This window comes from Pararge aegeria, chromosome 19 (genome assembly GCF_905163445.1).
Source record: "Pararge aegeria chromosome 19, ilParAegt1.1, whole genome shotgun sequence".
NCBI lineage: Eukaryota > Metazoa > Arthropoda > Insecta > Lepidoptera > Nymphalidae > Pararge > Pararge aegeria.
Window position 1 is genome coordinate 16,414,795 of NC_053198.1, and position 68,777 is coordinate 16,483,571.

The 68,777-nt window shown below is 37.2% G+C and overlaps 1 protein-coding gene across 1 annotated transcript; it reads right to left on the reverse strand.

Annotated features, from left to right (window-relative positions):
• Nucleotides 1–20,423: 20,423 nt before the first annotated feature.
• Nucleotides 20,424–55,858, reverse strand: LOC120632130 (paired box protein Pax-1-like). Its single transcript, XM_039901935.1, has 5 exons — nucleotides 55,777–55,858; nucleotides 22,571–22,724; nucleotides 21,902–22,034; nucleotides 21,183–21,425; nucleotides 20,424–20,726 (listed from the first exon to the last, which is right to left on the reverse strand). The coding sequence occupies exons 1-5, from the start codon at nucleotides 55,856–55,858 to the stop codon at nucleotides 20,637–20,639; spliced, it is 702 nt and encodes a 233-aa protein (XP_039757869.1). The 3' UTR covers nucleotides 20,424–20,636.
• Between the last annotated feature and the right edge of the window lie 12,919 nt (nucleotides 55,859–68,777).

Genomic DNA, 68,777 nt, shown 5'->3' on the forward strand with positions numbered 1-68,777 from the left:
ACTTGTTCTTCGTTTTCTTGGAATTTTTGAACTACTACTATGAAAAACAAATCCATCCAGCGGGAACTGGTAATTTTTTCGGTATAAAAAGTAGCCAATGTGCTATTATCCAGACTAAAATCTATTTCTGTGCTCAATTTCATCGAGATGTGTTCAGCCATTTTACATCCGTCCTATCTTTCGCTTGTATAATGAATTGTATAATGAATAAGTATAGTAATAGTAAATAAGTGAATATAGATTTTGACAGGTGAAATTCGGGACCTGCAATAGGGCAGCTGAATCTGTTCTCGTATTAATGATCTTATTAATACTAGCCCCGGATTCGCACGGTTAGTTATGATTTTTTTTTTTGTAATATAAAAAACTACGTGTGTATTTAATATAAAAGTTAGACATTATGAAAATTAAGCTTAATTTGCTATACTCCGCGAAAAGCAGGAGAACTTGTATGGTGTAATTTATAATTTCTTCAATACTCCACGTCTAACAGATCTTCGGCAATGTACTACGCACGTTCCACTCCAAAACCCGAGCGTGCTCGGTTGTTGACTTTACAATTAATAAACTCTTCTCCTTCTATAAAAAGTTAGACATAGCTGTCGTTGTTGTGTTTTTTAGGTATTATTAAGCTCTACAACTTATCTCTGGAAATCAAACATTTAACTTTCATCGTTAAGACAACGTTCGTAAGAAAGGTTTTCGTTCATAAGTTTTTTCTTTTTTAGTTTGCAAGTTTGAGTACCACGAAAGGTATTTTAATGGTTCGGGTTAACATAATATATAATACAAACAACAAAATGAACAGTTAGACGGCTTATATTTTTTGTAAATATTAATATTAGTTTGTAAATTATTATTGTGTTTTTTCTAATTGGAATTATATTTATATTTATGTGAAAAATAGATTTATAGATTAAACAAAAAGCAACAAAATCGGATAAATATATCCAAAGTATACCCAAACAATTTCCCCTAATATTAAAGTATAGATATCGATAGCTGAAAATATACAACAGCAGCAAATACATCACTAGCATGTTCAAACCGCGTGCCGCAGATCGAGCAATGCGCATGATGCATGCCAAGTGCCAACACTATGGACACAAAATTCGCCGACGCATCTCGAGGAAGTGATGTAATTGTGTGATCTGTGTTGAGTAACGGAGCTAAATTGGGATTGCATTATCGATAATCCAAAACAAGCTATTGTAATGAATGTTAAAATGTATCTATTTGTTATTTATATTCGCGACTGGCAATCACGAGCTTCTGGGTTTGATCCACGGATTCAAGAAATTCTTAGTACAAGCCAGGAGATTGGAAATTGGCGGTGAATCCTCTCTTAGGCCTCGGAGAGCACGTTACACCTGACCACTTTCTATTCGTGTCGTAGCTGCCGTCCCATCAGACTATAACAGTCAAGGAATAGATAGTGGTCCTGAGTTTGCGCACACACTTGTGCACACGGATCCTATATATATATCTGCTACGTATCCCGGAATATCTCTATAAAAATTGTCAGGGAAAACTATATAACTATATGTTTTATAAACTATACAACTATATGCGACAAAATAATATATATTATTTTATTTATTATTATACTTTTTACAGATAAGTTACCCTTAACTTATCTTGACAAAATTTAGTAAAAAAGTAGACTGTATGCTGTAGACGGAGGTATATCCCGGAAATATGAATAGTTCTCTCGCTGTAATTTTTAAAAGATAATAAAGAAAATAACCATGGTCGAAAAATAAAAAACTAGGAATATTTAAAATGTGAAAGTGTGTTTCAAGGTTTGTTTTTCTATTTGATGCTGCAATGACTGATTCAACCGCAATTTTTTGAATATAAGCACAAAGATAGTTTGGTTTTCGGGGAAAAAAAGAATATCCGGAAAATCAAGGTATCTTAAAAACCCTGTCGACGAACCAGATGCATCAGCTGGTGTGTTTATATTTGTCATGAATAAAATAATCAATCATAAAAATGAAAGCCCCACATTTATTGAAGATTGCGATCATGATCAACGATATAAACCAATTAATTAATGATTTAATTAGATAATCATCATTCACAACGCACAATCACATATTATCCGCAGTATCTGATACATCCAGATAACTTTTAGATATAGCGATAGGAAAATTATGAAATTATTTAACAATGAAAATTATAACACTAAATTGACAGTTCTAAAAGTAGTGCTGTAATATCCAGGATCATTATCCCTTTTAAAAGTAAAACTTAAATACCTGTCAATTTGGATAGTTGTATACATCTAAATTGGCATTATTGTAAGAAAATACAGTGATATGCAATGGTTACATCAAGACGCCCCCGTAACAAGCCTCCTCACACATAGAAAAGCAGGATTTAGAGTTTAGAACCTCCATTCTGCTTCAATGTGTGTTAGCGGATATACACGAATTTTATCATATATTAGTGATATATATAGTTTAACTTAAGGTAGGCCTTTAAAACGCTAAATATAAAATAAATACAAAATGACTAAGTATGGCAATGACATGAATCAAGAAAGTTATAGCAATAACACTGGATCGACGTAAGAAACAAGTAAATTTTGTGTGCCTACTATAGACAAACAAATAAAGAATTTAAAAGACTATAATTATGAAGTATACAAAAATCAAACAGATTTCTAGTTTAAAGCGAACCTAGATTAAACACCCAAGGTATATTATATATTAATTGTCTTTACAATTTGTAACATAATCATTAGCAACACATAAATCCCATACATATATATTCAAGCGGACCATTAAAAATTATACCTACTCGAGAAACTAAAAACCTAAACATGTAAAACTGTCTTGTCTGGCAAGAACCGTAAGAACGCCGTAAAAAAATAGCATAAACACTTACCTCTGTATCAGATTGTACTATATACGTGATGAGTAGTCACACGACAGTAAATGAATAATTAAACACGTTACTGAAGTCTTTATAGGGCACGGCTATCGCTGCCAATTGTCCGTAAAAGCTTCGATGTCGATTTGATAAGAATCTGCACATCACTACTCGGTGAAAGGGAACAATCGGTCAAATCCCTTGAGTACGGAGTTGGACCAGATAAGCAAATATTTGGATTAAAGAGCTTATTTTTTTGCACAGCGTTTGAAGTTCCCCCGACTTTCAATATCGTCGTCGTCGTCATAGACCCATTAACGGCCCACTACAGGACGCGGGTCTCCTCTCAGAATGAGAAGTGTTCAGGCCGTAGTCCAAAACGTTCTCAAAGGCTGTGGAGTCCACCAATCGCATTGGGCCCGCGTGGGGTGGAAACCCGTCCTCTGTAGTGGGCCAGTAATAGGTTGATAAGATGATAATGATGATTAGGCCTAATTGAAATACATACATTTTTAATACCTTCTTTCAACGTCTCAACTGCACGGTGGTAAATACAGCGTTCGGCGGTAACTATGTGGACAGACGTCATCAAACGAAAGAGGCGGCGGCGGGTGGGTTTTGTAACTCCTTAAAGGACCTAGAAGTGGACGTTTTAATCTTGTATTTGAAATTTATCATAGAGTACAGTACTTTACTAGTCAAGCCCTTTCGTTTGATACCCATATTGAAGGAGTTTTAAGAATTATGTAATCTGCCATTTTGTAGCGTCGGCCATCTTGCCATCAACCGATTTTCATCAAACATATTGCATTTTTGGCTTTTCAGACAAAAAAGCACAAAACAACTTATAACACCAAGTCGTTTTTGCGTTTTGGTTTAATAAAATATTGAATTTTAAATACACATATTTTTTGAAAATAAAATTATAGTATTTTAGTATATAACCATTGTGCTGACATAAAGTATACATCATGAAAATAATGTACAAAAATAGTTATGTTTTACGTAAATACTTTTTAGCAATGTTGGTTTTTACAGCTTATTTTAGATTAATCTACAGAAAAATGGGATATGATGCAGTCTTTCTTATAGTATCAATGATGATGATATGATGGTATTCGTATTTTTCTGTATTCTCGTAGTTGATTTTATGAATAAATAAATTTGCACCATTTTCAGTTATATATTAATACGTAAAGCAAAAACTTTGTACCCCTTTTTACGAAAATTGCGCGGATGGAACAGTAATTTTCCCACATTTATTGTTCATATAGAGAAGGAGTACAAAATACTACTTTTTTAAATTATGCATAAAATATGAATTTAATCAATAAAAATTACACACACTACCATGTCTTTAGCACAAACACGCGTATACTTACTGTTTTTTAATCATTTATTGGATTATTATTTGTTTGAAGAAAAACAGGGAAATTAACAGTGAAGCCTCCTTGGCGAAATATGTGATTAAAGAAGTGAAATAGAACCTTAATAAAGTTCAATCTTTTAATGTAAATCAGCTGTTGCCCGGGGCTTCGTACGCGGTTTTTTGGTTTTTCATGAATCGGAACCGTAATTCCCGGGCAGCCAAGTGAAAGCGTAACAAACATCCGCCCATCAATCCATACAAAATTTCACATTAGTAGGATTAATTTTGGTTTAATTTCAACCACTAATTCAATTAAAAAAAAATACTATCTGTATATCCTCACAGCTATGTTAAAGAACAGGGTAAATAACCTCTACTTCTTTCATCATCATCATCATCATCACCTCTTAATTCTCATAGAAGAGATGTTCTTCTGACTTGGATTGGATGGATTTAGAGTTTAGACCCGACCTGTCAACAACAATTGCGGCAGCAGGTACTGTCGAGGTTTGTCATAAAATGCTCTCCTAATTCTATTACTTACTACTACTTGGTGCTACTAGTTTATTCTATAGCACCAATTTTGGTGTTCCAAAGCTGAGTTTTTTGCCACTCCAAGGATTACTTAATTATTTGTACATATTATATTTGTATATATAGGTTTATGCATGTTTATTTGCAACACAGTACAGTTAAATGCACCACCTACCTCTCTTCTTGAGCTGTTTTTAACGCCTTTGGTTGCCTGGAAGAGATCGCTATGTAGCGATAAGGCCGCCAAATTGTATACTTTTTGTTAAATTTTTACTTCAATTTGTTATGTTTATGTGGTGTACAATAAAAGTGTATTCATTCATTCATTCATTCATTATTTATTTATTTATTTATTTATTTATTTATTTATTTATTTATTTATTTATTTATAAAGGACAACCAACAGTAGATACATTAAAACATGCTTTTTTTTTTTGGAATGAGTCACATAGTAAATGTTCAACTATTTACAGGTTATCACAGCATGCATTAAAATGTAAAAAAGTATTTCTTATAAATTATTTACAATTAATTATTAGTCAGTTAATATAAACTTTTAAAAGTATAAAAGTATAAATATTTAAAGCTAAATTACAATAAAAAAATTAACTTAATCAATTATTAGGAGACAAAACAAAACAAAAATGAATTAAATCGGATTAAAATAATTTACATTATTATATTCATTCTTTCAATAATAATAATATCTTTATTTTATTTTATTACATTTTATTAGTGTGAAGTTTTGTCTCCTGCGATAGTTTATATTGCGATATGTTTTGCTCCAACGCATAAAATGAGCTATCTTATCTGACAGCAATTATTTTGATGTTATTCGGAATTAATAATATTACTTATTTAATTTTTATCGTTCCTTGATAAATGACAGATCGTGGTCTACATCTCAGTACAATCAGTTATTTGTTCCTACAATACAAACCAAGTCTGTCCTCTATCTTATTAGGTACATTAGGTACCTAGGTTAGGTATAGTTTTATTCACTACTGTCGGTAGATATTAATAGATAACAAATGTAAATCTTTAGTATGCGTTGTTAACATACAATTATAGGTACCCGATCAGATTTTCCAAAGGTCAAAAAGTTATTTTGTATTTCGTTCTTTGTCTAGATTCCTTGTCAAGTGTTATAAAATACCCCAAGGACATTGTGGCACCTAATTCTTCAACATTGTGAATAATTTATTGAAAAAAAATGTTAAATTATAATTATTTTAACTTTGCGAAACAATGTTACCGTACATTATCGTGTTGATCGATACCTATGTACTTATTTAAATGTTTATATTTAAATATTCCACGCACGGAATATATTTTGCGGTTGGCGATTTGAAACAGCTGAATGGCGCATCCGTTATTATTATAAACATTATCCTTCGAAATCTAATATTTAGCATGATTTTATTTTTAAGGAACTTTTGAATTAAGCGATATAAAGAAACATCATTATCTTGTACATATCAGTACTTTTTTACATGTCTTACTGCTTCCTCTCTTTTTCTTTCTTTTCTAGGTGTGAAAAATTGTCAACTAAAATTATCATTATCTCTCTTACGAATTATAGTTTATACCCTTGAAAGGGTTTCTTTCGTTTATCACTGTAAACAAAACCAGTGTCTGTTTGTTTATTTGTTTTTATATTCAGCTCATTGTTAAATTTTGTAGAGATAGCTGGTATCCTGGAAAGACATTGGAAATTTTTTATCCCAGCAACACTCCAAGAACATGGACAGCGAAGGATTTTTAAAACACCAATACAAATGTGATAATGTAGGTGACCTCAACAAGTTTAAACTGTACTTTCCACATCAATTCCTAACGTTCAAACAAGCATGGAGTACTGCAGTCGCGTAACTGCTCTACGAATTACGTACTGATATTTGTCAGAGCCCTTTGAAACATTTAGTTAACTTCGTAAATTCCTGGGATTGAAGGCTTGATATACGCAGAACTGTTAACTTGATTCTATTTAGTGATATCTAACCCGGGTATTTTCTGCGAGTATGTTCAAGCTCTCAAAATCTTCCTTCATGCCACTATAGAACATGGGGACGCTTCGAGCCGCGGCAACAAGATATGCGATTGATACGAGTATTCATATCAAATCGTACGAATCGTGTTTCATCCACGTTTAAATACGAACAGATGAGGTTTGCAATAAAGGTAGAGGTATTGAGTACTTGCTAGTAGTCACCTACTGGCCGATATAAGTATGAACATTATTTAGGTTAAGAAATGATAAAGACGTGAACTGAGTAATGTTGCTCTATTTATAGTGGATGGTCCTCTTACCATCAGGTGGACCATCTGCTTCGTCCGTCAATTATTGCTATAGAAATAATAAAAAAAATGTGAAGGTATTAAAAGATGCGTGGCGCTGCGTAGAACTGACGATACTGGATAGGTTTTGACCACTGTGTAGGAAAAACCGGAAACAATATTAACATGATTTGCTTGGTGCAGTGGTGAATGCTGTTATCTTATCTGTGGGAAGTCCCAGTTTCAAGAATCCTTTCGGGGGAGGGGAAAATTTGGTAATTAATAATTTCAGAATTTTCTCTGGTCTGGTCTGGTGGGAGGTTTTGGGCTACTAAACATACAGACGTGTTGCCAAGTGCAATAGTGGTAGGGGTTTTTTAAAACTGCCAGAGGTTAGCCAGCTACCATGGTATACTGCAGTCAAGTGCTAACTTGTAGTGGAATATAAAATAAATAAAGAATATATAGTGAAATATAATAATTATGTCTTAGATTGAAAAGTTGAGTCAATATCGAAAAACGGAGGCAGCCGTTTGTGGGATACAAAAACGCGTTATTCCGATTGTAGTAAGTGCGACAGGTGTAGTATTACAAAATCTATAAATAAATTAGACACGAACTTTGACATCAACATTGTTCAAAGACAAGCAGCCATACACACATTAGTCATTCTCAGAAAAAATCTAGGTGACACTGTATTTGTACACAATACTCAACCAGACCAACGCGTACAAAATACACAACAACCATCAAATACTTAAATGACATCAAGGACACCAGGCCCCTCTGACATTACTTACACACAAAACACGTCACAGTCACCAAGCGGAATAAATAGACCAAAATCATACACAGACTCCACAAAATAGAGGACGATAGAGAGACAGAGGGAGAGGAAGAAGAAGAATTAGATAACCCCATAATATAGATAAAGAGGACATAGATATCTTTTTTCCTTCGAGTTGCGGGACGGGATATTTATAACAGTCGAAAAAAGTGAATATCACGAAAATTATAAGTATGTCTTATACACTAATGAGTACTTGTACCTACCAATATAAAGAAAATAAGGTCAATGTCAGAATATGTCACTGTAATTTTGTGGTATGCGGTCTATAGTACCTACTTACGTACGAGTACGTACCTACTAACATTTAGCGTGAAACCATAATATTTAGCAAGGTTAAAATGTTTTCCGTTAGAGCTAGTTTTTTAAAGTTACAATTGACTGACCCAGGAGATATCGCAACTGGTGCTAAGAAGAAAAAGGTGGCCTGTCAACCAAGCAACTCTTCGCAGGGCATGCAAGGAACACGTCTTACAAGTTAAACTGCTGCCCTGTGTCCATCACCCTGAACTATAGGTGTTAAGCCATATGTGCACTACACCGGCAATCACGCCCTTCAGACCGGAACACAGAAATGGTGGAGTCATTTAACGTCATTGAAAAGGCACTAACTTCTAATGACTTGTAAGTTAGCACTTTAAAAAGATTATAACATAGCGTTGGTTTTGTAATAGGTAGGTATATACTTTAGCTGACTTAGTAATTTTGAGACACAATAATACAATAATTATTATGAACCGAAATGTTGACTTTGAAATAAAAATTGCTGCTTATTTACTTATTCGTAAAAAATTGTTTAGTCTTATTTTTATTTCTTTTTTTTGTGCCTCTCCACTACTGGAGGTTGGCCGTCAGCTCAGCGAACTTCTCGCGGTCTTGCGCTAAGCGAAACATCGTTTCCACGCTTGCGATATTGGTCCATTCACGGATGTTGCGCAACCATTACTTCTTCCTCTTTCCAACACGTCGTTTGCCCTCTACTTTGCCCATCATTATGAGCTGGAGCAATTAGTATCGCTCATGTCTCAGAACGTGGCCCAGATATTTGACTTGTCGCTTTTTAATGATTAGCAGTAACTCCCGGCTTCTGGCGACGCGTTGGAGTACTCTCACGTTAGAAACTTTCTGTGTCCAGATTTAGTATTTTTATTTATACCTATTATATATTATTGTAACTCCAAAATGGTCCACAAATAAAGTTCTTGTTTATTTATAATCGCCCTTTAAGTTTGGCGTAGTGTTACGGATACTCGAAAATAACTCTGCGATTGATTCCATCAAGATAAAATATGTTCGTATCAGAGATTTGTATCTTACATTTTTCATGTGACATTGGAGTTGTCAGATTACTGCGGCACGGCGACCGTTGTTACAAACTGTGATAAATAAGAATTACGCAAACTTGCCGAGAGACCTCGGAGTTGTCGATGTAGACCTGCTAAGGTAAGGTGCTGATTGGACAGAACTTAAACTGTTGGGCAGTGAAACAAAGATACGTTATTCTTTTTTACGTCTACCTAAATGGTTGTCCGCTTTACACGACAACCTGTAAAATTTTCTCGATAAATAATGTAAAGTTACCTCCAATGTACATTAAGGATTATATGTCCTCCGATGTACATATGTTCGTTTTGTTTTTTGTACAAGTGTTGGCGGGGAGCCGCTGGATACAAGCCGCCTAGAGGAGTTTTGAACGCCCTACAAAAGACCTATGTCCAGCAGTGGACGTCAATCGGTTGAGTTAATGATGTAATACTCATGTAATGTACGCATCAAAAGTGCCACCTATGGGCGTACTTGAATAAAGATATTTTTGACTTTGACTTTGACCTTGACCACACTGGCGGATTGGTAGACTTCACACGCCGCTGAAAACATTATAAAGAACTCTCAGGCATGTGGATTTCCACACGATGCTTTTCTTCACCATTTAAAGCTGAATATGATACTTAAAAAAACGCACATAACTCCGAAAAGACAGTGGTGCCTGCCGGGGCTCGCAATCGGTCTCCAAGAAAGGAATGCCAATGCCTTACTTGGCAATCACCGCTTCAAACAGTACAGTTATTTACCTATCTATTATTTACTTATGTGCAAATGAACTAAGTAAAATAAGTATATAAAAAAAGATCCGTGCTCTGTAGGAGGGCGGGGGGAGGGGGGGTAATGGTTTGATGATTATTAAAATTTTGACATTAAAAAAAGACGTACTTCAATTGTATTTATTTGTAGAGATATTAGTAATTAGAGTAATTATTTTAGTCGCTGGTTTTGCCCTCTATTACTTTTAAATATTCAAAACGGTAGCGGTTAAATATTTACTATCTTGTCAGTCAGTAAAGGTGAAGATAAATATCGTATGATTTATATATTTTTTTTTAAATATAATTTAATATTTTAATGAGTTACTTTCCGCTCGACTTGCTACGAGCTAAGCTAGTTGTAAAATTGTAAATAACTTCTTCCACTGATCCACTGATAGGGACCCATTATAGCCAGAGAGTTGGCGTAGTATTTCTTAAGGAATATACCTACTTTCTTCTTCTACTTAGTTTTAGTTTAAAATTTACGAAAGTAGTACAGGTACCTAAGCATCAAAAGTGCCTTATATAGCCCTATTTGTATAATGAAAGTTTTGACTTTAACTTTAACTTTAGGCATCTGCTTTTTACTTTACTTAGTATCACAATGTACACCGCCATTGTCAAATTGTTTGAAGCAGGCATTAAACCTATCTCAGGCGGGTAAAAAGAATGTTAATTTTTATTTTTATTAAATAACTTAGGTAGAGTAGCCATTGCGCAGCTGTAATCGCAATGTATGTAAAGTGACGATTAAGTCTAAGGTAGATTTTGCCTAGAAGATGCTTATTTACTCTTGATTTTAATATAAACGGAATACATAAGGGCATTGTAAATTTTTCCTAGAGGCACGAACAAGCAAAGCGTTTCTTACCGATACGCCAATCGGATTTCTCTACGTAAACGGTGCAAATCCTTACATTAATTCGCAGTGCAGCGGTAAAAAGGTGAGGGTGGAATCAGACCAAAAAGAAGATTAAATTTAATTAGGTGTAGCTTAGAATCTATACTGTGAGCATGGTTAACAACAAGAGTCGGCTCGAGTCTAAAATCGTTTCCTAAATGGAATTCCTATTAAGAAATTCACAGTGGGTAGGTACATGTCCGGTGTTAGGAAATTGCCAGTATCGACCCTGTTCGGAGAACATGTTAAGCCTTCGGTACTAGTAATAGTTACCGCCGCCCGCCCGCCGACATGCATTGGAGTAGCGTGGTGAGTTTATGCGATCAAACCTTTGGAGACTCCTCCTCATTCATTGGAGAGAAAGCTGTATTCAAAAAGCTATATTCAAAAAGCTGATGAAGCTGACTATCATATTGAGTGATTATGTGATATCTATGATTGTGTGATATCGGCAGATCAGAATTTAGTTGTCACCACCCCATATTTCTTTCCGCGGCTATCGAACGGGCCAACTAAGGTATCTAATTTTATGGATATAAATTAACGGAGAATGGGCAGCAGTGTTCTCTGTGCTACCACCATCTTCTTCTTCACCAAACCGTCTGCCCAGCGTGGTGTGCAAACCTTCACGTCGGGAGAGGCCGTCAGTCCTGCAGTTCACTGTTATATGTTATTGATGTTGACGATGTTCTACGTCTTAAAGATTGGCCACTGGCTCTCGGAGCATTATATGGCCCTGGTAGTTTTCGGAAGCTAATGTAGGTACTTATGGTTATATGGTGCTGATTGGAGCGGTGACCGGCCGGCCCGGCAACAGGCGGCGAGTGCGCTATCACAGATAATAATTGATAGTAGTAGATAATATTGGTCCCGTGTGCACTTCAGTTAAGGAGATTGTCGCCGCATGAAGCCTGAAACATCTTAAGTAAGTACTGTGAAGAACTTGCGCATTTCCTACTCATTGCCGAATTGAGACTACTTTATGTCATAAGAAACGTTAATAATTTTTATTGTTTATTTACTAGATATAGTTAAAAAAAAACATTTTTTACGAGGTTAACACGAGTTACGTGAATATAACGCCTTTAAATAGCATAAATCTATTTATTTATTGAAATGAAACTTTTCAGATCAGGGTTTTAAAACTGCCTTGCTTTTTACGTTTTAGGACATCTATGTATTGTAAAACGTGATGCCCTAATCAATTATGGCTTATTGCATATACTAACAGTTGTAAAGTGTACTTAGTTATTAAAATCATCAAAGTCCTATTAATGGCAGACTCTCAAAAAAAAACATACTTCGATTCTCCCTGTCGGTGTCATGCAATTTATGATACCTAGTTATTATAAATCAAGATTCGACCGTTAATAGTCCTCGCTAAAGAACTTTGAACGATGCTCATGTTAGCGCAAGTAGTTTTTTAAGATAGTTTTAAGGATTAGTGATTGGAACTAAGTACAGGTCAATTCGCCATTGTTTGATTGGAAGAAATCGCTATGGGGTGATATGGCTAAATTGTGTACGTTGTTTTGATATACTTTTCATTTTTATGTACTTTTTGTGGTGTGCAATAAAGGTATATTCATTCATTCATTCATTCAAAGGTGACTGAGAAACTGTATGAAAAATTACTATTATTATGTTTAATAGAGTTGCCTATCTTCAAAGCCTGGATGTAGGCATTGGTAATGAACTCTCTTTTTTGTTGGTGTTGGAAAAAATGAGACCGACATTATTCTGCCGAATGAAAAGGCATAGACGAAACCTAAAGACAATACAGACCTCCTAAAGTTGTTCAAACTTCTAGAAACCTACCAACGTTGCTGAACCTGCGTAACTGCTAACTCTATTAGGTCACAATAGACGTAGTTTTCCATATAATGAGTACATAGGTACTCATTATATGGAAAACCATATTGGTGAACCCCTCGCCTTAAGCAATGTTCACACGGCACTAGGGCCGTGCGCAAAAAGGCTTTACAAATTATTATCGAGTTGATTGTTTATAATTGTTCAAAGTGCGTTCGGCCGGCAGCGCCGTCTGTGCTCGGGCTATCTATGAAGATTGAGATATTTTTCGAGATACAGTAATCCTAATTAGATCATACCTTTATCGAATCTGTTATTTATTTCAACTCATGTTGAAGTTTAAATTATATCCATACATTCATGGTTTCAAAACATTTATAAAAAAGATTATATTTTGTTCTTCTATGCAGCCATCTTGCGTGGAATAGCTGAACTTTGGCATGACGTAAAATTGTGCGCCATTGTAAACCTTTGTCAATAGATGGCAGCACCCAACTTTAGAACCACGATTTACTGAGTTCAAATACAAAACCGCATATATGAAATATTATTTTTTACTTTTTATTTCGAATACTGTATTATACATTAATTAAAATTATAACCATTACTCTGATCAAGTAGCCGGTCTATGCTCAGATAATGTAGATAGTAGTAGTGTAGTGTGTTGCACCTGTGTGTTTTAGTAGGGTAGTGTTAGTAACACCAACAATAAAATTGCCTAACATTCATAGCGCCAGGAGGGTCGTTCCTTTTCATATGGCCTTGTATATTGACCACCATACGGATTTACCGTCAATTTTAAAACTCCGGGCAGTACTATTAATTGGCCCAACCTGGGATCAAAGCCACTACCTAGTGATCAGTCTAGCATGCTTGCTACTACACCAGCGAGGCAGTTGACCAACTAGACAACCTAAAGGTATTCAGCAGGTGAAAAGCTTAAAATGATGATGAATATTCGGTAGACGGTACCTTTGAACTTTTTGTTTGAAATGGGCTGAAAAAAAAAGCATTGCGGGATTTCGTGATATCCGCAATATCACTGACCCGTAACTAATTTGGTCACGTTTGTAATAGATCGCTCTATCGGCGGCCGCTGGCGCTGCTTTGTAACCCGACGACCCGACACGCCCACGGTCCCTTCGGGTCGGTCGGTTCATCGTGGTAATCTCTTGTCATCGGCTCTTATACTTTGTAAGGCTAAACAGTAAGTAAGTAAGGCAATAACTTTGTAAGGCTAGACAATAATATTAAGGTCAGAATTGTTTGAATCCGGCTAAGGCCGACGCTAGTCCTTATCACTAACATCTTATAACCCAGAAGCGAGGTTATAACATAATGTGCTGAGTGATGCTACATGAGGTTGGAAGATCTAATTCCTATTTTTTAAATATAGTTCAACGGGTACATACCACGATTATATTTTTGGATTTGTCGTTATTTCGACCCGTCGTGACCACGATCCATGCAACTGCAACTGGGTCGAATTATCGACAAATCCTAAAATATTATCGTGGTATGTAACCGTTGAACTATATTTAAGAAATCTATGTAGTTCTTCAAAACGTTAAAGAAATTGTTGTCTTTGACCATATTTCAGGGTTCAGACTAAATGGTTTTCCGTAAAATTATTTGTGTATTATAAATATTAAAGTTACCACAAACGAATATTAGAAGCACCTAGGTTTTCTTAGTTAGGAATTTAATAACATTTTGTGATACAAATATACTATCTTTATAATATGTAGACATTCACTAAGAAGTTTGGTGGTTTAAAATAACTATTTATAACGAACATTTACTCATTTATGACGATATTTCGTCCCAGTGTAGATAAATATTAATATTAAATTAAGTCTATCATGAACTCGACGACTCTCGACGAATATCGACTCTCAACGATAACAAAAGAAAAAGTTGCATTTTCATCAGCCTATACGAGTCCTCTCTTGGACTACAGGCTTCTGCCAACGAGAGGGTTCATTAAAATTAAGCTTAATTTGCTATACTCCGCGAACAGCAGGAGAATCTGTATGGTGTAATTTATAATTTTTTCAATCCGTATACTCCACACGAAACAGATCCTCGGCAAGATGCAGAGAGATTGGATTATGGATTTCCGCAAAGTAACGCCTGCTTCTATCCAACGAGAGGGTTTGCCCATAATCACTACGCTGGGCAAACAGGTTGGTGGACGCGGCTGTCTGTTATTTGTTGTATTCCCCATTATTATTATTATGTGGTGGGGAAAGCTGTATGCTGATCTGCCGTCACATCGTTGTTACTTGCTACTGAAATATAATCTAACCAAGGCCTATATCTTATGAGAGAAGGCTCCAGTGCCCAGATATTATGCATTAGGCTGATGATTCCACTTTCTACTAATGTTATAATAATAATAAGTTTGTGTGTGTTTTAATGTTACTGCCAGGTTGTTCTCGTGTTGGTAATGTCTAACATACATCCAAACATCATCATCTCGCATAAGCCTATTGTGTCAGGGCACTCATAGGAAAAAGCGCATACCAACCCGGAGGTAGAGGGTAAGGTACCGATTTTTTGTGTAGGTATGTTTTCCACCCATACTTAATTAAGATAAAGAAGAACGCCGATTGTACGAACCTGAAATATAAAAATAACAAAACAAAACAATTCCAGCTTTCATAACGGGCAGAAACGAAAAGTTACGTGAATTTAAGCTCAGCGAAACCGTGGGAGTCCTTTCTCCATTTCATGGCACCTGTGTGTTTTAATTTCAAATGGTAATATTTTCAACGGCAGTGCCAAAGCCGCCGCCGCGCTGGCCGCAGGTCGCTCGTCCAATCCGCAATTTTAATTACGAAGTGAGCCGCCGCTATGAGGCTATGGCGCGGCGTCAAATGTCATTTTAACAGCCCGCCTTTTTTTGCTCCCGCGCTTTTCTCCAGGGCTGTTACCCGACTGCACCGGAAATTAAGTGATGTTGTTTGGCTGAAGTAATATGTATGTGTATACATATAAATAGATACACTTAATCACCGATGTCTTGAAAAACAAAATGAAAATATGATATTCATATGTTTGTATGCTCTACACGCCATTTACCTACAGTGTATGTATCCTCTATTATTAAGGCAGCATCCTAAATGATTTGTTGGATTTCTATAAACATTTATATTTTTAATTAAAATTGATTTAAAGTATTGTTTTGGCAGTGGGAGTGCTAAAGTATGCGACTCTATAGATAATCACTGATTCAAACTTAAAAATAATCTAACAAAACTTTTTAATCGTTATTAATATCGAAAGTTTTAAACAGCCCTGGAGCGTGCAGTTTTTCTGCGCGGGCGTCATAAAATTTGTTATTAATACAGTAAAATTTCGGATTAGGTGGTATTAAATTCGAAACAAAGCAAGGATTTAATTGGTAATTCGTGTCAAGGGACGCTGTTTGCATTTTGTGCTGCAATATCCTATAGTTTATTGTTTTTTGGTTGTAAACTCCGACACCGGGAGGCCGGACGGGCTAGGGTTGCGACGGGAAACTTTGAAATCAATTATCCGCTGGATTTTGTTATGATTTTATACCTACTTAATCCTCAAAGGTCAATATATGCTTCATGAATGATGAATAGTCTATAAAAGTCCACAGCTGAAGGCTTCTCCCAACGGGGGTCTGCCCAGAATCACCACGCTGGTCAGACGGGTTTTTGATCGCAGTAAATGGTAGTAGTAGCACAGAGAGAGCTGCACAGCGTTATATTCCATTAGTAGTAGGAGAAGTGGTGAAAACTTTATTCCGATTTGCTGACACGAAACGGAATAATATGCAAAATATTCAATATATGCTTATTTAGTTTTTTAATCCATGTTAAAATTATCTAACAGGTCACTTTTGAGTGTCTATTGCCAAAAAAATATATCGCAAAAAATCATTAATTTTTGAATTTTCCATGGTACTTAGTTAGGTACGTACATATTCGTTATTGACACAGACAATACGCGTGGTTATCCACCAGTTTAACTCTAATAGCTTTCTTTGGTTTTAAAAGAAAACATGTTAGATGCCCAAAAATACCGAACGGCGATTTAATCGGGGTACAAATATTATCAACTTCTCGGCGTTTTATACACTCAAGAAGTGAAATTGATAACGGGAAACATTGTCGACTACAGATTTTTAACACATAAGGATACTACCCGACCGCCTTGCCTGAACATCCAGGGTGTAAGTCAAATAGGTATTTATATTTTGAAAAGTTAGTAGTTTGCATGCTGTAGTTTCTAAAATGATTGTTGACGCCAACTAAATGCTTCTTTGTGGAACTAATAATTGGGTCGACTGTGTTCTGTGGCTTAAGGGAAGGAATGTCTATCACATTCTGATGGAATGTGTCCGTAGCGAGGTTCAGAATAAAATGTTTGCTGATGTTAACCTAAGTTAGTTAAATCCCTATTCTGAGGCTACCAACTATTTATATAACGGATTTGAAATTGATGTAGGTAGACGTAGACGATAAGAACAGGTTGAAGGAAAAAGGGCAAGAGGGCGGTCACCTAGTGGTTGGACAGATACGGTGAAATCGCTGACCCAGACAACTGTGGTGGAATGCTTTCGACACGCTACCAAAAGTGGAGAAGACTCATGTGGGAAGCCGTGCAATCCAATGATGACTAGCGCCATGAAATTCATCTCAGCAGCCACGACCACTCTGCCAAGAGTGCACGACTAAGAAGAAGAAGACGTAGAATAAGCTAATTTGGAATGCAGTTATTGTAGACCCACAAAAGCTACATAGTCAGATTAGTGACTCAGCTCTTTAAAAGAGATATTATCAAACTCCCCTCGTATTTCTAATTGTGCACTGTCACCTAAATACCCGCTGGGACGCAAGCGCCGTCTCAAGTTGGTATTGGACCGCTTCGCGATCGGCCGTATGACTATCGTGTCTGTCAGTACAAGACCGCACTGGAATAGCTCGTCGCTTCAGTATAAGGTCGAGGACCTGCTCAGGTTAGTGCAAGATTCCCGGTTTCCTTGCGCCTAACCTAACCTAACGCGTGGACGCCTAAATTCTTATTACCTAGCTTTTACAGTCCACTAGTCTTTGCTTTCCAAGGCAGACAGTAGCGGCAGTTTCGTCTCCAGAGATTTTAACAGACTTTGTGAATGGATATACGTAGGTATATTTTGTTAGTAAGAAATAAAATCCGTAAGAAATATAAATAAACCAATTTATTTTAGTTGTAGCAATATGAAGATATTTATATAACATTTATATGTATACACATCTGATGAACATCATTTATAATCAACTAAATACAGCTATATACATTTGTAAAATCGATCATAAAATTTAGAATTAGGTATTTTCAAGTTGGATTGTTATCTACCTATATAGCTATCAAACTTGAAATAAAAAGTAGCAATAAAGATATATAAGATAGTGGTAGGCGAATAACCACAGATTATATTAATATTTTTTTTTTAACATCTACCTACATTTTGTATTTTTTTTAGTTTTTGGTTGCTCTCGTCGAACTTACGCAAATATGTGAAAGTTTTATCAAAATCGATTTAGCCGTTCTACGGATTGGCCCCAAACAACGAATTTAAAATATGCTTTTGGGTGAAATTTTTCTCAAAATCATATTATGACATGAATTGAATAAAAATCAGCGTTTCATGAAGACCAACACTATAATTTTATTTTTTAGAAGTGTTAGTGTACCGTACAACTTCTACTTACGTCGCAGGGTAATGAAGAAATCGGGGTTTTTTTAATCATAGAGAGGTACAGATCAGTGAATAAAGAATATACCTGATTAGGTTACCCCTTTTACTGAGACAAATGAAACGACGATCATCAAATCATATAAAATAATTGAACAAAAACTTTCTAGATAAACAATTTATTTTGCTTCAGAAACAATCAATATTCTTCTGACATTTTACTATATTCAGTTTAGTAAAATAACATAGAAACATATGAAAATATTGTAGAGTTTTGGTAGGTATATCAAAGAATTATATTTCAAGAGAGATCACAGATTCCGAGGGACTTAAAGACATCGCTAATTTCATCATTTCCCTACTAGATGGACGGACGGGATTGGACGATATAACGAATCAAACTGAACCCAATAAAACCCAAAATGACTATTTCTGTAAAGTCAATTAGCCATGAGGTATCATGACTTTTCCACAGTATCTTCATTACATTACTTTATATAAAAAAATATTTTAGTTAAATCGTCTACAATAATTTTTTTTTTAAATAAATGCTAAAATATCTAGGTATACAATTTGTTGCTAATATAGCTAAGTACCCATAAGTGCCTCTGTAGGTGTAATAACTTACCATGTATTCTAATAATAATTATATATTTACATTGTTCCATACGCATACATTCAATAGTAATCTATATACACTTACATGCTAACATCATTTGCAATCGCATATTTATATATGACGTAATATATATTGTTTTAGACTTCCGCGTCTATATACAGGGAAGATTTTGGTTTGCGTCTGAATATCACGAGGGCCTAGATTCGATTCCCGACGGTGAATAAAGAATTGTTAGGTATTGGGTTTTCTGATATAAACTACTACTATTAATTAACTGTGATAACAGGTTAAAGGTTTAAGGTTAGCACACAGTCACATTTTTCAGAGCCTATTGCACTAACTTTTACACATGCCGCCGGTGGGCCAACTACTCTCTGAAAACTTACAGCGCTCTCCGAGTGCAATATACCACCATCACAGCACTATTATGTAAACATAACAACATATATATATATAAATATATGTTGCTGTAATTATATATATATATATATACATATACATATATATATGTATGAACACTTAATAGAGCCTGTGATAGGCCTACATGAATGTAGATTTTTTTAATTTTCTTTTTCAAATCTTATCTTATCAATTACCATCCAGTCACAGCCTCAACCCGTCATGTAAACAGCGAAACAAAATTTGTTCTCGCACAACAGCTAGCCAAGTTTTCATTGTTCAACGAAAATTTAAATATCAACACTATGTTCGTACTGGAGCTATTTTATTGTTGATTTAATTACAAAAGCGTAAAGTAGGTACATAATAAAATTTGAAATGAAATGATTTCTTATCAATTACTGATAAGCGTAACGTTAATATTTATGGTTAAATCAGTTGGTAATATTGTTGTTCAGCATTCTTGACCGACCTTAGAAAGAGGTGGTTTTCATTTAGACTTATGAATGTTAGTGTACGTGCGTACAGGGTAGGTGTTAAAAACTCGAAAACGTTAATGACCGAGCAAGCGAAAATTTAACGTTCACGCGGCTTGCGTGATCAATATGTGAAAATCTGGTAGCAATAACAATATTGTGCTGATACTTGGTACATGTAGCTTGCACAAGCCGAAATTTGCCCATATCTTAACATGGTGGCAAGGACACGTGTATTGATTAAATAAATTATATTTTACATCTAGCCCTGAAACTGAATCGCGTGTTCCACTAGGTAGGTACACTCTTTTCCTATATGTACCATATAAATTAGGTTCCTATTCACTCAATTAAGAAATTTCTCCTGAAGTTAAAGTTGGATTGGTTGCAACGCAACGCTGGACGCCTTATGATGGCCTTGAAATGACACGTTCTTATAAAGTAATAAATATTCATTTTCTTAAATAATTAGGTTCATAATTTTTACACTATAATAGATCATTTTAGACAGTGTATTTATTCCACTGTGATAATGAATGTTTTATTAAAACAAAACTATAAAATACTCTTTCGACACAAGTCTTAGTGTGTGTCCGCACTGCACAAAACACTGGTCACAGGTCACACACACACTTGCATTGTCCGCTTGTTTCTTCATGCTTTGTGGTGAGCGCGCTGGCACGGCTTCGTCACGGCGGGTGCGGGTGCGGGTGCGCGGGTGCTGGATGTCATAGCGCGTGCGCGTGCGCGTGGTGCGGAGGGGGGGGCACGTGCGAGTGCTGCAGGCCGTGCTGCGCGTTTGCTGCGTGCTGGCGACCCTGCGAACAACATCATCCGATCAGATACTCCTGCTCCGGTGGCTTACCATCAACACATAAAGCAATCTTATTTTCAAATCACTGCTTATTTGACAGACCTTGAAATCCTAAAATCGACCAGCGCCTCGGCACCGCACTGTTGACACGATCTACAGAATCGGAAGCATCTAGGTGATAATTAAAGAGAGATAAATCTTATCAATATCTTGATGATCCATCCACGACCGAACTTTAGCTTGGAATGAGGAAACAAGCTATTCCGAAGAGAAATGCCTTGGATTCGGTGCATTGTCTAAAGTTAACATTAAGTTAACGACAATGTATTAATAGATACCTAGAAGTTCGATAATGACGTGTAGATAATTCGGAACACATGGAAAATTTGTTCATGATCTGAAGAGCTCAAACTGCTCAAAATCGGTACTAGCACGGGGTACCGACACAGGTGACACCAACCTGCAGGTAAACGTAGTAGTCGTAAGGCTGGTGCAGCGGCCAGCAGCGCTGCGGCGGCACGGGGTACAATGGTGGCACGGGGTAGAGGGTGCCGCCCAGCTTGTTGCGCAGGATTCTGCTAATGCTGGATACGGAAGGCACGTTGTATTTGTCGCACACTCCGTCCGCCAGCAGCCGGTCGCGGATCTCCCACGCGAATATGCCCGGGTCCTTCGCCTTGAGCTGCTTTATGTAAGACACCACCTGGCAAAAAGAGAATCACGAAATCTCAAACACTAACTCTGCAAACTTGAAATTTCGCACGTTGGTTTTTTTAGTTTGCGACATTAAATTAAAAACACGAAAATCTACAACTAAGAATGTAAAATGTTGGCAGAAAGGTTGCATGAAAGAAAGGATTTTGAAGGATTCATTAATGTTAAAGAGGTATTCTTGCTTAGTTATTAAGTATTTGCTCGTTTACTATGTTCGAATCATCTACTGCACTGATCTTGATGACATTTATTTATTTATTTATTCAATTACAAGTACATTACAATGTCATATAGATTACATAATTGTTATATTTTTCAAAAAGAATGTCAATCTAATGTTAACATTTGAAATGGAACCCTGTGAGGGCGCTGTAACCAGATTGAGACATTTGGCTCACATGCATGAATTAACAGCTAAATTCCAGCGAAAAGCCATTTTACATTTAAGTTTTTACATAAACGGACCTTTGGAGTAGTGACTCTAGGTTTGGATCCACCGATGGCGCCGGGTAGAATGGAACCGGTCTCGTGGTACCGCGCCAAGATTTTGGAAACGCAGCCGTGGGATACTCGAAGTTGCCGACTGATGTCGCAAGGCCTGCAACAACGAAAAACTGTAATCATGTTTATTGAGAGAGTTTATATTAATTTTTGACGTGACAAACCAGGTCCCATCTCACGGTTTGTGGAAGTTCCTCACTATCGCCTATGAACATAGCAAGACTTCGCAGGTAATGCAAAGAACAAGTTTGTGTCCTGTAATCAGATGCGTAGGAGTTTAGTGTCATGTGCCTGTAGTTACACCCTTCAGACCACAGCGTGAACACAGCATTGCAAAAATGCAACTTAGCGGCAGAAATAAGCATGGCGGTAGTACCTCACTCGACGAGCTCTGCTTCAAAAAGCTCTACTACTACTGATGTCCTATGCAGTGTGACCCTATGTCCATCAATCTGGGGCGTAGGTCTCAAGCCCACCACGTCCTTCACAACGGAACACAGCATTGCTCCTCGGTGACAGAAATAAGCGAAGTGGTAGTACTTCCTCGGACGAGCTCTGCCACTTCTACAGGTGTCAATTAAATACCTCAAGGGGTCCGAAAGTTTAGTGTTGTCAAATCTGGCTAGTGGGTACCTGATGCCCAGCTGTGCCAGCTCCACGATCCGCAGGCGCACGGCGTTTGGCAGCGGCCTGCCGTTCACGAACACGCCGCCTAGCTGGTTGACCTCGCCGTACTGCTGCGCGCCGCCGCCCATACCCGTGCTGCCCATCGCGCCCGCATTGGGGTCTAAGGACAAAACAATTCTTTTACAATCATCATCTGCTGGGTACAGGTCTCCTGTCTTATAGAAGATACTGTTTTAGAGCATAGACCCACCAAGCTGCAGTGCGGGTTGGTGGGCTTTGACTATTGTCACAAGTTAGGTATAGTAGTATAGGATTAGCTAGCTAGGTTTGGGGGTTGGCACCGCCTCCGGGCTGGTATTGAAAATTATTTTACTGAATAGAGCCCGGCCCGGGATGCGAGCTCGGACCTCGTGATCAGTAGTCGAAATTATCAACAACAATACCAACGAGGCAGTTGCTTGGCAGTTTTGCGATAACATAATATGTTCAATCAAGGTAAAAGTTTAAACTATAACGTATCGAGACGCACGATAGTGTGTCAGCCGAGATCCATAAAGATAACCCTGTGCCAAACTTCTAATTATTCGAGTGTTCCGCGAGCGGCAACAAAAAAAAGCGGGCAATACATCAGCGAGGTGCAAATTAGTCGCCGCACCCACAATGTACGACCATTGTCTTGTTGTTCGTTTGTACGTTGTCAGCGGCGACGCGCGAGGCGACATGTCCGAAATAGAACGCCTCCAGAACATTTAATTCATTGCCCGACATGTTTCCCATTATCACCGTCGGTATTAACTTATTAGGTGTCTACGGTTTAAACCTAAACGTTTAAACGTTTATTTAAGACTAGCTACTGCCCGCGACTTTCGTCTGCGATCAGAATTGGGTATAAAGCTTCGCTCGTTGACAATTTTTAATCTTACCACGGGAACTATTTAAGAGATCGGTATAGAAAGAACATGTCCTTGCCCGCGGCTTAGCTTGTAAACAATTTTCAATTTTCCCTCGGGAACTACTTAAGGAATCGGGGTAAAAGGTAGCCTATGTTTTTTTTCATATCAACGGCATGTCAAATTTCATCCAAATCCGTTCAGCCGTTTTTGCATGATAGAGTAATAAACATGCACACTTTCACATTTATAATATTAGTAGGATAGTAGGTAGGGTATGCTATTAGTAAGATTTTCGCGAAGTATATTTTTTTTAGAACAATGATCATGTTTCCTTCTTCAACGGATCATTTACGGTTCAGGCTATTAAATTATGGAACGCCTTGCCGTTAGATATCCGTGAGGCACAATCGATTGGGACCTTCAAGAAACTAGTGAAGGATCATTATTTGTCTCTTTCAGCCGAACATCGCTGAAGCGAATCATTTTAAGTGTGTAATTTGAATTATTTATGTATTTCATACAAATTGAGGATGTTATATGTTATATATTTATATAGATATTTATGTTATATATTTTATTTGTATTTATATGTAATATATTTATATATATATATATATTATAGTTATATTTATATATATTTTATTTGTATTTATATATTTGTATAATTTTTAAATCTTATTTATTGCACCACCTACCTCTTTTCTATGTTTTTTCCTTTTACGCCATTGGTTGCCTGGAAGAAATCGCTATGTAGCGATAAGGCCACCAAATTGTACTCTCTTGTTATGTATTTATATCTTTGTAACTACTTTTTTTTCTTTGGTGTACAATAAAAGTGTATTCATTCATGTTTCCAATTTGTATTGATGTTCTTCTTCTGGTTTCCGCAGAAAAGGACCATCCAGATTAAATTTCAATTTCTCAAAGGGCTATTCAATCACTTCCACTAATTCGTTGTAATTATGATAATGGATTTAACGGACCAAGCAAATGCTGGTAACAATGTAAAAGTCAAAGTCAAATATTTCTTTATTCAAATAGGCACATAGACTTTTGATGCGTTGATTACATACAAAATGTAAACATAGTAGTGAGTTGTGATGGCGTTAACTACATTACTTAAAAATAAAGCTACGAGGGGTCTAAGAAGAAGCCCACAACAAACTTAGCCGTGTGTTTTTTTTGTTATCAGAGTTTGAATGCCCTACAAAAGACCTATGTCCAGCAGTGGACATCAATCGGTTGATTTGATGATTATAATGAGGGCATACATTTTACGGCCCACAACATGTGCTTATCAAAATCTAAGCAAGCTACTAATCTTCAAACACTGATTCCTATTCGAAATGATTCTCGTCAAACTCGGTGCAAGTAAGAAGGTGGCATAAAAATCTCTAATGGATATTGTTGTTATTGATATTCTAAAAGACTAACACGTTAACTTTATCTTATTAAATCATCTTGTTTCTTTGAAAGCCGATCGAGAAGCGAGCCACTTTAACAAACTATATAAAGTGGGAGTTTGGTTCCACTGAACCTTCACAAAAGTCACCCACAATGTCACTTCAAAGGTGCGTGTCGGGTGTCAGACGAGCCGGCGGACGGTGCGCGGTGACGTCATTTCGGCATGTGTCCGACGTTTAAAGGAATTATGATTTGTGTAGCTCCGAGAACGCCGGGGTTTTATTAGTTTGACAGATTTGTGCTTTTATTTATTTCGCTGCTGTTTCATTTAAACTTTATTGCCTCCGATCGATAACCAGCGGGCAGCGACCCTGCTTTCTTAGTTCAGGGATGTGGGCTCGATTCCCATAACTGGAAAATTATTGTGTGATGAACATGAATGATTTTCAGTGTCTGGGTTTTTATGCATAGGTATTATTCATCAGTCATCTTAGTACCCATAACATAAGCTACGCTTACTTTGGAGCTATATGGCGATGTGTGTACTGTCGTAGAGTATTTAATTATTTAATACTAGCTGTTGCCCGCGACTTCGTCTGCGTTTGTTTTTGTTTTTCGAAAGACATGTGGCATTCAGTTTAGGTGTAGATTTCAGAGTTTACTGAAATTTTTAAGTTCTGTATTCTTATATAAAAAGGTAAGTAAGTAATTATTTAAATCGATTATCATTTGACGGCGTAAAAAATATGAAATAAAAATATGGTGTAAAATCTTCAAACGAAATTCGTCCCCTCTCCCAAAAGAACTGAGCTTTTTCGGGATAAAAACAAAAGATAAAAAAACATCCTATATTATTTCTAATACCTTCAGGAATATGTGTACAAAGTTTCATGATGATCGATTAAGTAGTTTTTGGACGAAAGCGTAACAAACAAACTTACATTCACATTTATAATATTAGTAGGGATGGTTTCAGTGATAGAAATGAGATTCTCATGGTTATCTGTTCTTCTTCTGAAACTTAAGAGCCAAGCTAAGCTCTTGTCGGTGTAGCATTTTCGAACCTACTCTATCCATGACCCCTCTTTTACCTCTATATAAGTAAGTCCCCACCCAAATCATTCGTTTTATTTGTCTCACAAAAGCGAGTCTCGGACGTCCTCTCTCCATCTACTTTTCCCTCAATTATTTTTGCGATAAATTCATCCATCCATTCAGCACCATGTTCATTCTATCTATCTATATATATATAAAATAGAAAGTGTGTGGGTATGTTCCGTATAGGCTCCGAAAAGGCTGGACCGATTTCAATGAAACTTTCAGGGAATCTCTGGATTGACCTGGCGAGTAATCCTGTAAAGTTTGGTGACTATCGGCAACGGAGCACTCCTATTTTTGCACTGTCATTGTTGGGTGTACATGGGTGTAAATAATGATCTTCACCCGCTCGAGAAGAGAATGAATACGGAGAGAAATAAATGATTTAATATATTATGAGACTTAAATTAAAAATTTAATGATGTAAGTTTATTTTTTAAATAAAATAAAGCAAAATCTAGCCCGGCGAAGCGGGCTGGGTACGCTAGTACGTTATAATAACTTGATTGTTGTCCATAACTTGTTGTCTTGGCCTCCCGCGACGCCGGCATCTTTGATGTCCCGCCTGCCAATCACGGCACTGGTGGCGCACGTGTTGTGGGCGCGGCGCCTAGCTTCGGACATCTCCAAGCCTAGCCTCGGCTGGATACGCTAGTCTGTTATAAATTCTAAAATCGTTCCTTGTTACATACAAGTTTAAAAGCTCTTTATCTTTACGTAATATAAAACCAAGTCGCTCCGGCCCCTGGTAGGTACGCTTAGATCTTTTAAAGTACGCAAGGATTTTAGTGCAGTTTGCAGCAAAAGATGGAGTTATTAATTAAACTAACAAGGGCTATATAATAGTTGATGATAATAGTTGTTGATCACAGGAGATGGTAGTATTCGCGTCATACGACACCTGCGGGAACAGGGGTTGTGGCAACTGTGGCTGGTGTGCCAATTGGAACGGAATTTTGCCTTTTTATGCATTTTTCTGTTAAGAAACTCAGTGCACGCCACTGGTAGCCACAGACAGCAAACGCGGTCAAAGTCAAAAATATCTTTATTCAAGTAGGCCATAGGTCCTTCTACCGCACGAAAATAGTATTAATATCAGCAGCATACCCCATAGTAAAATCCCTGGATATGACCTATGACCAGCCTAGCAGTTTCTACGTCGCTCATATGACGTATCTTCTTTACCGCATAGGCAGCAAAACTAAGCCTGTTCGATAAATTAGTTACGGTGAAAATATGAAAATAGTGCTTAATTTGCTATCGTCCGTGAAAAGCAGGATAATCTGTATGGTGTAATTTATAATTTCTTCAATCCTATAAGGATTTAAGAAGATTTCCACACCAAACAGATTATTCATACAATTATTCATTGTAAAGTCAACATCTCCTGAGGATGCTCCGGTTTCGGAGCGAAACGTGCGTTACATTGCCGAAGATCTGTTTGTTTTGAATTATACCATACAGATTCTCCTGCCCTTCGCGGACTGTATAGCAAATTAAGCTTAATTTTTATAATATATCATGGATTTCCGCAAAGTAACGCGTGCTTCCAATACGGTGAAACTTATAAAAGTTAGGGTCTTTGTGTCAGGGGTTGATAAAATGCAAAAACGTAAGTTATAGCGCTAGTGTTGCAGTCAGGGTTATGTCCGAAGCTAGGCGCCGCGCCCACAACACGTGCGCCACCAGTTCCGTGAATGGCAGGCGGGACATCAAAGATGCCAGCGTCGCGGGAGGCCAAGACAACAAGTTATGGACAACAATCAAGTTATTATAACGTACCCAGCCCGCTTCGCCGGGCTAGATTTTGCTTTATTTTATTTAAAAAATAAACTTACATCATTAAATTTTTAATTTAAGTCTCATAATACATTAAATCATTTATTTCTCTCCGTATTCATTCTCTTCTCGAGCGGGTGAAGATCATTATCTACACCCATGTACACCCAACAATGACAGTTCAAAAATAGGAGTGCTCCGTTGCCGATCGTCACCAAACTTTACAGGATTACACACCAGGTCAATCCGGACATTCCCTGAAAGTTTCATTGAAATCGGTCCAGCCGTTTCGGAGCCTATACGGAACATACCCACACACTTTTCTTTTATATATATAGAAGATTGATGACTGTTGTTACACTTCTGCTATGATACACTACACCTACGGGTGTCAAACGCCCTTCTTATTCATAAAACTGAATTGTACCTACTAACATAAAATCTATTAATAAAGGGCTATCTAGGATATCATAATTTTATAAACACTTTTTTAAAAACCAGCTTTTGTTATTATTTGACAATAAAACCAACGAATTTATTTATTTAAATAATTGAAATCTTTCATATCAAAATATTTGATGAAGACGAAAACGAGCTCGTTTAAAAGCCAATTTCCTATGGACACCTTCCAGGATCAAAAAACTCGTCAATGCAAATCAAACGAGCCCAAATTCAATGGGGTTGTGTAGTTTTATTGCAGAGCTCCTATGGCCACCTTCCAGGTCCAGCATCCGATCAGCCACAGGTCCTCATAATATTGCATAGTCACGTAATATAAATATGCATGCAAAAATTCAGCAAGCCGGAAAATAGGTAAAATTTAACTTGCAAGATTTCATTACAGACATCGGAGCAGGTGAAAAGCTTGTAAAATATAAATAAATCTAAATCGATGTCCAATAAGATCATTACTCTAGGAAATCAAACGTTATTTTACACCAATAATAATTATTTAATAATAGGTACTAAATATAATTTTGAAACAGAGTTTTTTCATGTGTAAGTTTACAGTGGCCAAAAGCGGACGGGAAGAGGCGTGGCGACCCAAATACAGATGAGCTTTGAACTGCTGACTTCTTTCATGGGTTATAATATTTCAAATTAAGTGCTTTTTAAACTTTTATGAGCAGAAGAAGACTGATTTTGCGGCCGCTGCGTGAGGTAGCTGCGCGACACGAGGATGTGGATGAAATAATGTAAGTTTTATGAACTTGAAACAACTAATAATATCTTCATGAACATATCAACTCTTTACCGGCCCAATACAGGGCACGCACAAAATAAATAACATACAGGACCCTCTTTATGCTATTATTGCATGGAGTGCATTGTGTACAAAAACAGTGAACGTCCTGCGTACATCTCAATTCACAACCGCGGAATGTTGCTAGCTCACAAACCTCTCCCATTGTATGGTAAACGTTTAGAACATTAGAGGTAAAATTACTGTCAACTGCTAATTGGAACGAAGCGACTAACCGCCTGTGCCAGAAACACTACCAAAGTGTAGTAGGTTTTTATTAGTTGGTTACACGGTTTCTGTATGTTCTTAATTCTCTGCGGGTCTGCACACACAATGAGAAGGGTTTACGCCGTAGTCCACCACGGCCCAGTGCGGATTAGTTATGCGTAGCAGGAACACCCGATATAGATAGTGCGTTCCACAGCTTAGCATCGCCTGAGCCGAGGTTCGGCCTCACATGAGTTCGCCCTCAGGCCGACGATCCCTTCGCTTCTTAGAGCCCTAGGATTCAAACTCTCCCAGGCAGAGCCCCATTCCGAGGCTAGCCAACAAGCCTGCGTTACGCTGTTAAAATCAATAGACTTAATCAGCTACACAAAATCCGAAAAAAAAATACACCTTAGCGATTCGTATCAAAAACTTGGACGAAAACGTTTCGTACGAATTGAGTAGTTGACAACCGCGACGTCAACCAGAGAGATACCGCTGTTTTGTGGTAGAGTGACGATGGAGGTAAAATATTGTGAAGTTCCTGAGCACACTCCACGAACAGCTTTCCCTGGCATTCGACCCCAGCGACTTAACGTTCCGGTACGGTGTCGCGTAGAAACCGATTAGGGGTTTGATATAACTGCCATAGCCCAAGTATGTTTTCTCTTATTAAATATACTACGACATTACACACATTGCCATCTAGCCCCAAAGTAAGCGTAGCTTGTGTAAAGTGTACTAAGATAGCTGATAAATATTTTCATGAATAAGCTCCCAGATACTGAAAAACATGAATGTTCATCACATATACATTTTCAAGTTTTCGGAATCGAACCCACGGCGTTGGAATCTACTCAGAAAGCAGGGTCGCTGCCCACTGCTCCAACCGGCTGTCTAAATATATATTAAACAAAAACAATGAAACATTTTTTACGCTAAGCGAAACGTTTTTACTTTCGCTAGCAATAAAATTTCAATATATTTTGTCAAAAATCGTACATAAACAAAAAATATAGGTAGGAATTTATCCGTAAAATGTTCTGATAGTGACACGTGATTACGTGCCATCAAAAACCTATTTTATTTACTCACGTTTCTTTTCAGTTCTAGTTTAAAGGAATTCCACAACAAAGATATTCGACTTATCTGAAGAATAAAGAATCAAATGAATGGGAATAAAGTATAATTTCAGGAACTGTATTTTTAATGAACCATTGCCGCCTTTGTTCTTCCTAAAACTTCGGCGTTTCAAACGAGAAAAGCGATATATTTGACGCGATATGAAACCGCTATGAAACCTGTGAAGTGCTACCAATTAATGACCGTCCATCGATATACATAGACTAAGACATGTATACAGTTCAAGATTAAAACAGTTTACAAAAAATTCTGTATTAAATCTCAAACCTGCACTAACTTTTGATTTGACCTTAGACTGGGAGAGTTAAATTCGATATGTTTAATGCCAATGAAACCCCGCGAAATGGGGCAATGAAACCCCGCGTATCATTGCCCCATTTCCAAAACACCACTTTACTTGAATTACACACAACTCTACTCTCGGTAACTCGATAGTTTATTCAGGCATACCGATGTTCATAATCATCAAATAAATTAAAGAAATATGGTATGTATGTATGGTAGGTATGTAGTAATAATGATTTAAGTAAGTTGAAATCATCGCCTATAAAAACAGAGCAACACTGCGCTGGGCATGCAAGAAACATGTCCGGCATAGTGCCTCCTTAAGTCCTAAGGTAGAACTAAGCGGGGTGGAAGTAAAAGTTCTACCTTTTCGCGAAATCCTACTAAAATATGATATAATATGACTTAGAATTTGGTGTGTAGTAACGGCAGATCAGAATACTGTTGTCACAAACCCTCCTCTTCTCACGGGTGTTGTAAGGGTTGACTATGGGAATATCTCGAAGAAATGGCAACAGCATGCTCTGTGTACTACTAACATTTACTACCCGTCTGCCCGGCGTGGTGATTATGACTATGGGTGTTGAGAGGCCTTTAGTCCAGCAGAGGACTGATATAGGTTATTGATGATGATGAGAATTGGCAATTGTGCATTATGTGTGCATCTTGGATACTTTATATCAACGTGATCGTTATATTCGCCCAAAACACTAGTAACTGTCAACAGCGAGCCGTCAAAGGGGCATCGTAAATTACGCGCGAAGAAAGATATTTCCCGCCTTGCGCTCTTCTCTTTGTCTGATGCAGTGTTTTCCGAATGGTGCTATCTCGCTCCAAAACCAATTAGTTAAGACTCAAAGAAACCGATTCAAAGAGACGATTTTATGTTGCTAGTGTCGGATCATCGAACATCGATAATAATTTAATTCAAAAACCGACCAAATAATTCAGGAGTCGATTAAACTGCATTTTGATAAATTCACTACCTAATACTTATAGTATTTTTTTAAATTTCAATTGAAATATAAAAATCACATTACATAGATACCTAAAAACTCCTCATAATAAATACAATTCGAATGTCTGTTTGTAATGTCAAAATATCAGTTATTAATTTAATTATAACAATAAAGATTGTTTTAAATATAGTATTTCTGTTTATTCCGGCTAATCTCCAAAATGGCTGTACTGATTTTAAAGAGAACTTCACAGGCAGGTAGAGGATTATACATCGGTAACGAAAGCTATTCACGCCACCGTCCTCGTGCATGAGACAAACGTCCGAATTTTTTGAAGATGTCGCGTAGAAACTGTTTTTAATGATGTCGCGTGGATACAGGACACAGTTTTTGCGTACATGCTGTACACAGATTATATAGGACTCTAGAATACGTCGATTTAATAATAAATAAATAAATATATTACGACTAGTAAGCGTAGCTTGTGCTTATGGGTACTAAGGAAATTGATTTATAATAAGTATACAGAAAAACACCCAGACACTGAAAAATATTCATGTTCACAAGAACACACACACATTATCCAGTCGTGGGAATCGAGCCTACAGATTTGGACACAGAAAGCAGGGTCACTGTCCACTACGCCAGTCGACAGTGAAATCGTATTTAAATCTATCCCGTACTCACATCACTAAAATACTGATGTCGTTGCCGATGTGAACATAAGTCGTAGTACACTCTTGCCTCTTAAATAATTTATACGCGTTTAAAGTTTCATTCCTTTTATTATGCTCAAAGATTATACGAAGGCAGCTACTTCCTCTGTACTTTTCGTATATATAGCTGTGTTTCGTAAAGCTGATGCTCACTTGGAATACCGTAGGTCACGCAGACTTAGCCCAAAACGTTGGATAACCGCGGGAAGGAAATTTGTACTGTACGGTTGTGGCTTGTGTTTGTGCTTCGATACGGCGGAGAATATAATAATAATATTAGCCTTTATTCAGATACTTTTTTTTTTTTTTCCAATATCCACCTATTGTACCTTTTCTTATTTTACTTAGTGTTTTTTTTTGTTCTAATTCTTTGTATTTGGTGTACAATAAAGTGTATTTTGATTTCATTTGATTTGAATCTAACTTAAATAATATTATCAGCAACTGCATCACTTTGTCTAAAGATAAAGGCCTAAAGGGATCTCTGGCTTTCCTTGAACATATTTTTCCTGCTACAACTTTGAGTTGGTCTTCACATCTTTTATATTCACCTCCTCGTCTTTTTTAGGGTATTTGAGGTGTGATTAACTTACTCCATTTGTCTAAATGTATCTTGTTGCAATGTATGTCCTGTCCATATCCATTTATGTTCCTAGTAGTAAGAGTGACGTCTTCTAGTTATGCTCTTAGCCTTATAACCGTAAGCATACATGTTGTAAAACAGGTTAAAGATAAATGCAAAGAATGTAATCTCGGAGAATACGAAAGAATGGAAAACCAGATAAGGCAGGCAAGAAACTCTTACTAATGATCATCATCAATAGCCTTTGACAGTCCACTGCTGGACTAAAGGCCTCTCCCAAGGGAGGTTTGTCCATAATCACCACGCTGGGTAGACGGTGTGGTGATCGCAGTAGATGGTATTAGTAGAACAGAGGACGCTGTGTCCGTTCTCCATTATGTTCCCTTAATCGCCTCGTACTACATTAGCGAGAAGAGGATTCTTCTTTGTCTGACACGACTCAAAGAAGAATACTTCGACAAAGGTCCGAAGGAAAAAAAATGCCTTTAATTAGTAACTTCACAAGATTCGTTATTTTCATTATTAATGCTGATACTCTTTGCAATCTCGAGAGAGAGGTTTCTCGAGCTTTTTTGACGACCTTCCTGGCGCAATGGCTGTGGTCATGCAAGTCTCATGTCCAATTGTCCCTGCTGCAGCGGACTCGATCCGCAGCAATTTAGGAATTAATAATATAAGAATTTCCTTAGATCTGCTCTGGTGAGAGGCCTTAGTCAGCGATATAGCCGATTTAGTCGAGATTTTTCGTTACGATACCGAGTAGAAACACGATAACGATAGACATTGAGATTGAATGTATTGTATTTATTCAAATGTTGTATTTTATGTATTGTATCCATTCATGTGATTGTATGTATTCATTTGTGTTCAAGGGTTTACTTGTATTAAAAAAAGGGTATCTAAGTAGATTATAATCTCCGAATTTAAGGTCGCTTGCTATCAGAATTTACATAAGAGTGATATTTACTGGGGCTGAGGAAAAGTTGAATATTTAATCCTCCTTAAAACTTATAGTTATGTGATTATAATATAATTTGCTACAACTGTGAAGAAAAACATCGTGAGGAAACCTGAACGCCTGAAAGTTCTCCATAATGATCTGGTCTAGCGTGGTGGCCTAGGGCCTAAACCCTTTTCATTGTGGGAGGAGACCCGTGCCCTTTAGTGGTCCGGTAATAGGATGTAGAATGGAGAATAGGGAATGAAAGTTTGTATGTAATTTTAAGTATTAAAAATTGTAAAAAGGCAAAGTCACGAAAGGGCAACCGCTAATCTTCAGTTTAAAAAGCTCTTGTGCATTAAATTAACTTCCAAAACATTATACCTTTTTAATATTTTAATAATACATAGATTAGCTTCAGTTTAAAAAGCTCTTGTGCATTCAATTCACTTCCAAAACATTATACCTTTTTAAGTGAAGAAGTTTACAGGCCTCTGTATTGAAAAAGCTCTTTTAAACAATTTTTCTGAAAATGTGACATGACACGCCAGATATATTTATTTTAACGTCCTCGCGTTTCATATTTACGACCGCAAACACTTGTCGACAAAAATATTAATTGGCATTCCGATAAAATAAATTCTTGAACAAAAGAACCACATCATCAAAGAGCGTGAAACATAATATATTCTGATATTATGACAAAAGTTACGACACACTCAATTTTATAATTTACAGCGACTCGGCCGTGGAATGGATGAGACAATTATTTGATAAGGTGACTTTCGTTATTGTTATATTTTTGTCGTTTTAATAATATTTTGAATGTTTTGCTACTTATTTCTATTTACGTAGTTCGTTAAAGCATAATAGTATATGATCCATATTATATTAGTACCTATGATAGGTACTTAAATAAAGTTTTGTGTTAAAGATAATGTCCACTTTTTGTTTTTTTGAAGTTATGCTTCTTTTGGCGCGATTTTAGTTTTTCTAAAAAAGGTTTGTTAGTTGACTTTGAATAATTCAAACAATACCTTTTTTCTATTGTTAGTGTCGTTTTTTCTACAAACGTAGAATATAGCGAAAGATAAAATTTTTGAAAACATTTTTATCTTGTTACGCCAAAGAAGTATAACTTCTAACGCGTTAACATAAGTACACAATTTTTTTTTAAATTAAAATTTCTGGTTTTTTTTCCGGTGGGAAAACCAGAGTGGGACTGTAGGAGGCTTCCGCCGTAGCAAGTTACGACCCAACTGACAATGGATGTCACGTAGAGAGGTTTTTTTTTATATATGAATGCCATATACCACAGAAAGATTAGCCCGCTAAAATCTTAGACTGCATTTTTACTTACCATTAGGTGAGATTGCATTCAAGGGCTAACCTGTGGCAGCAAAAAAAAGATTAGGTATTCACAGTTACCTAAACCTAAATATTAAATTCCGGTCAAGGGAAGTTAATTCATTGACATTTTCGAACTTTTGAAGACCATTTGCGTCACCGCATTCCTTATTCCTAACAAAATAGAGCTTAAAATAACAAAACAAAAAGTGTACTCCTTACTTCGTAGCTTGAGTTCGTAGCACTGACTTTTGTTTGACTTAGTCGTAGATATTAAAACGTCAGGTTAGTTTAACAGAAATGTCAAAATATATGGTGCCAATTGGCTAGTTATCGCTTCTATCTTGACTGTAATCTACAAATCCAATTGATGTAGTGGCTAGTTGCGTAATGAAAGGTAGACTCCCAAAGCAATTTTCAAAATGCAGATGTGTGAAAATTAATTGTATGCAAGGCGCAAAACCGAACAGTTTGGTGATTACGATAAATAAAATGAGGAGCATGCGTTGCTTAGGCAACGAATTCCCAAAAAAAAAAGGGTGTGTCAGCTCCGGCGCACGACTGGAGTTTACTCCTTAAGTACGATTGTCGAAACATACACAAAAAGAGTTTATTTAGCTGAATAAAGATTGAAATACATATGAAAGGGTAAACTAAAGATCCTGTGCAATTTATTCACACACGGCGGAAGTGTAACATCTTAAAAGTAGCCTACGGGAGATTGAGGTGGATGTAGAGTATCAGAACTATTAGGATAAATGTAATGTTTATTATTTAACTTCCATGGTAACAAGATTAGAAAAAAAAATGTATAATCTCACTCTGTCCCATATATTTATGTGTTTGTTTCTTCTTGGTAACTTAAATAGGAAAAATAAGTTAATTAAACGAAAGCGACGTTGCGTGTTTGCGCATGCAAAGCGAAAACGTAACGAGGTCATTCATCAGTAGATTTTACTCCTCACATTTCTCTCATACAGGGCGCCTTATATATGAAAATCGATTCTTAAAGAGTAAACTCCAACAATTTTCAACACGCTGCTCACCCGCCGAGTTCGCTGGCTAAAGTAGCTAGAAGCTCCAAGAGGCATAGTTTTAGATTTACATTAAATGCATGTCATTTATTTAAAAAATTGGCCGCAATGTGTCTAAATAGAATTAAAATAATTGAAAATTTGTTTCTTTAAGGTTTCATTGTGTGTTTGCAGTACATTCATCCTAAAAGAACTATGAATAGCACGTTGTTTTCGAGTTTTTATGAGAAAAAGCCTTTTATCGACTTAAGAAAAAATAGACAAGGTACATTTACGGACGCAGTGCGACTCTACTCGTCAGGTAATTGCAATGAATCTCCTCGGTTGGCCCATAAGGTCGGTAATCGGCCGGCCAAGGTTAAGGGCTCGGCCACACACGTCGAGAGGCCGCCGCCAAACGGCCCGCTAAGTAAACAGCTACTGGCCGCACTGCCCACTTGAGCACTGCTTTGATTGTCACCACACTCGGATTGTATGACCACTGGCTATTTATTGCTACCAAATAGTTGGGTAATCCATATTTTTTTATATTAATATTCTTGTTAATTAAATTATAGTTATGAATACAGTAACATTTCGTAGGATTCTACGAAGTACGGCCTGTGTCTATCAAACTGAGGCGTAGGTTCATGTGGCTGTAAATTGTAATGACACCAGCAACCACTGACTTTAGATCAGAACAATGCAATGCTGCTTAGCGGCAGAAATGAGCGTGGCGGTAGGTAGCACTTCGCCGGAAAACGTAAGCCTCAAAAAGGTTTACTACTACTGAAACTAATATGTACTAATATTATAATGGTAGGCACGTAGTCGGAAAATAGATAGTTTGCTTACTGACGGATACTTTATTTCTGAGAGCTGACAGGTAATTTCGCTCAAATGCTTTGAAATCCAGAAGAGAAATAATCTTCTTGAAAGGGTCTTGGAGAAATTATAACTAGTAAATTGCTAATTGTAATTTTATGAATAGGTGATAATGATAACTTTTGATAGCTATAAATTCATATTGGCCAAATATTTTATTAAATTGATAAGTTTTTTACAAATACGCTGACAGTTATTATTTAATTAATAAACAGGTGGCGTGCTCTTTGAAGCACGGGGGTAACGTTAATTTTCCTAACTCCAGACTGAAACTTTTTTCCAAAATTGGTAATCAGACTTGCCACACCAACAAGGCAGTTTCATTGGTTTGCGGACAAAACCGTTATTACGTTGTATATTGCGTGTGTTAGCTTTTGTGCTGCGTTTTATACTAATAGCAATCCAGCTTTATTGACGGCCGATTGGCGCAGTTTGCAGCGACCTTGCTTTCTGAGCCGAAGGCCGTGGGTTCGATTCCCACAACTGGAAAATGTTTGTGTGATGAGCATGAATGTTTGCCAGTGTCTAGGTTTTTATATGTATATTCTAATTATTTATGTAATATATTATTCATAAAGATATTCATCAGTCATCTTAGTACCCATAACACAAGCTACGCTTACTTTGGGGCTAGGCGATGTGTGTATTGTCGTAGTATATTTATTATTTATTTTATTTATTTATTTTGATAAATAAAAGTAAATGTGAAGTGGTTAGTTGAAAAACAAAAGTGTGGAACTCAGTTCGAGTCAGCGCGGGCATCAAGAACGGGTGTGTGTCGTGGTGACTAAAAAAAAGAGGAATTAAAGAATTGAATGGTGGATGCAAACAACAAAACAACAACAACAACAACATTTAAGACCTTAGAACTGAAGCATTCTTTAAACTGCCACATTCATCATCATTAGCCTATTACATACTCAGGCCCCTTCATCAAACACGGCCGATTGGCGCAGTGGGCAGCAACCCTGTTTTCGGAGTCCAAGGCCGTCGGTTCGATTTCCACAACTGGACAATATTTGGGTGATGAACATGAATGTTTTTCAGTGTCTGGGTGTGTATATATTATAAGTACTTACGTATATTTTTCAAATATTATTATGAATATTTAAAAATATTCATCAGGCATCTTAGTACCCATAACACAAGCTACGCTTACTTTGGGGCTAGATGGCGATTTGTGTATTGTCGTAGTATATTTATTTTATTTAAAGGAGACAGAAAATTAGTGCATTACCCCATAACCCTGTAACGACGCGGTTTCGCGGGCTTTAACGACTGTTATCAAATGTTACGATAACTTATCGGAACTTTCCGACTCTACACAGGAGTGGACAAAGCCAATTTCCCAAATTCACGCTTATAGTGAGAATCTTTTGGCAGGTTTAATATTTTTTGCCTGGAACCGGAAATCAAACCCCGGATCTCTTAATCTGCAATCATGCTAACCACTAAATGAACTAGCTGTTAATCTTAAATACCTAAGTATCGCAAGAACACAAATATTTTGATCTCGAAAACCGGAGCATCCCAGTACCCTACCACCCCCTTGACAAATGATGTGACATCTCTAGAGTGACGGGTCGTAGCGAGCGTCCAATACGTCATCCCAGCTAAGCCAGCTGCCCTCATTAACCTCTATAAACGGTGAGTTTGTCGCTGTGTTCCGCCGTAACTCATGTCTCGCTAATTATTATCGATACTGGCCCGGCGTGCCGCCACGTGCCACGTGCCATCCCTAAATATGTGAGCCGTGGTGTAAATAAGAGGCCCTTGCCTCGCTGTTCTAGTGGTTAGGATGTTCAACTGGATCACAAGGCCCTGGGTTCTAATCCCGGCCGGAATAAAATTTATAAGGTGTTGTGTATTCTATGAGTATTGGCGGTGTCAACCCCAACACGTAATGCGTCAGTCCCGCTTATTATCACTTATGGTACTAGTCTTTAAAGTCCACCAACCCGCATTGGATCAGCGTGTCGGCCTCAAACTGTGTTTGCTATGAGAGACGAAGGATGTGCCTGTTCTTACAAAAGTTCTTTGGGTTAGGTTAAAAACATAGTTCAGTTATATTTCTGACAGAACAATGCAGGTATTTTTATGTTCCGCAAATATATCTCATTATAGATTTGTTATTATGTTTCTTTAAAATATAACCAAACAACATTTCATATTTTACTAAAAACCATATACCTACTTGAGGATTTCATCGACTGTATTTACACGTGGCGTCGAAATCAAACAATTTAAATAAACCTTCAACTTTGATTGATATTTTTTTTATTTCGTATAGTTTTACCGATAACAAGTACGTATCTATATATTATTATGTCTAAGCAAGTAGGTAGCTGTCATTATCTTAATACACGTGCTTTGAAGTCGAATTTAAACTATAGCAGTAGAGCCAGCATTGCGTGGTTTTGCTTTTACTATATATTTTATCTTTATATATATATTTCTTGTGTGCGTGTGTATGTCACTGAACTCCTCCTAAACGGCTGGACCGATTTGAATGAATTTTTCGGTATGCGTTTGGGCGGTACCCTGGATGGTTTAGATTCACAAATTAGCTCGACAGATGGCGCTGGGTTCCGCTAGTATTTTTATGTAACTGTACGCATCAAAAGTGCCTTCTACACTCTACGTGCCTATTTGTTAAGATAAATATATGACTTTTGGTAGGTACTGTAACAGGTGTGAACTAAACCTGTCTGCGCCCGGGTTCAGCAAATTGAAATAAGGCCCATGATCGCGGACGGCTTAGAGTATTTTTACTTGTGAAAAAAAATTGTTAAACTACCCGCGTCTAAAGTAAAGTAATAAACTTTGTTTGTCCATGTATTTCGAAGTTGGGAAATCCGCGAATGAAATTCAAAATACATGTATCTGCTTTTCAAACTGAGTCACTACACAAACAGAAAGACTACTTTTTAAAAGAGCCTGTAAGATGTCCTTGACACTGAAATATTTCTATACTTTTTAGTAGTAGGTAGTAAAGCTTCTTGTGATAGCTCATCCGGGAAATACATCCCGGTTGCAATGCTGTGTTCCGGTCTGAAAGGCGTGGGCGCAGGTGTTACTAGAGACAATATTACGAGGCATAACTCCTACGATTTTGATACTCTTAACAAAAAAAACTATTATAGTGTAAAAGAATATAGTGACAGCAATATACCTACTTAGTACTTAGTTAACTTTTCTAATTGTATAACAACATTTGTAATTGTATTATTTGCCTAATTAATTTCAAATGATATTATTACTTATTTCTGATTATTGTATTTTTATTCTTTAAATTGTAATGTAATTTATATTTTATTTTTTATTTTTATAAACATTTGCACACTGTCTGTGACAGTCGATTGTGAAGGGTCTGTTTAATGAAATGTGTTCTTGATATGTACCCACAATTTGGCAAATAAATAAATTCAAATTCAAAAATTTAAAATTCAAATTCAAATTCAACGAATTAGTTTGGCCATCCAGAGCAACGAATTAGTTTGGCCATCCAGAGGGGCAATGCTGCCAGCATCTTAGGAACTGTGCCTCGCTGCGGTGGTTTCGAGGACGTTTTAGATTTTATTTAGTTTTTAAATAGTTTATTTTAGGTTATAGTTATGTTAAAAGACGGATGTGATTAGATTAATTTAAAATTCAAATTAAAAATTCGCACTTTTGAAACGTCAAGGCTGTCTGTTTGTATTGACTCTACCGCCGGTTCGGAAGGCAGATTCTACCGAGAAGAAGCCGGCAAGAAACTCAGCAGTTGCTTTTTTCCAACATCAACAATTTACATTTTAACATTCATTTCTCTATCTTGTGAGAGCTGAAAGCGGAGCCGGATGCTTCCAAGCAACCTTGTTATTAAGAAATAAATATTATTATTACGCCTCAGGTTAATGGGTACCTACGTACCAGTTGGAACACTCCAAGCATGTCCTGCGAACTGTTGCTCTATTTATAGGCAATGGTTTCCCACTGGGTGGGCCATCTGCTTGGATCGTCAATTATTACTATAAGAAAGAAAAATAAAACAACGTGTGTGTACTTATTGCACACGTTTTAAAAGTTATACTTCTTTGGCGTAACAAGGTAAAAATCTTTTCAAAAATTTTATCTTTCGTCTACGAACGTACGTTTTTTAAAAAAACCACAATAACAATAGAAAAAAAGTATTTAATACATTGAAAGTTTTATCACACCGCATTATCTAGTTATCTCATTATCGTACAACTCTCATTCCAATTTGAGATTTTGGAATGAGTCCGCAGACTTTGACAATTTAAAGTACACAATCGAAACTTTTTTTGAAAAACTAAAATTTTGACTTCATGGTGTCGGTTTTTTATGACGGGGTGAGCGCACATAGTAAAAAATTTACTCTCATCATTTTTCCCTAACGCGCCAAAAGAAGTAAGTATAATTTTGAAAATACTTGTATGTTTTTGTTTCGCTTACATACGGAAAGTCGAAACTGCAGGAAATTTGTAGGCCACCGGTACCTATTAGTCAAACCAAGACTAATTAAAATTTAAAGTGTAAGCCTTAAATGATGACTACTTATAGCACTCCTGCACAACATCTTGTACCTACGGATTTAACAAAAAGTCTGACTTTTGGCAAGTTGGGAGGTTGGCAAGTTGGCTCGAAGTGATCCGCGCGTCAATTCGTTAGGCTGTGGCAGTTTAATACGTAGCGACCAGCAAGAGATTTGGATTTGTCGCGCTATTCTTAGACATCCGAACACTCTGCGCACAATAATTGCAGCTGCCCTGACCTTTAGCATACCGAACATTCCGCACCAAAAATATTTCGGATTTTTGCGTACCTTTATTTTGTACAGTTCACGGAAAATTAATGGGAGTTGGTGCTGCATGATGCGTATTTTCAAGCTTTTATTTAATGTTGTGTTAGAATGTGAAGACACATTTTGCAGCCTCATTTCATGTCAATCGATTGAACATCAATTTTGCATGAGGCAGTGCGTGCTAGCCAAGTGAATGAATGATCCAAAGATGACCAATTACCCAAATATTTGTGAAGATTAAGCTTTGTTTGCTATACTCCGCGAAAAGCAGGAGCATCTGTATGGTACGGAGTTAATAATGGTACGGAATACCACTTATATATTATGAATGAATAAATGAATGAATGCATGAGTGAATTAATATACTTTCATTGCACACCACAATAAGTGCAAAGAAACAGAAAGTAAAACAAAACAGTGTATACAATTTGACGGCCTTATACCGATCTCTTCCAGGCAACCATTATCTATGTAGTTAAGTATCTCGGGGGATAGAAAATACAATTTGAAAGGATTAAATCTATTTATTGCATAACAACGGATAATAAGTAGGTACAGGACGAAATAAACATAATTTTCAAGCAAAAGACTCTCTTCCAGGCTACAATAATATACACATTTATAACCACATGCCACATATACAAAATACATAATTGAACAGTAACAGAAAGAGAAAAAAAAGATAAAAAAAAGTGTGTTTCCCTCAATGAACGCGGGCTTAAATGTGGCTATTAAACAACTATCAAAGCATTATATTATACTTTGTAACCTCAGTTGCCAACCCATGTATCTGACATGAGTATAATATCTGTTGGAATAGGAACACAGTTACAGAATGTAATGTGAAAAAAAAAGTGTTTAACTTATAAATTGATGGCAACTTAGTAAAGTTTCCAACTTAATAACTGTTTTCATATGTTATCAACAGGCATGTAGTTCGTTACATTTGTATTGGCCCGGAAAATTTGGTTTTTACCGTGTGTTATTTTAAATGTGGAATCTTATTCCTTTTACCTACTTGTATGAAAAATCGTCTTTACATACCCAGAATTTAATTGGCTAATTTTCGAAAAAAAAAACCAATGCCCATGAGGAAAATATAAAAATGGATGTCCAGGATTCAACTGCAGTCGCGTCATTTGTTTAGTTAATCGTATAAAGGCATCCTCCGTTGACAATCGGTAGCTTCACTTGTTTGTCGCCATTACGCGGCACTGTTGACCCACAGGAGCGGCTAATGCGAGCGCAAACAGACACACAAGCGTGCCCCACTCCACTCCACTCCGCTCCGCTACCCGCTAACCGACTGCGCACAAAAAAACCTCTAAACTCCTGCGCCTGAGCATGGGCATTTGAACAATGTAGTAAAAGTTTTTGTCTCGTACTGTCTCGGTCATCTAGTTTTTAGCACGGATTCAGGAGGTTCGGGATTTGATTCCTGGGTCGGACTGAAATTTTTAGATATCGAGTAGTAGTAATACAATAAACGTTGTTAAAACCCCGTGCCTCAAAGAGCATTCAATGTTATCGAGTCAGTCCTCGTTATTATTCCTAATATGTAGTTGTTACAACCCACCGACCTATATTAGAGCAATATGAAGTATCTACGAATCTTTCTTTTTCTCGTATAAAAAGAGGCTGTAAATAGCCTATTTCTTATTGATGATTCGAGTATAATCGTATGATTATTTGAAATAGCAGAACGCGAACTTAACTTGACTAAAAACACTAAATTGTTAAATCCTATTTTAAAAGAGAGCATACCGACATACCTATTTCATTCGCGAAGAACTTTAAACTCTTATATGAGTGTTTAACACCGAGTTACGTAAAATCTGTTTTTATTAAAATGAATAATATAATCATTATGTTTTTTTCCATTACCTTATCAAAACTTATGCATGTGAGATTTTAACCTCGTTTAAAAATAATTGATAATATGTGACAATTTCATTAACTACAATTATGAAAGAATCGGAATGTAGATGAAGTGTAAAAGTGGAATGTAGATGTGGAAGAAGACTATAATTTTCTTTTATTCCAGACAAACAAATTCCGCCCAGACGAAGTGACCGGTAAAGGCTAGTTTAAATTAAAATCAAAGATGTAGAGTCGTAATATCCCTGACATGTGTGTATGTTTGTAAAACTTGACACGAATATGGGCAGCCTTCTTAATAAATATTCCTAGCAAAGGTCGTTACTGCGAAAATGAAATAAATTTAATATAGCTATTGCACTTTACGAAGACTTTCTAGAGATTTTGGTATAAGTAGTGGCAGGATAATGCCTTTCGATCACGCACTGACAATGACACTGGCCTGACAATGTGTCCCCGACTACCGACGGACTAAATAGCTGGGACGCGGGCCTGACTGCTCAGGCTTCTTGGTATATTATGAAAAGCAAGCTAATTTGCTATATTCCGCGAGAAGTACGAGAATCTGTATGTTGTAAATGATAATTTCTTCAATCTTTATATTCCACACCAAACAGATCTTCGACAATGTACCCTCTACGCACGTTTCGCTCCGAAACTGGAGCATCCTCAGGATACGTTGACCATAAAATAAATAATTGTTTAGTTGAATATAGTTTATTTACACCTAGTAAAATCGTAACTGTGTAACTTTTTCAGCTCTAAAGTTTGCGGTAGTAAACTCTCAGCTTGATAAAAACTAAAGTGAACCTCGAATAGCCGCGTCGGCAAAAACTGTTGGCGATGTTGATTATATAAAAATAAAAATAATTGTTCATTTTAATAAAAACTTGGCACGTTTTCCTTTTTAAGGGAGACTGCCTTATGGGAGGCTGGCGCTTAGCGGGAACGATCTGTGCACATTGCAGGCTTGAAGGGGCACTGTGTTCTACATTTACTTAAATTTGTAAAACCTATGGAATACAGATATATGCAGACTCTATCAAGAGGTGATCAGTTCCACATTGCATTTCATCTGCTACAGCTCAGCTCTTTACATAAGCGTAGCATCTATCTACGGAGACGTAGACAGTATATTATATAAATAACACCTAATCTGGATTTTAAATCGCTAACAGAAACATCAACGTAGCTCACAAATAATATTGTAACCTCCCGTAGTGAGGTGACGTTTTCCGAATGTTTGTCGATGAATCGGTAGCGGCTGCACGCTGTTTAATAAGTGAACCCAACCTTAACAGCCGAGAGTGACGTGCCGAGTCGTTGCTGGCACTTCTCGGAGAATGCAAGCTGATCCGCCTGAATCGAGTTGAATCCGAATCCGAATAATAGCCAGTATTTCTCACAAGATGCACCTTTAGAATGAAAGGCCTCAACTTAAACTCTGGCAGATCTTTTGTTATGTTTAAATATCTTAATATTATACATAAATAAACTCGTTAAACCCCACGAATCCACATGAGAGGAGCATGGTAGGTCTAGGCTCTAAAACCATCTTTAATATGATAGACGAGACCTGTGCCCAGCTTTGAGACGTTATTAAGCTAAGGAGGATGATGAAGCTATGATGATGAATGAATCGATGAATATACATTTATTGTACACCACAAAAAGCATCACAAAGCAGCGTATACAATTTGGCGGTTTTATCGTTTCGTAGCGATTTCTTCCAGACAACCAATGGCTAATAAAAACAAATACGGAAGATAGGTAAGGTTGTGCATAGATATACCCGTAGAATACCGTATATAAATAATGTAAACGGTCAATAATTACAAATACTATACAATAATACTTGCAAAAATCTATAAATAGATCACAATACTATAAACAGTTGTGGACAAAGTTAATCTCTGCGGCGACCGAGGAATTAGTTGACTGGGAGCGCCGGGCTGCGGGAGCTAAGCACAAGTTCAAACAACGAGTAATGTTACAAATTTCCTGTCAATTAGTCTGTTTGCAGACCCAATGTTTGTATAAAGAGCTACTTTGATTTTTTCTCCATCCTCTAATGGTCCTTATACTGTTTGAGATAAGGCCGTGTATATAATTTATGTGTATGTATCAGAATTTTGTGACCACAGCTGTTAAGTGTGGGATTACAGTCGCCGATTTGTAAATTATTGTCTACTAAACTTATGAAGGCTTAGTTTAATAGTTGGAATCACTTCGTATCCAATTATTTAGGTAATAATGAATAAAAAAAAAAAACGTGTGTGTACTTATGTACACGCGTTAGAAGTTATACTTCTTCGGCGTAATAAGATAAGAATCTTTTAATTTTTTTTATCTTACGCCTTATTCTACGTTTGTAGAGAAAACGACACTAAGAATAGAAAAAAGTAATTTAATACATTGTAAGTTTTATTATAATGCATTATCTAGTTATCTCATTATCGGACCACCTAGTTTCAGTGAATATAGAAATTGAGGTTGTTCTACAATTGAATCAATTAAACCCGCAGACTTTGACAGTTTAAACTGTACACTATCAAACCTTACAGCCAACTTCAGGGTGCCGGATATATGTGACGGTGTGCGCGCGCATCGTAAAAATTGAGCTGGCGGACGAAGTATTCCCCTCTCACTCGGTTTCGCAACTACCTTCATCCTTTTAAAACCGTGTAACATATAAACAAAGTAACATATACTTCAAAACTTACAAATAAGTCACCATGGAATTAAGGAACTCAAAAACATAAGAATTATTACTTATTAATAAGTGGGAGCAAAATATTATATTTCAACTTCAGGCTCAATATTTACGTATCTAGTTTTATTAGTTTCACAAAAAAAACATTAACTGTAGCAACTAGGCACACAATTCTTATAATATTTGGCTCTGCAAATCATCAGTGTATGTCAGACGATTTGCACACTTTACAATTAAATTTGGGTCTTCCCCGATTGTCCGAGAATCATTGGGGGAACTGACTTTTCTGCTCAGCAGTCACTGCTACCGGCAGTCTTTCACGAACCACTTCTGGGCCACGCCTGTTCGTCGCCGGCCAGACCGGTTGAGGGCTTGATATTCACTGTCAAGAGTACCTCCTCAGTGGTCAATCGTGGTTGTGGTGTCTTAGGTTTAAGTTATCGACATATTTGAGTCTTGTGAATGTTCCAGAGATAGTAAGTGTAATAACTGTCTAATAAACGGCGGGAAGGATAAGAGTTTATTTGGTCGAGGATCGAAGTTAAATTACTATTACAGATTTAGTTTAGCGGAAATCGACATGTGTTTAGAAAGTTTCTCAAAGTCGAAAGTTATTATTTTGACATTGACGGGCTAGAATTATTTAAGACATCATAACCACGCATAACCGTTTTATGACGCTTATAGTGAACTGTAAATTTTTACACACTAAATTCAAGTAAGCAGAGGCCGAGTTAAGATTAATATTAAGGCTAAGTTAAGTTAAGCAACGATTGTTTTTTCAATATATTTTTTTTAGCACCGGTAGCCGTAGCGTGTTTGCGGCTGCTTCCGAGCGAGCAAACAGTACCCACTGATGACGGACAAACAGACGCCGTTTGTTTGTAGCCCCTAACTGTGCTTTCGGCGACAATGGGCATCGACTTTATCTTTCTTTAAATCTTATTTAAAAAAAGATAAAGTCGAATATATTTTTTTGACATCCGACTAAACTATCGCTATCTTAGGGTAGGGTAGGGTATCCTACCGACAAAGCTCAGCGAGTCGCGAAGCTGAAGTGGCAATGGGCTGGGCACATAGCCTGGAGAACTGATGGACGTTGGAGTCTTAAGGTGCTGGAACCCCGCACCGGTAAACGAAGCGTAGGAGGCCCCAACGAAGTGGACAGATGACATCAGGCGAGTCGCTGGGAGCCGCTGGAGGGAAGTGGCCTATAACCGTTGATTGTGGAACTCCCTACAAATGACTTATGGACGGAGTGTACGTCAATTGGTTGAATTGATGATGATGACGGATTAGTTTGGGTAGTCCACCAATACGCATTGGGCCAGCGTGGAGACTAAAACCATTCTCATTGTGGAAGGATACTCGAGCCCTGGGCCGGTTATAAGTTGATATGTTGATGTAGAAAATTTTAATTTTATTTGTTTGATAGATATTATCTTTTATTACTTTTCACTTCATCCTTGCCGAAAACATGTAAATGCATTATTGTATAGAAGCTGTCCACGCGGACGCATCGCTCACACAAGTAGGAGAAAGACAGATGTCGAACGCGGAGGTCGACTGTGCCTCTTTGTCGCACGTTCCGCGCTCTCGCTTGCTCTGAGGCGTTCCATTCAAGGCTTGAAGCCTTGAATGGAACGCCTCAGAGCGAGGTAACGCCGCATACGTCATGTTTTTTCGTGCGTGCAGCCGGCTCCATCGAATTATAAGACGTTGTCACGTCAAAAGTAGATTCTATATATTCTTTCTTTTAAATTGTGTGTTGAAATCTACTTATATATATTATGTATGTCATATATTTATATATATTATGTATATTTTGTATTTATATAGGTATAACGTATATTTATTTAAATTATATATGTATTTGTATCTTTACATTTTGGTATTTATGTATCAACACTCTTGGCACTATCCCGTTCTTTTGCTGTAAGTCCTATCTGCAAAGGTTACCTGTAAGAGATCTCTTGCAGCAATAAGGCCGCCTTTGCATGTCTACATTGTGTACTGTATACTCCTTACTGTTTCTTTTCCTGTATGTTATACGTGCAATAAAGTGTTTCTTCTCCTTATTCTTCTTCTAAACCTCGTTACGGATTTCATATTATAACATTTTTAACTTGATTGATTTGATATTTATAACAAAAACCGAATTAAGTTTTCGTAACTAAAAAAAAATTTTGCAATAAAGTTAAAAGGGCACATCTCAGTTTTTATTATTATTTATAATTTATAGCCGTACGAATTTATATTTACAAGAACTTAGTTCCACACGCGCTAACAGCTATTCACTTTTAAATATACTTACATATTTTTCCCCACTGTAAATGCCGATAAGACAAACAGGCAAATAAGCGAATTCATTATAAATCAGTTACAAATTTTGCTTTTAAAACTAATTTGTTCTCTGATAGCAGCGAGACACCTGATGATATCAATATAAATAAATAATAAATCAGTGATCTGCATAATCAAATTCTATACACAAATAGAACGCGGCGCGAATGTTTATAAAGATTTCTAATTAAAACAGCGTGTTGATAGGGTTCGTACTATTTATTATAATGATTAATAAATAATTAACTAGCGGCTCGGGTCGTCGCGATAAGTGCGCGTAACGATGCTGTAATTAGAGATTTTATCGAATATCGACCTAAACGTGCGTTATCGATGCCTGCGATGTACTTACAACACTAATCGACATTACAAATACCTAAGTTCCGCAAATATTCAACAATATTTAAGTAACTACTAGATATAACTTGGCGCTTATGTATTTATCTATAGTTGAATGACCAAGCTATATTTTTTTCTTAATTCAGTACAAGTTAGCTCTTGTTTGCAATTTCACCTGTGGTAAGTGATGACGGCACGTTGCAGGATGTGAACAAAACATTAAGCTATTAGAGTGACGCAAGTACTCCGTGCTATCAAAGAATCTAATTTATTTTCAATAAGACTCATTAAGCACGCTTTAATGGCAGCTTTAGCAATAGTGAGGCGAAGTTATCGGTTATCGATAACCCTTGCCGCCCCGTGAACCGCGATAAACCTCCGTCTTGATGCAGTAGTGCGCCAGTGCGCACGACCGCAGCCGCTTTAAATATAACATGGTATATATTTTATCGATAAGTGATGTTGTAAACATGCTTTTAACACTATTCAATTCATTGTCTTGAGGCTGTTTAGCTGAATAACTTAACAAAGTTGAACCAACAATATTGCTTCATTAAACTGTAAAGAAAATAGCTACGGAAGTTTTTAATATAAATGCTAAAGCCTTCGCGGTAATTATTTGATTTTAAGAGATGACATTTAACTAATTTTAGGTATATTCAATATTTTACAATAATTCTGGTTTTAATGTATCATTCCATTACCGACCCACTACAGAGGACGGTCTCCTCCCAACGCTGGCCCAGTGTGGATTGGAGGACTCTACACACCTTTGAGGACGCTATGTGGAACTCTTAGCTATGCAGTTTCCTCGCGATGTTTTCCTTCACCGTTTAAGCAAGTGATATATTAATTACTTGAAACGCACATAACTTAGAAAAGTTAGAGGTGCGTGCTGGGATTCGAACTCGGCCCCCCGAAAGTGAAGTCGAGCTCCTAGCCAATGCGCTATCACCGCTTCAATGTAGAGTAAGTATAATCTGACAAAATATTACATTTAAATAGTGTCTAATTAATTGTGTAATTCTGTACTACTTTTGTATTTTATATCAACCTCAGTGGCATTCAAATGTTGTACGCCTGCATGCATGTAAATTTTAGTGTTCAGAACAATAAATTAATCCAAAATTAAATAAACACGCTCTCTGCTAATCTAATCCCTATCCCTACTTCCCTATCCCTATCCCTACTAATATTATAAATGTCAATGTAAGTTTGTTTGTTACGCTTTCACGCAAAAACTACTTAACCGATCCTCATGAAATTTACTTTATTTTTTTTTATAACTACAACTAAATTTAATGCCGCATCAAAAAACAAAATCAAACGCAGACAAAGTCGCGGGCAATAGTAATTTTATAAATACGAAAGTAGTGACACATACAAAAGTACAAATATAATCCTTATCAAGCACTGACGTAATACGCCATCAACCTTTCATTACTTATGTTGAGTAAATTATTGCATGTTTTTACCATATGTTTATGCAGCGGTGATAGCGCATAAGATAAGAGCTCTATTTCACTTTCGGGGCCCGAGTTCGGATCCCAGCACGCACCTCTAACTTTCCTAAGTTATGTGTTGTAGTTGTTACGTTTAGTAATTAAAATTTCACTTGACTATCTGTTTCCTTCGTATGCGACTTCGTATGCGTTTGATTTTGTTTTTAATGTGGCATTAAATTTAGTGGTAGATCTAAAAATTTTAAAGTATTCAGTATCGCTAAGCCTTAAATGAGGGGATTGCTGCTGTTCGCTGAGGAGTTCTGTCCTCTATCTCCAACCACAGTTTTGGCAAAATTAAACACATATTATAACCTCTCTATAGTACAAAAATAATTATTTAAATCGGTTATAATTTGTCGGAGTTATGGTGTCAAGTCGTCAAACACTCATCCCTTCTCACAAAGGAACCGAGTTTAATGTCGGGATAAAAAGTATCCTATATTACTTCTAACACTTCCAAGAATATGTGTACATAGTTTCTTGATGATCGGTTTAGTAGTTTTTGCGTGAAAGAGTAACAAACATACTTACATTGACATTTATAATATTAGTAGGGATAGGGATAGTTAGTAAGGAGTAGGGATAGGGATTGGATAGATTGCGGAATTCCATGATATAGGTATTATGAAAATTAGCTTGATTTAACGCGAAAAGCAGCACAATCTACACAATACAGATCCTACTGCTTTTCGCAAATATTTTACTTTGATAGTTAAGGACATTAAACTACTCCATGAGCGACTACGATTTGTGGAAATGGAAGAGGCCAGCTGGCATTTTAAAACAAGTCAAACGCAAGTCAAAGATTATTACATACAAAATGTGTACATAGTAGTGAGTAGTGATGGCGATAACTACATTCATAAACTTAAAACTTAAGCTACAAGGTTTCCAAACGCGCCCTGCTCTAAGAAGAAGCCTTCAGCAAGCAGGAAGACCTAGCCGATTATAATGAACTGTTCTGAGGTGGGCGCTCATACAGACCGATAAAGATCACTTAGATTTGATTTTCTTCTTTGTTAACTATTAGATAGTAGGTAGTAGTTTGATGTTGTTTGATCACAATTTATATCACACTGTTTTGAAAGGCACAAAGTAAATATGACAACAATAAATTCATGGAACAATTTAACGCTTGACTAGTAGACGGTGAATGAGTGACGTCTGGCGGTGACCCTCAGCGGCCCCGCCTAGATAGCCCTACGACCCCCGGCCCGGGGCCAGGGGGCAGCTGATAACTTGAGAGGTAAGTATATCTTACACGTGTTTCGGGCACAGCATACGAAACGAAGCCTCTGGGGTCTGCCGGTGCATCCTTTATGTCCACTGTACCTCTGTATCCTCTGAAGTATACATGTTTCCCTTTTTGACCGTTCTAAATTCATTTCCGGCGAAGGTAAGGTCCAAGTAGGTAGAGAAGTACTACTTCCATGCTCATTTCTACCGCAATGTTGTGTTCCAGTTTGAAGGGCGTGGTTCCCGGTGTAATTACAGGCCCATGTATTACAGCTATGTCTCAGTTTCATAGATACGTTGCCAGATGTGTTCCTTGCATGCCCAGCTTAGTGTTGCCCTGAAGGTATATGCGATGGCGATGGTTTCCCATTAACCATCAGTGGGTCAATTATTGTTACAAAAAAAGTTACTAACCTAACTGTAGATACACTGATAATCTGGGTTGCATCATCGTTATTATACGCACCGCATCCGGTTTGCCCAGTGGCGTGCGTAGAGGGTATGCAGATGATATAAGATGAAGAAAATCTCCAGTATGAGTTATAAATACTTAAGGGTGGGCTTTTCAAAACTTACAATGCCTATCCCTTGTACTCCCTCGCACTCGTACTGGAGATTTTCTTCATTTTATATCATCTGCATACCCTGTGCATACCCTCTATGCACGCCACTGGGTATGCCGTTCCCATATTAAATTTCAACTTCCTTCTACTAGGCATATACCACATATCCTGATCTTTAAAATTTATCTTCAGTTTATCTGCATCATTAATATACTATGAAATTAAGGCTTATTTTGCTATACTTCGCGAAAAGCAGCAATCTGCATGTTTTCACCTTAGGAGATTATTCATTGTAAACTCAACAGCTCCTAATATAGCTCTCTTAAGCTTAATTTTCATATCAAATCATTGAATTACGCAAAGGAATATCATTTACCAACATGTTCGATTTCTATCAGAACCCTCATTCAGCCATTTTTTCTTGCAGTGCTTTGTGTCCAAAAACATTGAAAACGCTTCGCGCACGTCTCACTTCATACCCGAGGAATGTTGCTAGTTCACAAACTTTTCCCATTTTATGGTAAACGTTTAGAACATAAGAGGTACAATAATGACTGTTAACTAATAAATGGTATGAAGTGACTAACCGCCTGTTCGAGACACAGTTCTAAAGGGGAGTGGTTTTTGCTGCTTCAATATTAATCGTGTACATAGTTTCTGTATTTTGTTAATTCTGTGGTTCTAACTTTATACGTATTATCATAGTTTTAATGGTAGCTTATGTAGCTAACCCAGTAAAAACTAGAACTATTAATACCTGTTTTTTAATAACGACGGACAATTAAGTTACGCTTAACCAAAGAAGATTCCCAGGCATACATTTACAACTCATTTAACCTAACTGGTCTTGTCTTGCCACAAGGTGTGGTTTTTATTATAATAGTATTAATTTTTCGTATGGATTTAAGATTATTGTAAAAGTATATACTTTATATTTCTTTAATTATTTCAATTTCTTTTTTCATCTGTCAAGTTTCAGTTTACGAGCCCCCTAATCTTTACGATCCATCGAATCGGCGTCGTAACTTTAGACGGCGCTTAACGTCGTTAGACATCACATGAAGGTTAGTGAAACTATTTTTTCAGGAGGCATCCGATTAAGGCGGTTCTTAAGTTTAGTGAAAGTGAGCATAAGATAACTAGAATCTAATAATTCGCTGTTTTGTTCCTTACTGAGGTCTGCGGCAAAGTAAGGCCGAAAGAGGGTATCTTAAAAATATTTATTGAAGTTATACTTCTTATGGCGCGATAGAGAAAAATTATGAGAGTGAATTTTTACGATGCGCGCGCACACCAACACCTGAATTCTTCATCGTAAAGTTAGTTCTAGGTGCCATGAAAATCGATAACTACATATGTTCAAGTTGTATATTCTAGTATTTTTATATTAAGAACACGTGTTTCGTAACAGTACAAACAGTGTCAATAAATAAATATTATTACGTTAATCAAATCTTTTTATTTAAATAAAATCTTTTTGTTTCATTTTAATATTTATCGTTAATCACTACTGCATTTTACTTATTTTGTTTCCATACGCCAAAGAAGACTTCTAACGCGTGTACATTAGTTTTTTTTATGACAAAGCGGAGCGAGTAAAAACTAGTTCTCAAGCAGCGAGTACCTATTTGTAATTCGCGTAACAACTAAGTAATCCGAGTAATAAATCATGTGATTCAATGATATCATCTTTACAGGATTTACCTGAACTCAATACAATAAATCTTATCGTGAGTTGCTTCTGATAAGTTATATTTTATGGCTTCATTTGATAAAAACTTATTGCATTTTTCGGCCCTATGGTAAATGATAAATTTTCCAAACAATTTCCTTATTTCGGAGTTTCTTAACGCAAACATAGATATTAATTTATACAGGGCTCCAATATATTTTTTATTTGCGTGTTCTGCAAAGGGGCTTTTTAACCGACTTACGAAAAAGGCGGTGATAGCGCATTGGGTAGGAGCTCGACTTCTCTTTCAGAGGGCCGAGTTCAAGTCCCAGCACGCACCGCTAAAAAAGCCATATAGTGCGATTCTTCTTAGACAAAGGCGCGTTTGGAAGCCTTAGTTAGCTTATATATTTACCGTGCCTTAGCTTTAAACCAACGAATGTATCAATATAGTCATGTTAAGTGCATCGCTATTCGCATTTATTTGCGGAATATGGAATTCCGCAAATATATTATGAAAATTTAGCTTAAATTTCAATACCTACTCCGCGAAAAGCAGGAGAATCTGTATGGTGTAATTTTTATTTTCTTCGATCTTTATACTCCACACCAAACAGATCTTCGGCAATGTACTTTCTACGCACGTTTCGCTCCGAAACTCAGGAAAATAGAGAGAGAGAGAGGCCTTTGCATAATTGTTAAGTAATAATTATTAGATAATTGTAAGTCAACATCGGGTTCATTGCCGAAGATCTGTTAGGTGTGGAGCATAAAGATTGAAGAAATCATAAATTATTTCGCAATAAAACGATGGGGGTGTTTATTCTTCTTCTATCTTTGTGCAATTTTTTTTTTATGATGCAAATAATATAATGAGATAAAAATAAATGATGCATGATACTAGCGAAAGGATCGACCACCATAGATATAACAGCTCTCATGAAGCTTTCGGGAATAAGATGATGGTAAGCGACCTGATAAACCGACGCTGGCTTCTTGGGAACGGGGACGGAGGATTTCAGGTAGAAAGCGGGGGCCACAGCTGAGATGATTGAAACTGGAAACGTAAGTGTGCCTCTTCATCAGAGAGTACCTAACACATTTTTCCCGTTTGCCTCGGAGACCGATAGTCGAAGTCATAGTCATTTGGTTTGGCCCATTTTTTCGCAAAGATAAGCGGTTTTTATGTGCAGAAATGCAGCCAGCATTCTTGTTAATTGTTTAACCTGCCGTTTTTCAGTGGATATTGTGTTCGTCTGCGAATTATGATGGGTTCGATTCCCGAGACTGACCATTGAATATCTTTTCTATGAAGAAATTCTTAGTTGCAGATTAAACCCCGTGCCTAGAGCACATGTAGCTATCGGCCCTGCTCCTGCCCTGTCAAAGCTGCCGTCCCGTCAGACTTTGAGCTTGAGGGAATAGAGTCAACCTCCAGAAAAATCTTTGGAGGTTGAAAGGAGGAGGAAAACGGTTTTTGTTTTAAGTGTTTAATCTGCATGCATGCCAAATTTCATCCAAATCCGTTCAGATGTTTTTGCGTGATTAGATGACAAATATCCACACTTTCACATTTATATTATTAGTAGGAAGTAGGGTTGAAATTAACCTACCTTCAAACAATATATATTTGAACAAAGTGTTGGGTTTTGATTTTAACTTACCTGGTTCCATGGCGTACCCCGCAGCGGCCGCCGCGGCGTGCAGCGCTCCGTACTCCTTGCCGTCCATCCCACCCAACATCATGGTGCCGGATGTGCTCTCACATTCCCCGACACCACCCCCTGATGCCTCCCTCCCCCGCTGCTCTGTCGCTTAGGCACTTATCTTTCTTTAGCCTTATCCTATATTTTGTATTTGTATTCTTTTTGTTAAATGCTTTAAATTCTTTGAAATAAATTATATATAATAGAATAGATGCCTTATTCTATCTATGTATTGCAATTATGTTTTCTGTCTCTGTATTTTTTTACTTTGTTCCATTTATTTGTCTCTTTTTATAAGAGCCTGTTTAAATTACTTCACGACACTTCATCTTTATCAAATGCTGTTGTCAGATTAGTGTCTTTTAATGTAGCGTTACCTAAAATCTGAATATGCTACAAACACTGCTACTTTATCTTGTGCTACCAAAAGAACTGCTTCTATTTTATCACGAATCACCCTTAGTTCTTTCTCTACCACTACTAAGTTACATCCAGTCTTCTGATTAACTTCTATTGTCTTAACACCTTCACTGCCTTTTCAATTTCTACAGCTACCTAATATATGCACTGCATAACTTAAGACTTCTATTTTCAAGTACTGGTGCCGGAAAAACTTTCACCGCGGAAGAGTGTCACCTGCCGTGGACCGTGACCGGGATGGCCTGAAACACGTTCGTCGCGTTTCGCCCGCGTGTGACATGTGCGCGCGCGCCGCTTTTTCGTCCGCCCGCACCTTTTCCCCGCCCCTCGCCGCCATTGGTGCGAAACCACCAATCGCCGCGCTCCATTTCAAACGCGTTCCTTTTTCCATGTCGCCATCTATTTGAAGCTTGCTGATGCATTCACCGAGATCGCTGTAATCTTTTCAACTTTATTGTTTCACAAATAGAGTTAGAAGTTGTTTGTTTTCAGGTTTAACGCTGTGTCTGTTTTCCCCTCGGTCGGTTTCACTCGGGCTAGAGTGAGACGAGCGAGGAAAATGTATCGTAACATAGTAGGGGGAGTATGTGTTATATGCGGTACGGTGGCCGTTGGTAGGTGTATGTAAGACGATGTAATTGATATTTTACGTTTGTTAATTTTGTTAACAGTTACGATTGTGCAGTTTATGGTCTTCGTGGTTATATGTTTGTATGGAGATTGGAAATTATGATGTTTCCTATTAATTTTACAATTTTACTTAGTAAAGTGAAACATAAGTTTTGTGATGTATAAGTAAGATTTTATGTATTAGTTAGTAACTATATTGTTTATTGCTAGCCAAATTAAAATGACATTTATCTATTGCATGTGATAATTCATTCAACTATCTAGCCCCTTAACATTAGGATGTCCCGTAGGACATCGGCATCGGTCGTTATTCTTTCAAAGCAATGCCAGCATGAATTGACATTCTTCAGCGTATAAATCAATTTGAAGCCTACAGCTGGATAAAGATCTCGTCAGTCCTCTCAAAACGAACTGATATCTAACTTTTTTTTTTTATATTTATAGACGAGCGCTTGACTGCAATCACACCTGATGGTAAGCGATGATGCAGCCTAAGGTGGAGCGCGCTTGCCTAGAAGATGCCTATTCACTCTTGATTTGAAGGTACTAATGTTGTAAGAACTGGGGAAAATGGAAGCTGGAAGAGCATTCCAGATCCTATCGGTGCGGATTAGAAACGAAGATGCGAAGCGCTTCGTACGCGTCCGCGGTATATCGACCACGTAGAGATGCAGATCCTTACGGTGTCTCGCGGTTCGATGGTAAAAAGGCGAGGGGGGAACTAGATCAAATAGTTCTTGAGCACACTCTCCGAAATATATCCTATAGAATACCGAGAGGCAGGCAACCTTGCGACGATGTTCCAAACTCTTAAGTTTTTTATTGGCTAGGTCATCGATGAGCCTTCTAGCACGGCGATCCACCGAATCCAGGGCATCAAGCTGATACTTAGCAGAGCCATCCCATAAATGGGAACAGTACTCCATGCACGATCGAACTTGAGCTTGGTACAAGGTAAGAAGCTGTTTATGCGTGATGTACCGCTTGACCTTATTGAGGATACCAAGTTTCTTGCCAGCTGTTTTTGCTCTGGATTGGTAATATTATGGATAACTGTTTTTATTCCAATTTTAAATAGGTTTCCTTCATACCTATATATTCAGCGTTTTTGTATTGCAATAGGTGGTAAACTATCTCTTTACATTCCTACAGTGGTTTTAAAAAAAATACGAAGCGACCTGGCTAAGTACTAAGTAGGTATCTACTCGAAACCTAAATAAACCTATATTTATAAATCTTACTCAGAACTTATTTATTGCAATCATAGGCATTTATGGATTTTAATATACCAACAACAAGTACAGATACCAACGGGACGCAAACTTACACACGCACAATCATACACTGTTCGAGACAACAATTTATGGAGAGCACTGTCGCCTGTAATACAGGTTTTTACCTAGATCCGGGACAGTAGATTTTAAATTGCAGCACTTCATACATTTATTACATACACACCAATATAAGATGTGAGGCGACTTTACTTTACTTGTACATGTACCTACCTAAATAAATATTTTGGTAGTACTAACTTGAATAATGTAAGTTAAGGTAATATGCAGCACGTCAAATTTAAAATTAAAATGTAAAAATTCATGTAGGCCTATCACAGGCACTTATGAAGTGTTCATACATATATGTTTACATCATTGTAAGGGTTTGGTGATAACTACGTTCGTTATGATATCTACGTCCTCTCTTCTGTAGCTGTATTTCAGCACCATGCCAGATAAATAGAGGTTAGTTCAATCATTCATCCAGAATCATTGCATTTCACTGCAACGTTCGAACCTAAAAATGGCTGTGACAAAAAATAAATCAAGCCCTGAACGGAAATAAAATATTAATAACCAGCTCGTTTGTAGCCATTATATCGAGAATATTGACTCCGGTCCGCAGGCAGGGGGAGGGGTGCTCCAGGGTTGTCCAACGTCAACCTGCCATTTATTCGTTTATAATCCGAGGCTCGGTAGCAACTAGTACACCTAATACGTACTACGTTAGTATTTAATTATGTAAGCCATACAAAAGCGATAGTACTTCCTGTTACTACATTATACCTTTATATTTTTATAATTTTTATTATTATGAATTATCAATTTAATAAATTTAAAATGCATATAAAAATTTTCGGAACCGACAGGATTTGATATTTTTGCCCGAGAGTCGCAGGTTCAAATCCTGTCGGTTCCGAAATTTTTTATATGCATTTTAAATTTACATTATACCTGTTTTGCTAGCTAAGTTTAAAAGTAGATACCTACCTATGTAAATGTCTATTCTGTAGCACAGAACTAGGAAGACAGATAGGTTCAAATCTGTCACTATTTAGGTCTTGCCTCTAACTATCAACGAGGCAAAATCCGTTCACAGTCATAGAAGACTTGTTTAAAATCACCTTTTATCTCTGTCGTCTGTAGACCAGTAGACCAGTAGGTCACTTCTTTATTTTTTTATATTATCTTATTTCTTGTGTTGAGGATTTAACATTGAGTATATTATGATTAAGTATATATTTTTGTAAGTGTGTATTTTGTATAGGATATTATGAATTCCTATTTTATGATATTTTATTTAACCGTGTTTATTGCTTTTGTTTAGTGTATTTTGTGTGTATATTTATATTTATCTACGCCATTGCTTCCTAGAAAAGATCGCTATTTAGCGATAAGGTCGTGTACGCTGTGTTGTGTTTTTATTCAAATGTATTTTTCTATCTTTTTTCTTTGATGTGCAATAAAAGTGTACTCATTCATTCGTGCACCTAACCTGTAGCTCCGTATATCGGTATATTTAAGCATCAATCAGTAATTTTTCTTTATTAATAATAATCTCTTTATTTCAGGCATAGGATAGTTGTTAAATAAAAAATAAAAAAAATCATTACTGTTTGCTCCGTGTGCGTATATGTACCCAGCTTCCCAGTAAGTGTTTAGAAAATGCTGCTGATGTAAAATACAGCTCACTTCTTCATTATACCATTAAAGTCATCAGCGTTGAAAAGCAACGCTGGCGCAAATGAACAATCATATTTTAACAAGTACCACTTCTTAAACAAATAAGCCAAAAAAAAATGTTTTATAGCTGTAAAAAATAAAATCTAAGCATTGGAAAAGATCTGGTGTGCAGCAACCCTACCGTATCCGCGTGGAGGTTAATAAATGCGGTATAAAGTGCGTGGGCATTGTTCGGTGGCAGGGCGTGACTTATGCCCAATTGTGGGCAGATTGCGTCCGCCGCGATTGTTGCGCGTTATCTTTTGTATGGCTTTGCAGGCTTTGTGATAGCCCACCACGGAATGTCTGCGAGCCACTGGCGCGTGGAGTTACGGCTTCATTGATTACGTGTATATTTAGGTAGGTACCTATTACCTACCAATTTACTAGCTTAAACTTATATTACTACTAGCTGTTGCCCGCGACTTCGTCCACGATTATGATAAATTATGAACTTAAGTACTGAACGCTAGATGGCACTGAGTAGCAACATGTTGATATTTTATGACGATTTCTTTATTTTTTGTAAAAAAAACTACTTTTTTTCTTTCATAAATATCAGATCTTTTTGAAATATCTAAGAACACATCTGCTCATAGGCAAGGACTGATTGCAGGGTAATAACAGAAAAAAAAGATAGTAGGTATCCTCTGTTACTTCTAATACGCCCAAAAATGTGTGTACAAAGTTTCATTACGAGTACCTACCTACTTACGCCTCGGAAATCGACCTTAGGACTATGGGATACAGTGGTCAAACTTGCTAGGCAGGCCAGACCATCAGAAAGAAATATTATATTTAATAATACTTATTATATCCACCTATTGTTACACGACATTCGTTTTCTTATGTTTGTGCAAGAGAAACCTAAGGTTATAATTAATACATGCCCTAATTATTGATTTCAAGTTGAAGTGCCGATTGGTGGATTAATTTCAAATATGGCGGATATATAGTAACGGTAGCAAAAAAACCAGCCCCAAAGCTGTGCCGACTGTTAATTACCCAAAATATGTGAAATGCGCGTATAAAACGTACGAAAAATAACCGTTAATTACCACGGGCGTGTCGCAAAAACCGCTTTGTGGCCCCAGCCGCCAGCGAGCAAATTACTGCGCCACAAACGATGCGTATCTCGCCCGGCTTTAGGATGCCGCTGCGAACACAAACTTGTAGTTTTTCAGCTCGACTTGATGTCAACATGAACGCAATTATTTATTGAGATGGTTCCGACTTCCGGGCTTTTACAACTCTTAATGACATATCTATTTGCTTAACTAAATAGGTACGAGTAGGTATGAGTTTACTGCAAGAGAAGCGGTGATAGCCCAATGGGTAGAAGCTCGAGTTACCGAGTTCGAATCCCAGCACGCATCTCTAACTTTTGTAAGTTATGTGCGTTTATATAATTAAATATCACTTGTTTCAACGGTGAAGGACAACATCGTGAGGAAACCAGCATACCTGAGAGCTCACCATATTGTGCTCAAAGTTGTGTGGAGTCCACCAATCCACACGGGGTCAGCGTGGACCGCGGGCTTTACCCCTTTTGACGTGACAACGTCTTATAAATTGGTTTGCCGGGTGACACTTCAAGAAACTGCGTTACGCTCCGCTCACGTTATGCGCTCACGATGAGAGCGAGTGAGAGGCACGCGTCCCTTCCACTCGGGCATGGTTAGCCCGCCTAAGAGCGAGAGAGACAGACATAAAAAGTGAAAGGCACGCGTCCCTTTGTAGTAAACGCTGTTTCATTGTACGCAAATGTATTGCAAGTTATTGTATGTATATTTGTATATAAATACGTATGTATGTGTAAAGGTAAAAATAAAATTTTGTTAATATGAAATTCAGTGCGAGATTCTTTGTATAAATTAATGTTTTAAATATAATTCTTTGTATAAATAAATGTTTTAAATTGTTACTATTATTTCATCCTTCTTCCTACTATACGAATGAATATTCACATTAAAATTATTTTACCACTCAAAGTCGTTGTCACGTAAAACTTTCGCCCGTATACCGACTTTACAGGCAACCAATTTTTTAATGTGGGAGGAGACCCGTGCCCTCCAGTGGGCCGGTAATGAGATGATTTCATGAGTTTACTACTTAGATAGCGGTGATAATTTAGTGGTTAGGGCATTACCTTCCCTTTCGGGGGGACTGAGTTTTCTCAGCTCACTCAAAGTACCTACTATAATGTACTAATAAATTTCATAGGAAAAATTTAGCTATTTTGCAATTATTATTAAGTCTTTAAATTTTCTTTTCTTTCACCTTTCTTCGTATTTCTTTTCAATAAAGAAGAACAACTGCAAAATTTGGCGATCCGCCGGAAATGTAAACATAATTTTTAACCGCTTAGACTTCGAAAATCTCTGCGTTTATCAAGTATTTTGTGATTTCAAATCAGTTGCTAACTTTTATAATATCGATACACAAATCAATAATCTTTAGCTATGGAAGAAGCTTACTAAAGCTCTAATTTGCCTGTGACATCACGAGTGCGGCCAAGACATCAAGCGAGCGTCGTGGCGGGAAATATTTCTTTCAATTATAATCTGCAATTTATGTCAACAAAACCAATAATTTCTGTAAAAATAAGATATTTTTGAAGTTATACTACTTTTGGCGCGTTAGGTAAAAATGGTGAGAGAAAATTTTAACGATGCGCGCGCACACCGTCACTTAAAATCGACACCATGAATTTAGATATAGTCAACATTTTAGTTTTTCTAAAAAACGTTTAACAGTTGACTTTCAATAATTCAAAAAATTATGTTTTTTCTGTTGTTAGTGTAGTTTTTTCTACAAACGTAGTATAAGGCGAAAGATAAAATTTTTGAAAAGATTTTATCTTGTTACGCCAAATAAGTAGATATAACATCTAACGCGTGTACATAAGTACACACACGTTCTTTTTTGGATATAGTAGATACTTCCATCATAGGGCAGATTTTCAAATTAGTCATCATGCCCATTCGAAATGAAGGGACATAGAGTTAAGGAAGCTATCTATAGAGCGGAATGTTGGTCGCAGTGTTTGGTTTGTGACGGAGCGCAGCGGAGCGCGGGCGCAGCGGTGCTTAGCGCAGTTCGTTTGTTTGTCAGCGCGCTCACATCCCCAATATAGCGCGCAACTGATATCCTCAGGCAAGTAATAAAAATTCCCACTCGCATATATTTTATTACAAGTGGGTGCGGATTTTGGCTGGCAGTCGCTTAATTAATCGACAGCTGAGTAAACTCAAAATTCATAAGCACTTTTGAAACCTCTACGTATGTCCATTTGTAATGACTCTACCACCGGTTCGGAAAGCAGATTCTATCGGGAAGAGCCAGCAAGAAAATCAGCAGCTATTTTCCTTCGATCATTAAATAATATATGTAGGTACATATTGATCGCGGCCTGCCTGACGCTTCTTGTACTCGTAAGAGCGATCTCCGGATTTCAGAACCTCTCTATAAAAGGATGGGTTGTTTTCATTCAAAATTCATTTATTTCAAGTAGGCCTACTTTATAAGCACTTTTGAAACGTCAAGTATATCTGTTTTTAGTGACTCTACCACCGGTACAGAAGGCAGATTCCACTAAGAAAAGTCGGCAAGAAATTCAGCAGATTGCTCATTTCCATATCACCATCACCATTTTTAGATTTTTCTGTTTTGTGAGGGATAAGACAGAAGTGGCCAGCTCCCAAGCAGCCTTGTCGTTAAGAAGTTCATCAATCGTGTAATAAACACGATTGTGACTTGTTTTAGCACTGGACAGCAGATAAACCTACCTAAAGATCGCTGAGCGCTCAGTAAGTTGAGTTTTTTATTGTATTTTATATTATTAATACATAATAGTATTTCGTATTTCTCTAATAATTTTTACGTAGTTCTACATAAGTAATTTTATTACTGACTAGCTGTTCCCCGCGACTTCGTCCGCTTTTGTTTTTGTTTTTCAAAATACATGTACCTCATAAATGTGGCAGCACTTTATGTATTTACGATAGCTAAGCCTGGTTTAAAATCGTCAAACACTTTCTACCCCCCTCCCAAGAGAACTAAGCTTAATTTCGGTATAAGAAGCATCCTATATTACTTCTAATACCTTCAGGAATATGTGTACAAAGTTTCGTGATGATCGCTTTGCTTTGTAGTTTTTGCGTGAAAGCGTAACAAACAAACTTACATTCCCATTTATAATATTAGTAGGGATATAGAGTTACGTAGTCGCGCGGGCGTCTCGCCCTAGCAAAGGGCGGCAGATTTCAGAGGGTGACATTATGGTAGGTAGACCCACCCAACCGCATTCGTAGTCACCAAAGCATTTTTCCGCAATACTGTTGAACAGTTCTGATGACATACTCGTAACTACGCACGCACCTCTCCTTTATAAGAATTCATAATTTTGCTGTATTGTAGTAATCGCTCAGGGCGTGAGTTCTACTCGCAACTTGTCTATGTTAAGGGTAACTTGGATCAGGTGAAGAAAAGGAATTCCGATTGCTGCTGGATACGTGTAGTAATTGGGTATCTAGGTAAGTACTATCCACAGGTACTTCATTTCTTCTTTCAAGCTTCATTTGAGACCCCACCACTTTATGTAGATTTTTAAAAGCAGATGAGCTTTTTTTGACAACGCTCGTTCGAAGTACTACCACCATGTTTATTTCTGCCGATGAGCCGCATTTTTGCTATGTTGTGTTCCGGTCTAAGGGGCGTGGTTGCCAGTGTAGTTGTACTGGCATATGTGGCTTAACACCTACGCCTCAGGTTGATGGACAAAGGGGTGCACTTTACAGGACGCGTTCTAGGGAGTGTTGATCATCATAGGTGATGGTTTTCCACACTAGAAAAACTAAAATGTTGACTATAGCTAACTTCGTGGTGTCGGTTTTTGGTGAAGGCGTGCGCGCGTATCACAAAAATTTACTCTCACCATTTTTCCCTAACGCGCCAAAAGAAGTATAAAGTCAAAAACAGGCACCATTTTATTAAGGGGAATTACCTACTATTTTTTGACAGTCACCTTTCTGGATCTTCCAAGTTTACGTGACATTGGCGAAATACAACGTGATTTGGCACACCTAAAAGCCAAAAAAAGCAAAAGAAGAAAAAGAAGAAGAAGAAGAAGGATAATTACAATTATATATTACATAGGGTCATTTGAATTTATGAGTAACATAGGTCATAGTTATAGATAGGAATGTTTCTCGAGAGCAACGCGCATAATTTTAATACTAATTCATCATCTCTGGTCTTTATCACTGAGATCTATTGTGGGTTCCAAGAGCTGCGAGACATGATGTAGGCATCTGGTTCACGCACTAAATTACTGATGGTATCGCATAGATACGTGCTCGTGCTTAATAATATAATATGTAATATGCATCATATTATATTCATCTCAAAGAAACAGACATAACGACATAAAACTCTATATTTTTTGCATTTCATTGACGTGTTCGTTTCGATTTATAAATTGTATTTGTAAACAATTTTAAACTGTTATTTCTCTAATTCATTTTATTTTCTTACTAGCTATTGCCCGCGACTTCGTCTGCGTTTGATTTTGTTTTTTGATCCGGCATTAAATTTAGTTGTAGATCTAAAAAAAAATCAAGTATCGCTAAGTCTTAAATGAGGGGTTTGCTGCTGTCCGCTGAGGAGTTTTGTCCTCTATCTCCAACCACAGTTTTGGCAAAATTAAACACATATTATAACCTCCATAGTACAAAAGTAATTATTTAAATCGGTTATAATTTGTCGGAGTTATGGTGTAAAATCGTCAAACACTCATCCCCTCTCCCAAAGGAACCGAGCTTAATGTCGGGATAAAAAGTATCCTATATTACTTCTAACACTTTAAAAAATATGTGTACAAAGTTTCATGAGGATCGGTTTAGTAGTTTTTTTTTTGCATGAAAGCGTAACAAACAAACTTACATTGACATTTATAATATTAGTAGGGATTTTTGACTTATTGGTTACCAATTAAAACCTTTATAGTTTGTTTAATGAAAAAATGTAGATAATAAATAATGCATCTCCATATTAAACAATTAAAATTGAAAGAATAAAATAATCAGAAAAGATTACCACACTGTTGTCGCCAGTAGATGCTGTATTTTTATTGTTGTAAAACAAATTGTTATGACCCACAAATCCCCCGCGACTTCGTCTGCGTTTGATCTTGTTTAATTTAGCTGCAGTTCAAAAAAAAATTAAAGTATTCAGTATCGCTAAGCCTTTCATCCCCTCTCCCAAAGGAACCGAGCATTATGTGTAGGATAAAAAGTATCCTATATTACTTCTAACACTTTCAAAAATATGTGTACAAAGTTTCATGAGGATCGGTTTAGTAGTTTTTGCGTGAAAGCGTAATAAACAAACTTACATTGACATTTATAATATTAAGTAGGGATAGGGATTCTAATTTGTGTGAGATGAAAGCCGAGCCGGATGCTTCCAAGCCTTGGAAACCAAACCTTGTAATCTTACCAGAACGCTGAATCGCTTAGCGACACGTCTGTAGTGTGGTATCTTCTTATGGTCAAAACCTCGTAACAGACCAGACGAGCGAAAATTCATAAATGCCGGGAATATAAACTGGACCTCCCACCTAAAAGACCAACGCCAGGGAGGTCGTCATAATCTGTACTTATTACATTAGTACCTCCAACAAAGCCTCTGAACATGTACGAGTTATACTAGCAGCTGATTTTACCGCGTCCTTAGATCGTTGTCCGCCTTATAAATATCCGCAGCCTCAGATCTCAGCGGCGGGCGTCACGCTCCATCGCCCGCCCTGTGCTTCCCTCCTCTTCACCCTCGTGCATTCAAATCACTACCCTATTCCAAACACATTGAGTACTCTTTACATAACCTCCAAATTTAGGGACAGTGACTGATACAAACTAGTTGCTTTTAAACGAAATTGAAACTATCGGCATAGATGGCAGAATTCAATTTTCAATGTAGAAAGTTAGAACACATTTTCCATCGATACAAAAATACTGTCCGGGAAATTAGTTTTATCATCCAATCAATTATAAGCCTTATAATACTGTACTGGAGGTGCTAATTGCAGTGTGCATGGGACAAAGGGCTGAAGACAACGGAAGCAAGCGATGGTATCTGGGATTTAATTAGTCAGCTTAATTAAGAAATTCGAGTTATTCGACGCGATAATTGGATCATTTATTTAACGTTTCACGTCCTTTTTTCTGATTTAGGTAGATTAGTTTTCTTTTAGCTTCTGCGGTAATAGTTTAACTAATTACATATCTATCTTTGTCATGCTTCGCTATAGATAAGTCGGATATTAATTCACGTTACCGTAGGAACTTAGGGATAAAAAGTATATTAAGAAAACACTCTTAACAGTGGCGTGCACTTCATACATGTACATTGCCTACCCTATTATTTTGATATTATTCCGATAGTGTTAGGATATTTTAAGTCATCTTCCTGCTTTATGCATACCCTGGTCCAACGCTATATGCACGCCACTGACTCTTAAGTATATAGAAGACCCTTGAATGCGGAAGACCTTACCAAAGACCTTAAAGAATCGAGTGTATAGGCGAGTCCAAAAATATGAGCGATTATGTCGTCTCGAAACCGATTGGATGCATGGGTTAATTCATCATCATCATCAATTCAACTGACGTCCACTGCTGGGGATAGGTCTTTTGTAGAGAGCTCCACAGTACACGGTCCTGGGCCGCTTGCCTCCAGCGGCTCCCAGCGACTCGCCTGATGTCAACTGTCCACCTCGTTGGGGACCGACCCACGTCAGGTATACCGGTGCGGGTGCGCCATGCGTGCAAGCATGGGTTTAATATGCCATACCCATAACCACTTAGGTGAACTATAAATCCAAGATTGCAATCATAGTCCATGTTTTGTATGGGAATAAAAAAACCTTACATACGTTTTTTAATTCCCATACACACGCGATAGACGTTAAACTTCGTTGGTGTAACAGGATAAAAATCTTTTCAAAAATCTATAATCTATAAATTTATCTTTCGCCTTATTCTGCGTTTATAGAAAAAACTATAGTATAAATTAAATCACCGGAATGAGCCCGCAAACTTTGACAATTCAAAGTGTACAGTGTTTAACCTTTTATTGAAAAACAAAATTGTTCACTATAGCTACCTTAAGAGTGTCGGTTTTAGTGACGGTGTGCGCGCACATCGTAAAAATTTACTCTCACCATTTTTCCCTGACGCGCCAAAATATGTATAACTTCAAAAACAGATATTTTATTATACCTAAGTGATAACGTTTGGGTATAAGTATTTACTTGTATAACACGTACCTGTAGTGCAGTAAACCTACTACATACTTTCATACACACCCTCACGTCACGTCAAACATCTCGGAGGTGGAACGCGCATCGTCGAAACATCTCTGGCAATCAAACAAACTGACAAGCGGTGTCAATATCAAAGACAAGCCGCCCGCTGCTGGGCCGCTACTGTGCGCTAGTGATGTGCCTACGTGCCTTAATGCAAATAATGGTTATCGACGTTAACGTTATTGAAAGCCTACATAAAGTCTTCAGTTGTAAAAGGCCTCTCCCAACGGGATGGTTTGCTCATAATCACCAGATGCTGGGCAGATGGATTGCTGATCGCACTAGATGGCAGTAGCATGCTGCCCATCCTCCGTTATATTCCCTAAGTAGCCTCGTACAAAATCCGCGGGAATAGGAAGAGTGGTGTCAACTGTATTCAAAACCGCCGTCACCACTCGGCATGTTAACGTTACTTATCATAAAATAGGTGACACCCGCAAATTCATCTTGTTTGTATGTTTTTTCGCGATACACTCGCTCATCGTCGCTACGACGACGCAAGCTACCGCTATATAAAATTTCGTCATGATTGGTTAAGCTGAAAAGCT

Bases quoted from the DNA above. Each gene is read 5' to 3' on its own strand.
- LOC120632130 (XM_039901935.1), bottom strand. From the start codon at position 55,858: ATGATGTTGGGTGGGATGGACGGCAAGGAGTACGGAGCGCTGCACGCC. The intron at 22,725-55,776 runs GTAAGTTAAAAT...TTTTGTCCTTAG, and splicing joins GGGGTACGCCATGGAACCAG to ACCCCAATGCGGGCGCGATG. The intron at 20,727-21,182 runs GTTGGTGTCACC...TGTTGTTCGCAG, and splicing joins ACTACTACGTTTACCTGCAG to GGTCGCCAGCACGCAGCAAA.